This window comes from Callorhinus ursinus, unplaced genomic scaffold (assembly GCF_003265705.2).
Source record: "Callorhinus ursinus isolate GAN/ISIS: 27379988/994484 unplaced genomic scaffold, GSC_fseal_2.0 scaffold5, whole genome shotgun sequence".
Lineage (NCBI taxonomy): Eukaryota > Metazoa > Chordata > Mammalia > Carnivora > Otariidae > Callorhinus > Callorhinus ursinus.
In genome coordinates, this window is record NW_027397067.1 from 41,034,026 (window position 1) to 41,105,956 (window position 71,931).

General features: G+C 42.7%; 1 protein-coding gene and 2 long non-coding RNA genes across 6 annotated transcripts in view; 2 read left to right on the plus strand and 1 right to left on the minus strand.

The window, feature by feature from the left end:
• Positions 1 to 19,634: 19,634 nt before the first annotated feature.
• On the minus strand, positions 19,635 to 36,595 carry LOC112823230 (uncharacterized). Its single transcript, XR_003207968.2, has 4 exons — positions 36,157 to 36,595; positions 35,947 to 36,049; positions 28,447 to 28,608; positions 19,635 to 20,500 (listed from the first exon to the last, which is right to left on the minus strand). It is a non-coding gene; the product is annotated as an uncharacterized lncRNA (long non-coding RNA).
• A 168-nt stretch (positions 36,596 to 36,763) lies between these two features.
• Positions 36,764 to 45,876, plus strand: PDP1 (pyruvate dehydrogenase phosphatase catalytic subunit 1). Of its 3 annotated transcripts, none has more exons than XM_025870835.2 (3): positions 36,764 to 37,010; positions 37,846 to 37,880; positions 41,772 to 45,876. In XM_025870835.2, exons 2-3 carry the CDS (start codon positions 37,850 to 37,852, stop codon positions 43,427 to 43,429), a joined length of 1,689 nt encoding a protein of 562 aa, XP_025726620.1. In that variant the 5' UTR covers positions 36,764 to 37,010; positions 37,846 to 37,849; the 3' UTR covers positions 43,430 to 45,876. The 3 variants fall into 3 exon arrangements, with proteins under 3 accessions (XP_025726620.1, XP_025726621.1, XP_073749068.1); XM_073892967.1 differs by lacking the exon at positions 36,764 to 37,010 and adding an exon at positions 37,434 to 37,609; XM_025870836.2 differs by lacking the exon at positions 37,846 to 37,880 and having other exon boundaries at positions 36,767 to 37,010.
• Positions 45,877 to 57,592: 11,716 nt separating this feature from the next.
• LOC141372816 (uncharacterized) overlaps positions 57,593 to 71,931 on the plus strand; it is a 50,326-nt gene continuing 35,987 nt past the window's right edge. For both annotated transcript variants that reach the window (XR_012378262.1, XR_012378263.1), the window contains exons 1-2: positions 57,593 to 57,693; positions 67,316 to 67,490. This is a non-coding gene — a long non-coding RNA (uncharacterized lncRNA). The remainder of the gene's footprint in view (positions 57,694 to 67,315; positions 67,491 to 71,931) is intronic.

Genomic DNA, 71,931 nt, shown 5'->3' on the forward strand with positions numbered 1-71,931 from the left:
TTGATCTCAGGGTTGTGAGTTTGAGCCCTGCATTGGGCTCCATGCTAGGCTTGGAGGCTACTTAAAAACAAAAACAAACATGGCCTGGTCAGCACCAACAAGCTGAAGTTATAAGGTCCTATGATACAGGGTTTTCCTAACCTAGACACTCCTCTCTTCTGCAGAATAGTTTCGGAGTCTTGGAGTCCTTGTGTATTAAGGCCTAAGGGAAACAATATCTTTGTTTCGAAAAGAATATTGCAAGTCATATAATCCAAACTCCACTCATGATTAGAATTCTTGCCCCACTCTCTCCCAACAGGTGTTTAGCTTCTGGAATATTTTCCACCTGGGAAGCTCAAAACTTCCCAAGGTAGCCCATTCCATCCTTCCCTCACCCTTAACGTTCTCACTGTTGGGAAATTTGGATTAAAAATAAAAAGCAGTGGTGTCGTGGAAGCCCAGTAAATACATCAGTCTATGGAAGCATCTTTGAGAGGGTGACATTTGAGCCAAGTCCCATGAACAAAGTCAGTTTTTAGATTGGTTTTGGATTTTCTATGTGAAAAAAAAAATATCTAAAGTGTCTAACAGTTATTGGAATCAGAGAGCTGTTGGATGGAGGGTCATCTAGGAAAGCCAACTGGCCTCTCAGCCAGGCTCTCACAGATGGAATCATCACCGTTCAGTATGTTTCCCTCAGGTTTTTACGTCCAGAGACTCAGTTTGTCCTGTGCTGTCATCGTGGCCTGGGCTTGGGTATTCTGATTGGCATTAACAAAACTCAGACAGGATTAGTATATAAATCTGAATGCCAAGGTTAAGGGTAAATACAAATTAAAACAAAACAAAACAAAACAAAACACTTCCCTGGTGCAAAAAGGGAGACCCACACCCCTTCCCCCTTTCCTTCCAGCATTTACTTTAGAAAATTTGTAAATTCTTTCTCTGCCCCTCTGAGATGTATGTGAACCATTTAAAAAGCTAAACCAGCCTCTTGCCAGCTTTAAAACCCAAGAATACTTTTTTCAAGGATGTGGGAATCATCTTTGAAATGTAATCCTCAAGGAGGATAAAACAGCCCCTGTCTCCTGGTTTCTGTGGGAGGGCAGGAGTCTAACTCGGTGAGCCAGCTGGCTTCAGCTTGCAAACCTACCTCCTGTCATAAGGAAATTCTATTTTTCCTTTGGATAAAGCCAATTAACTAACACAGATGATCACCACAATTACCAGGTGAATTTACGATGAACTCTGTGGGACAAATGGTACTGCCTAGTTTTCTTACTTGGGGACTATTGTTTATCTTGAAAACATGTACGTAATGAGGTATCTGCTCGCCTACATAAAAGGGCAAGATTTCTTTCTGTTTTGCAATCTTAGCAGATTGCCTGTGATATGCATCACATTCCAGTTTAATTCCTATCCAATAATAAAAATGTTCCCTTTCTCCTCTCTACTTTTGTGGAGAGGTTTTATGGGTTGGGAAAGATTTTGTTTTTATGTCCTCAACACAAGTCATTTATTGGCACTGAGAAGTGCTCCAACTGCCCACTCTCCCTATTCTCTCTATATATACTAGAATCTTCAGGGACCAAATGATCTCTAGAAGACTCCTTGGAGAGTCTGGAGTACCCCAGTACCCAAGAATGTGAACTTATTTGAGATAGGGTCTTCCCAGAGGTGATGAGGCTAAAGGAGGCCATTAGCATGGGCCCTGATCCAATGTAACTGGTGTCCTTGTAAAAAGGGGGACATTTGTTACAATTAAAGTTTATTATAAGTTATTATAAGTTTATTAAATTATTTTATTATAATTATAACTCCAGGGCAATGACGTCACCGTCAAAGTGACACCTTGATCAACAGTTCAGATACATGCAAGAAGCTTTAAGATTTCTATCCCCAAACAAGATAACCTGGTTTGATGGTCTTCGAGTGAGTTAAAAATTCCTAAAAATAATATATAACACACCTGAGTGCATTTGGAGAATCTCAGCGTTTTATAAATGAAACGGAATCATAAGTTTTTGGAACCTGCAGCATCCGAAGGCAGGGCCAGGACCGCCACCAGGGCATAGTGTGGCCCTGTGATGGAAGCAGCCCCGCAGGTGCCCGGCTCACTCAGCTCACCTGCCATAATAAGACACCACAGCCTGGGGGCCTAAACGGAAATGGATTTCTCACCATTCTGGAGGCCGGAAGTCCTGAGATCAGGGTGCCGTCAGGATCAGGATTGGTGCCTGGCAAGAGCTGCCTCCTTGAGTGGCAAGATGCAGTCTTCTCATTGTGTCCTCACCTGAACTTTCCCAGGACAGTTTGGGTAGAGGGAGGGGGTGGGGAAGCAAGCCCTGTGGTGTCTCTTCTTAATATGAGCGCCCACCTTGACAACCTCATCTAAGCCTAATTACCTCCCATAGGCCCCATTCCATATACCATCACAGTGAGGATTAGGGCTTTAACATATGACTTTGTGGGGGTCAGGGGCACAATTCAGTCCATAGAATTGCCTTTGAGCAGAGAATGGGCCTCATCTTTCCTCGGGGCAGATGTAGCGCCACACCTAGGCATGGCCTGGTGAGCCAGATGTGGGCTGGATGCATCCACCTCTGGGAGGCATTTGTGCAGTATGTAAATCATACAACCTGTGTCTGGGCACACACACTGCAACATGCTGGGATCTGGAGAAAGAGGTTGCTCCGCGAAACAGCAAGTCCTTCTTTCAGTAATAGAATTATGGGAAAGGGAAGGCTGCCAAGGTAGGTCAGCTTTTACTATGAGGTTTTCTTACACTGGCCAGTCTCAGCTTCCACAATCCAAACCCAGATCCAGGCCAGCCAGCCCACTCCCTAAAGGCTCTCCCTTCTCTTCTCTTCCCTGCAGGGTGGGAGATGCATGCAGATTACCACTCCAGTTCCTCTGAGAGATTTAGAACTCCTAGAATCCCCGCCTCGTGGCCCGGCATACGGGAAATGTGCCCGCTCTGTGCAGGTTGCCCAACCCTAAGATTCAAGCAATATGTGAGAGGCCCTTCTATTTTTAAGGCTCTCTTTCTGTTAGCTCTAGCATGACTGCTATTGTGTTTAATTTTATCTTTGACATCAAATGGTTTGATATCTGCTCACTGCCTAAAAGTCTTATAACAGGGATGTTCTTTGAAAAGTGAAAGCCCTTTCACATTTTTTTTCTCCATTTAATCCTCATAAAATCTTTGGAAGAAAAGTATTATTCTTCCGGGCGCCTGGGTGGCTCAGTTGGTTAAGCGTCTGCCTTCGGCTCAGGTCATGATCCCAGGGTCCTGGGATCGAGTCCCGCATCGGGCTCCCTGCTCAGCGGGGAGCCTGCTTCTCCCTCTGCTTCTCTCTCTCTCTCTCTCTCTCTGTGTCTCTTATGAATGAATAAATAAAATCTTTAAAAAAAAGAAAAGAAAATATTATTCTTCCAGTTTGTAGGGGAGAAACAGATGTTGGGGGAGGGGATTTAGAACTCCTACCCAACCTGAGATCACTGACTTTTGAGTCAGTTCTACGCTGCCCTGCTGTCTTGACCCGAAACGCTGGGCTCAGGCCAGCTGGTCTAACAACAACAAGAAAATCACTAGCAATGTAGCTCCAGGCATTTCATTTTAATGGAAGATATGTTTCATATTTTACCTCCTGAATAACAAAACTGATGTTAATGGAGGACATATTTCAGCTTAGAAAGATGCAGTGCCCAAAGCAATTTCAGGTGTTCCTTCTTTTTTTTTTAAATTTTTTTAATTTTTGAGGTATAATTGACATAACATTATACCTCTTAGTTTCAGGTGTGCAATGTAATGATTCAGTATTTGTACAAATTGCAAAATGATCACCACCATAAGTCCAGTTAACATCCCTCACCATACACTGACACAGTGTTTTTCTCCTAATGAGACTTTCGAGACCCACTCTCCTGGTTGCTTTAAAGCAGCGGCAAATGTGTTTGAAACAGCTTAATTAGATTAAGATGATTTTATTTTATTCACTTATGCAATCATAACAAATACTTTTTTAAAAAAAGTTTTATTCTTGAGAGAGCGAGCAGTGGGGAGGGGCAGAGGGAGAGTCCCAAGCAGACTCAGCACTAAGTGAGGAGCCTGACACAGGGCTCAATCTCATGACCCTGAGATCATGACCTGAGCCAAAACCAAGAGTCAGTCACTTAACCGACTGAGCCATACTGGTGCCCCCAATTATAACAAGTTCTTTTAAAGCAGTTTCTAACTACAAGGCTCAATGAGATATATCCTTTGAGACATAAGGTAAAAATTGGAATGGAGAACGCACATGCGTTCCTCAGGAGCTGACTCACAGTATCCAAGCTCTTGCTTGGTTTTATCTCCTCGGGTGAGCTCTGGGAACATGCTCTTTCTCTTCTATGTCTCCAGTCTTTCCCATTTTCCCTGGCTCCTTTTCTTTGGCCTAGAAGTTATTAAGTCCCTTCCATCTAGACACACACACTTCGCTTCATTTTATGCGTCCCCATAGCTATCACTCTACTGGTTCTTTTTCTCTCTTTCCTCCAAATTAGCCATAATTCACGAAGGAGTACTCTGCAATCACTGCCCAATTTCTCACCTCCTTGTTCCTTGTCTCCACCATGCATTCATTCATTTGCATTCATTCAACAAACTTTTTTTCCCCCTAAGATGTGCTAGGTGCTATGTGCTAGGTGCTGTGGAAACAAAGATAAGGAGAGTTTCTACCCTTAAAATGCATGTGGTTTAGGGCAAAGAAACTCAAGTTGTAAAGCACAGTGGTTAAGAGCACAGATTTAGGAGTTCAACTACCTGGCTTTGAATTGTTTCCCCTACTTACTAGCTGTGGCCTTGGGCAAGTGACTCTACCTCTCCAAGCTTTAGTTTTCTTAGCATAATGGGGTTCATCATAGCACCAACTGCCCAAGGTTGGTACAAGGATTATACAAGGTAAAGCATATAAAGCATTTAGCCCAGAGCCTGGCAAATGGTGACTCTTCTGTAATAGTGAGCAGTTTCTGTTCCTAGCACGTTACAGTGGGACAAGAGACAAATAGGGGCATGCAAAAGGACGCTTTGGAACATAGGAGTGCTTTTCTGAACTGAGAACCAGGGAGGAAGGTGAAGTCAGGGGAGGCTTTCTAGAACAAAAGAATGGCCTAAAATGATCCTTGAAGATTAAGAGTTAGCCGGGGGAGGGGGAAGGAAGACGAAAGCAAGCCTAACCCTGGTTCAGGTAGAGGGCACTGTCAGTGGAGAGAGAGAGCATACAGGCCCTTCTGGAGAAATCAGGGTAGTGTGCCTGGGATATAGGGTGAGGGGGGAAATGGGCCTGTATCTTCTCCAGCAAGGAAAAGGGCTTACCTTATACCCTGAAGGCAGTGAGGTGGAGCACTTCATACAGGGCAGTGTAGACTCAGATTGGCTCTAGGGGAAGATCACTCTGGAAGCTGACAAAGTTCAAGGTTGTGAAGAGGCCACGAAACCAAACTGGGAGTATTGGTGGCTGAATGAAATGGTTAATTTTATGTGTCAACTTATCCGGGCCATGGGGTGCCCAGATTCTGATTAAATATTATTTCTGAGTGCGTCTGTGGGGATGTTTCTGGATGTGATTAGCATTTGAATTGGTAGATTGAGTAAAGCAGATTGGCCTCCCTAATGTGAGTGGGCCTCTCAACCAATCTGTTGGAGGCCTGAATAGAATAAAAAGCTTGAGTAAGAAAGAATTCTCTCTGAGTGTCTTTTGAACTGGGACATTGGTCTTCTCCTGCCTTTGGACTGGGACTTAGACAGGACCTTACACCATTGGCTCTATCAGTCCTCAAGCCTTGAGACTCAGAATGGAACTATACCATTGACTCTTCTGAGTCTAGACTTTTCAGTCTCCATAACACAGGAGCCAATTCCTTATAATGTCTCTTTACACACACACACACGCGTGCGCGCGCGTGCACACACGCACACATGCACACATGCACCCTATTGGTTCTGTTTCTCTGGAGAACTGTGACAATGCTGGGGTAGCCCCATAACCCTTAAATCTTTATCAGTCTCTGCTTTCAAGCTTCCCTCCTTTCCACTTACCCTTGATATTTCTAGCCAAGTTATCTTTCTAATATATATGTAAGGAAGCCAACCCTCCCTTGATATTCTCTCTAATTCCCAGTTATCTACAAATTCCCAGCCATAACCTGGAGTAAAAGGTCCTTCAAAATTCAGCCCTAGTGTATCGGTTCAGCCTTCCTCTGTTTCCTCATACCAGTATCACCATCCTAAACTCATAGTAGTCTTTCATGCATTTGTGCCTCTTGCACCCACTCTTCCCATTTTCTGGAGCACCGCTTTTCTTTTCTCTCCCTGGCTGACTAACCACTAGTTAGCATTTAAGGTTCATGTGTCACCTCCTTGGCAAATCCAACCCTCGCTCCTCACAGGTACACAGCCTGGACTCCCGTCCATTCTGTACATTTCTCCATTGTGGCAGGTATTACATCTTATCATAGGAATTCATGTATTGTCTATTTCTACCAATTGACAGAGGGCTTCTCAAGGGCATAGACCATGACAGTTTAAGTGTTGGATTCTAAGGTCCTAGCAGGTAATAAGAACTCAGGTCCCTAAGTGCTGAAATGTTGGGCCTGGACAGATCTACAAATATATGCATAAATGGATGAAAGAGACAAAAAAGTAAGAGTGATGGTGTAGAGCCCACTAATCACAGCTCATTCTGCTCTTTAAACATCCTCTTAAATGAGCATCACGATCCTCTTTCCCATCAACGTTACACACCACATTCTACTACCAGTCAGTAATCAAATACAGGATTGTTTTCAGAAGATTTTTTTTCTTTTATTCTTGTCAAGTTTCATCCTGTTTCTATTTGGGCTTAAAGAGCCTGGGCTGATTTCAGAGATTGCTGTTCTCCCTCTCTTATGATGCTTTTATTTTATAATGGAGAAATATCAGGAACTTATTTTGGTGCTTTTAGGACATTTGTTCACGGCATTGTTTAATGTAAAGTTAACTTTTTAGGGAAGACAGAATTTCTAAAAAATTTTTTTTTGATCTTTTGAGTTATAATTAAATACATGTTCAAAGTTTTAAAAGTCAAACTCTGTAAGTTGTGCCAGAGTGTAGAAAGACTTTATAGAGGAGTTACGCTTTTTAACAAATGTTGGAAGCATATAATGCCAACACTAAGGGGCAGGCAAACTTGTTGTGACAAGTGACAGCTGTGGGCCTGGAGAGTTTCTCATCATAATTCCTACAAAGTGAGAAGGGAAGAAGCTGGTGTGTAGGATCTTTAGAATGAAACTACAGCAGGGGCAACAAATTGGTTCAGTTATTTTAAAAGCAACACTAAGACTAAAAGATGTTTTAAACATTCCTAGCACATAAAAATAGTTGGCCTCGATGTTTTGATGTGCTGAACAATTGGGGAAATGAGTATTTCCACTGTGGCCAAAAGCCTGAACGTTTTTCTTATGACTCATCTTGTATCTGAATTCTAAAAGCTTGGTTTGTGGAAGATGTAGAGGTTCCACACTCTCATTTCCAGTTAATCCCTGTCAATATAAAGTTGGGCTGTGCTTCAGGGTAAGTTTTGTGTGACAGTTCCATTCAGAGTATATTTTCTAGGGTCCTTGATATTTGGGGTAAGAAGTGATTTTTCATCTCTAACTTTTTGAAGAATGTAGACACAATGTTGTCTGTAAAAAAAAGCAACAACCACAATGCTAGACCCCTTCTTGTTCTCTATACTATGAACTGGTATAAACATCAATACTCTAATCTTGGGCAAGTAATTAATATTTCTGAGTTTCATTTTCTTCATCTGTAAAATGGGAGAAATACGACCTCACTGGTTTGTTGCAGGAGTTAAATGAGTGGGTATATGTAAATAGCTTATCACAATATCTAACACATACTCATTGTTCAATAAACAGTAGCTGTTATTGTGGTTGTTGATATTGTTCATATTATTAATGATTTAATACAAAGAACATTGGCCTGGAAATCAGAAAAACTAAGTTTTCAAAAAGTAACTACTTAACCTATCACTAAGCCTATTTTGCTTACTGAACCAAATTTGAGCCATAACTTTCTCATCTTAAAATGAGTTTGGCCCAGATAACTTTCCCACTTTATTACTTATGACTCTACATATAAATTGGTCAGTATAGTGAAGTCCTTCCTCTCCATCCCCTGGAGTCCCTGCATCTTTCCTGACATAGTTTCAACCACAAGCAAGTCCTGTGTCCAGGATTACATGGTGCTCTTGTGTCTGACCCCACACTGGCCAACTCCCTATAGGTGCAAGACAGCTCTGAAGAATTTCAGAGGAAAAGACTTTCTTGAGTAATAATTTTTAAATCCAAGGACACAATGTCTAGAAACATGTTTTAACACTAGTAGGTACACAAATAACATTCAGACTTGTCTCCAAGGGATACTGTTCCATTGTCCAGCGAAAGCAGAAGATTGATGCCTCTGCCCCATAGTCCTTGATGGAATTTAACCATTTTTACTTGGAAACAAAGAAGTTATCCCCTGGGGAAATAAAATCCGGCAGACTGTCTCTAGTTAAGGGCTGGCTGCCATAACAGTACAATAATTACCCCTCACGTCTGTATGGCTTGTTACCTCTACAAAGCCTTTTGTCATATATTATGCCATTTCACTCCCCACAACAACCATGTAAAGCAGGTAGGGCAGCTGTGGATATTCCCATTGCCGAAATAAGGAAGCCGATATCCAGAGAGGTTGTGTGACCTGCCTGAGATCACGCAGCTCATAAGGGCATGTGTTATGCCAGAGAGAGCCATGGTGTGCTGGATCTGCCGGCGCCTGGACACAGCCTTACAATGCATCTGAGCAGCAGTCACTCTCTCTTCCCCACTAGTTTCCTTGGAAACTGGCAAAACATTCAGCATCTCTGTCAGACCAAACTAAGCAAAGAAAAGTTTTCCAAGAAGGATCTACCAGATTAGCTTCCTAAGGAGGCCTGCCGGATACATGTATGGGGTAAGGGAAGGGGAGACTCTAACCTCATTCTCTACTGAGAGATAGACCCTTATCATCCTTCTTAATGAACATTTTTCAAAGAGTGGTTGAACTAGTCACATTCCAATGTGCACAAAAATCACCCACAGTCATACTGAGTTCAAAAGCACAGTCATTTAGGACATTTTATGGAGAAATTTTTCTGCTTATGATAGAGGGAAAATAGAGCATGTCAGCATTTTATTAATTGAATCAGTCAAATACAAAAACAAATTCAGGTTCTTGAATCAGGAGATAGATCAGTCTTGGCCTATTCATGATTTTGCTTAGTCAGTTCTGCAGATAGAAGACAGACAATTTGCCTCTCTCTGATTTTCCTTGTTTTGGTTTGAAGAAGAAAGGATCCTCTTATGGCTTCTCTTTGGATCCATCCTGCTCACCCAGAACTTTGTAGAGGGGAGCCCTGGTTGGGAGGACTGCAGGGTGTAGGATGGGTTTGCCCACCACTTACTCTGACAGGGGATTACAGACAAGCATTGTTGGCTCTTGAGCCTTTGAGAGTCTGGACTGAGTGGGCCCCAGAGGGCCCTTGCAGCTGGAAGGCCAGAGATGTCCCTTTCCCCTCTCCTGGGAATCAGCCAGCTGAGAGTGCCCCGAACTGTCCTTTTGCTTCTGGCAGGCACTGAATAAGTCCCCCAAATAAAGGGGGAGGAAAATGAAGCTCTCAGCGGGCCTCACTCCATCTCGTCCTCACCTTGTTGTGGGCAGGCCCACAGCCCCGATATGTATCCTACGTTGTATTTGAAGAGTGCTCTCAAGCCTTAGAAGGCACGGCCAGCGGTGAGGTTTGGGAATGGCAGAATCACTACAGAACTTTGGCTCTCAAGGTACCTACATGTGAGGACCCTCTTAATAGTCCCAGGCTAAGAAGTGCCCTGAGATACATACAGATATGGCTCCAAAGCCTGGTGTATCCCTGAACCGATTTAACCGACTTTCCAAAGATCGGGATCCCTTATTCCAGCTTTAGAAGAAAGTCCTCAAACTGGCTTTTTTGTTGTTGTTGTTTTTCTCTATGGGTTCAATCTGTTAATCTTTGCAAAGCCTGGCATATCAGAATCCAAAGTCATCTGAATAAGAAGACTATAGGCAGATTGAGACACTACACTGTTAACCTCCAGGGAGACTTCAAGAGAACACTGGTGTCCACTTACCAAGGACCACCAGCACAGGTCCCGTTGCATTTAACCTTCTCTGCAACCCCATGAGGTAGGTGTTATTACTATTCCCACTTCACAGATGAGGAAATAAGACTCTTCAGTGGTGGAATGATTAAGTTTATGTAGGTAGTAAAAGGTGGAGCCATATGTAAACCCAGGGTCCTGCCTTTAACACTAAGCAACGTTGCCTCTAGATGGGCTAGAAATATCAGAGCTTCCAACTAAAAACAGAGCTTCCAGAACTTGGGACTAGCTCATCAGTGTGGCTGAGTGCTATTTTATTCAGCTACTTACTTGCTGCCTCCCTATCCACTCTGAACCATACCCCATATTCTATAAATGCAATAGCCCCACAACTTCTCTCAGAAGCATTAGGAAATATACAGGCAAAACCTGGAAAAGAAGAAAGTTAAAAAGATTCACAGGGTGTGATGGGGCTCAGTACCGGTGTGTGTATGGGTAAGAGAGAGCTAAGTCTCCGTGTGTGTGCACACACGCGTACATGCACACAATGTCTGTGCGACAGACTCACCTCGGCAAACGTGAAGAAGATAAGAGCAGGCCTCTCTGTACTTAACACCTGCACGGAGTGCTGCCCAGAATAGCCCTGGCCTTGCTGTTGCCTCATCCCATGACAGAGCAGCCCCACCCCTGCTGTGACTGTCCATCAGCCCTCCTAGAGCTTTCCACCTTCCTAGCTCCCCTTTCCCTCCTGACCTCCCTGCCCTCGTGGTGGATTGGCTCTCTGTTGCTGGTTTGATGCGTACTTTCCCCAGACCGAATCCCAGGTCCTCTCTCCTACTCGGCACCAGCTCCTTTGGACATTTGCTTTGGTTTCCTCCTCTGGTCTATGCAGCTCCCATAGACCAGATGTGCTGGCTCTCTTCCAAGTTATTAAGAATAGGAGTTCAATGAGGGCAGCCTAGACCAGGTCTTCTGCTTGATGCCTCCCTGGAGCCAGCTACCAGCTCGCCCCTGAAATGGGCACCAAAATGCCAAAGCTGAGCCTCTGCCACCTGCTCTGAATCCCAGCCCCACCACCTGGCTCCTACTTTTACTGCCTGAGTCTCGGTTTTGTTATCTGTATGGTGAGGACCGTAATCCCCTTCCTCAAAGAGTTGGAAATAGTTTATGAGATAATGCTATAAAGCACTCAGTATGTGACAGCTATTGAGAAAGTTCTGGCTATTATTAATATTGTCCTAATTCCTTGGCATGTTCCTCACCCAGGGGGCAGGGCTCCGGAGGCCCTGGTTTTCCCATGATCACAAAGCTAAACGTAGCCTGAGCCAGACTGTGTCCTCATGTCCTGCACTGTGGGACACCCTGGGGGAGAGAAAGAGAATTCTGACACAGAAGACAGGGAGCAATCAGGGAGACCCTACACAAAGTAGGTGGTTTTGTTAGAGACCGGTTTCAGAGGAAGGCGCTACCATGAGCAAAGACGGGGGCCCGAGGGACAGAGGAGTCAGTGGGGAGGAACACTGATGATAAGGGTGGAGCTCGATCATGGGGAGCCTAAAGCACCAAGCTAAGGAGCTTATTTTGAAATCAAAAGGGAGCTACCTAAGGTGTAGGTTAACCCTGGAGCTATTTTGGGTGGCAGCCTGTGTGTGGAGGCTGGACGGGAGAGAGGAAAGGCTCTAGGCAGGAAGATCCAGAAGGTCTATCCTTTTAAACCAGGTTTGTGTCGGTTACTATGAAAGCGATGGTAGTAGTGGCATAAAAATGTCAGGACTTCGATTGGAACTGAGAAAGGAAGAGAAGGTGGAGCGTGGTGGGTCAGAGCTCTGTCGCTTTGACTAAGCAAGCCAACATCCAGTGAAGGAATGCGGTCAATCCGTCACCTTAAACACAAAATATTTCCTAGACTCAAAACAGGAAGAGCAAGAGTGTAACTGCAGGTATTATGCTGTCAAAAGTAGGACTGAATTAATGAAAGGGGAACTGCTGTTCTGGAAACAGTTAAAAAGAAAAGAAACACAAGCACGGGGAGGCAGAAGTTGGCAGTATCCAGAGGAAGGGATTCCATGACTCCCCAGATTCAATTCCCCAGCACTGCCCTGGGTATATTCTGACCCTACTGTGGGTCTTAATGCCATTAGCCTTTCCATTTGTCACCAACTCTCCTTGCTCTGACCTGATACTCACGGGGACACTTCCTGACTGTAATGCGGCTTTGCACATAAATCCTCCTACAGAGGAACAAACCGCTGAGCAGCCAACACGAATGTCTAGTACATTTGGCAAGAGAAAATAGAGTGTAGTGACTAAAGAGCATGGTTCCCGACTTTAAAACTTTCCAGCTGTGTGACTTTGGGCAAATTAGTTCAAAGCTCTACAACTCAATTTCCTTATCTGTAAAATGGAGATGATCAATAGTACTATCTCAGGGGATTGTCCTAAGAACTGAATGACATAACGCACGTAGATATCTCGAGCGGTGTCTGTATATAGTAGGTGCTTAATACGTCATAACTATTATTATTACAGATCTCCTTGAAAACTGATAAATGATGGTACTGTGATTTATGCATCAGTGGCTCATGAGCATGGTAACTGTGAGCCAGTGTTCCAGGATGCCTTTTTCTATGCAACTGATAAGATTTTTCTAGATATATGAAGCTGAGAACCAAATCCTCCACCCTGGTGGATTTGTTTGCTTGTCTGTTTCCCACAAAATCTTTGTAACTCTTTCAGAAAAGAGTTTGTGCCTCATTGTCTCGGTATCCCTAGTGCCTAGAATGGTACCTGGCACATTGTACGTGTCCAATATTACCACTGGTCCACTTTAGTGTTGTCCAATAGAAAAGTCATTGGTAGCCACATTTTATTTATTTTTTTAAAAAATTTTAAAGATTTTATTTATTTCAGAGAGTGTGAGAGACAGAGCACGAGAGTGGGGAGGGTCCGAGGGAGAAGCAGACCCCCTGATGAGCGGGGAGCCCGATGCGGGACTCGATCCTGGGACCCTGGGATCATGACCTGAGCCGAAGGCAGACAGTTAACCAGCTGAGCCACCCAGGTGCCCTGGTAGCCACATTTTAAACAGCACCACATTTAAACCTTAAAAATGTTAAGTAAAATTATGAGGATATCTTTTTTTTTTAGATTATTTATTTATTTTAGAGAGAGAGAGAGTGGGAGGAGAGGCAGAGGGAGAGGAGAAAATCTCAAGCAGACTCCCTGCTGAGTGCAGAGCTGGATGCAGGGCTTGACCCCACAACCATGAGATCATGACCTGAGCCAAAATCAAAAGTCAGATACTTAACCGACTGAGACACCCAGGCACCCCAAGGCACCCCGAGGATCTCTTTTATATTGAACTTCTACCTCATACCATGTACAAAAATTGACTCAAAATAGATTGTAGACCTAAACATAAGAGCTGAAAGTATGAAATGCTTAGGCAGAAATGTGAGTGTAAATTTTCATGACTTTAAATTAGGTGACGGTTTCTTAGATATGTCAATGAAAGCACAAGCAACAGAAGAAAAAATAGAGGATACAAAATCAACATAAAAAATCAGTTGGATTTCTACACACTAATAATGAACTATCTGAAAAAGAAATTAGGACAACAATCCCATTTACAATAGCATCCCATGGGGCTTCAGTGGCGATACGACCGGTCCATCCAGCTTTTGAGTGTGTGTCAACATCATCTGCCTATGCACCACCTCCTCGTTCCAAACCCAGGTCCCTTCGGCCCACTCAGGCTTCCGTCTTCCCCCAGTGGGACATGTGGGATATTGGATCACCTGCATGCCATGTGCGGGCCCTCTCACTGCCTTGTCACCATTTCTGCTCTTTTGTAGCCTCCCCCGGTGAGGCGGGCTCCTCTCAGAATTTCAAACTGGAAGTGAGGCAGAAGTCCCCTCTGCCTTTGGCTTTCTTTTTACTCTAACTGGGGACTCCATTGTTTCCACTTTCCCCTCTTCCAAGATTTCCAGGCAGTGGCTCAACTGCATCAAACGCCCCAGCTCTTGCTTTCTTTTAAACTTTTTTTTCCAGTTTTATTGAGAAATAATCGACATATATCACTGTATGAGTTTAAGGCATTCAGCACAATAGTTTGATTTACACTTTTTTTTTGAGGATTTTATTTATTTATTTGAGACCGAGAGGGAGGGAGAGAGAGAGAGAGAGCACGAGTGGTGGGGAGGAGCCGAGGGAGAGGGAGAAGCAGGCTTCCCGCGGAGCAGGGAGCCCGACGCGGGGCTCCACCCCAGGACCCTGGGATCAGGACCTGAGCCGAAGGCAGCCGCTTCACGACTGAGCCACCCAGGCGCCCCTGACTGACACATATTCTGAAGTGATTACCACAGTAGGTTTAGTTAATATCCATCTTCTCATATAAATACAATAAAAAGGAAGGAAAAAATTTCTACTTGTGGTGAGAATTCTTAGGATTTGCTCTCTTAACACCTTCCCTGTATCCCATACAGCAGCATTAGCTCTAGTCACCATGCTGTACATTACATCCCTATACTTACCTTTAACTGAAAGCTTGTACCTTTCGACCACCTCCTTCCACTTCCCCCCATTTTAGTTGTTTGGCCTACCGGTCACTCTCGTTCGATTCCCCAACAACCTACTGAGCAGGGTAAGTACCAGTTAGGGTCAGAGAGGTGGAGGGGTTTTTGCAAGGCCACCATTGCAAGTTTTCAGCTTCCTGGCTGCAGACCTCTCGGTAAGTATAGTGTGATGAGCAACATAGACTGAGAATGACCCCGGGAACTCACTCTGGTGACCCGGACAGTGAGCTAGCGATGAGACTCCTTGTTACAGCAGAAGAGCTGCATCTAAGCTCAGCTTGCCATGGGACTGCTAGTGTCCTCCCTCTGGTGGAGGACTGCAACATCTTAGGGATCCCAAGTTCCTCAGGTGCTAGGCAGCTGGCTTTCCCAGCAACTTCTGTAAACACCTGGGCCCCCAAATCCAGACTGCCTGGACAGGCTGCCTGAGGGTTCCCCCAGGGACAAGACAACACTCTTATACTTGCTTTCTAGAAAAAGTGGAATCAGGGTTGCGGGGCGGGGTGGGGGGGATTGTTCCTTATTGGAGTATCAACCCTGACTACAAGTCCTGCAGGGCACCCTCACCTGTCTCTCTGAGGGCCCATGGGAGGCAGCGCATCCATGTCTTCTCATTCTATGTGATCTGCCTTATAGGTTTCCCCTTTCCTCAATAAAGAGTATTCTTTAACCTAAACTGAGGTTGTGGAATTCATTCCAAACCTGACTCACAACAGGCAGTGACCAAGAAAGGATCTAGCTTTCACGACAGTCAGACCACCTGCTTTGTAAATGTAGGTCGAAGGCTGTTAAGTGCCATTCAATTGTCTGCACAAGTGCAAAGCTATTAGTACAGTGATGCAGGAGGAAACTCATGCAAAAATTACCTCATTCTTATTTTTAACTTTATGCCTTCAAGTTATATGAATCCATTCAAGTTATCCTAACTTTCTTCTGCAACAAAATAGCGTATGAATAAATACCTATCAATAAATGTGTTATAGACCATTGTTTTATCCAAGACTTCTATATTCTTTCTGCTTCCTCTTGCCTTCACTTGAAATGCACACACACACGCGCACACACTCATTTACTCTTTGGCAGTAGTTCACCCATGCCATTACCAAAGAAACTTGATTTCTGTGGTGATTCTGAATATTGAGATTGTAGGGGCATCTGGGAACATTCTTCCTAATTCTTCTGACCCTACAATTTCTCTCATGTCTCTACCACAGTGATCAAAGACAAAGTATCTTTTGATAAAGCAGCAGGTTTCTCAGTAAAGTGTTAACCTACCCTCATGAGGATTCCTTTGATTACTCTTTGGAATATTCTCCATCTTAACCCTTCCCTGATCCTCCCATATTTGCAGGTTCATGTTCAGTTTTATCCCTTTCCTGAAGTCTCTCTCTAGCTGAGGGCTCCCAGGTCCCCTTCCCCAGCACTTGCTGATTATACATCAGTTTTTGCTTATATACATCATGGAATAATATATACAGACTTACATGCTAGCTAGAGAACAGGAACCATGACTGATACTTCAGTATATTCTGCTGCCCAGAACAATAATTGATTGGCTTTGATGTCAAATAATACTTAACGAAAGAAGAAAAAAGAAATTTCTAGAAACAATAAATTTGGTTTGTCTTTTTATGCCTTAGAGCCCAGTGGCTTATATTTCTGGGAATATAAATTTCTAATTAATTACTCTAAATTCATTCCTGGTTTGTCTTTTAGAAAAAATAGTCACCAGTAATTACATTTCTTCTCTTGTCCTCATGACAATATTATATGTAGGAAAGAAAACCTTTACATACTTTCTCATTAGCTGGAAGTTTCAATTAGCTACTCGACCTCCAATATGGTTAACTTTTACAATATCCAGAACATACCCTGAGATTAAAAAGAAAACTATAAAAACTACAAAAATCATAATGATTTATTTCATTGCCCTATCAGGTTTTTTAGCCTCACTTTACGTGTTCATTAATTTCTTTCATTACTCCCTGGCCAGAATGGCTAAAATTAAGCAAGACTGACAATATAAAATGTTGATAAGGATAGAGAGCAACCGATTGTTGGTGGGGTTGTAAAAAAATCATACAGCACTTCAGAAAAAAGCCACAGTTTTTTATAAAACTAAACATATGCCTACCTTATGGTCCAGGACTTCAGCTCCTAGGTATTTATCCAAGAAAAATGAAAACATACATCCACACAAAGCCATACGAGAATGTTCATGGCAGCTTTATTCCAGGTATTGATCTTGGGGAACGGATACACAGACTGTGGTACATTTAACAAATGGACTGTTGCTTGACAACAAAAAGGAACAAATTCGTGACACAAGCAACACCATGGGTGAATCTCTAAAACATGCTGCACGAGAGAAGCCTTGCATAATGCAGTATGCACCGTATAGTTCCAACTCTATGCCGTTGTAGAACAGGCAAAACTAATCCATGGTGGAAAAAATCAGAGTAGTAGTTGTCTCTGTGGTTGGGTAAAAGGGCAGATTGACTGAGAAGGAGCATGAGACATTTTGGGATAATAGTAATGTCATTTTGATCAGAGTCTCCGTTAAACAATTGTGCACGTTTGTCAAAACTCAGAATGTTCGCCTAAAATGTGCATATATCGTTGTGTATACCTAAAAAAATAGCTGTAAATAAAATGAAACTTTAGTTAATGAAATGCATGTTGAAATATTTAGGGGAAAGTGATGCTTGCAACTTACTTTAAAATGGATCAAAAAAATTGACAGATTCATGGATGGGGATGGACAGGGTAGAGATGTGATAAAGCAAGTATATTAACATATTACGATAGAATCTGGGTGGTGAGTACGTGGGTGTTGAGTACAAATTCCTCCCAATTTTCTCATGTTTGAAAATTTGCATAGTAAAACGTTGACTGAAAGCTCATTAGCTTCGCTCATCTTCCGAAATCAGCACATTGTCCTTTTCACGTTTCCTTTGGTCCTCACAGTTCCTGGAGGCATAGACACAGCCTTGCGCCCACAGCTACCCATGTGATGTGATTTGAGAGACTCCAGGAAGCCTTCTCTGCCCAGCATCTCCCTTGCCACAATGGAATTTTCTATTAAAGACTTTTTTCCTTTAGATCTTGATAAATTTACTTATTAGAGCAAATGTCTTTTTGTAGCTACCTTTGGAATATGTGAAAATCTCTGAGACTAAAGCAAGATTTTCTTCTTAAAGAAGAAAAAAAAAAAGATTTATTCCTTTAGCTCCAGAGGGAGTTTGGGCCATCAGAAATCTCCTATGACAATGCAAAGATCTCTAGGTCAGGGAGTAATTTAAGCCTGGGGGGGAATTACTTGTCAAATAACAGAGAGCAGAGCCTTTTTGTTACGGTAAATAAAATACAGAGGAGAGGGGGACAAGGGAGGAGAAAGAGAATCTGTGTGGGAGGTTAAGACATGTCGAGGACAGACAACAATCTCCAGTTCTGCCGGGGCCACGCTGGGCTCACCGGTAGGGGACAAGCTCTCATTCCTGCTCCTCAGGCCACAACGGCCAGAAGCCAGAAATAGGGTTAAGATAAGGGTCACCAAAAAAAGTTTCTCTGACTCTGACTTTGCTTGCTATATAGGAAACTCTGTTCCTCGATGTTTTCCAGCTTGTCTAGGGGTCCTGAGAGGGTGAATCTTGTGTGCTTGAGAACCATCAAAGCCTGTGTCAAAGGCCTGGATGCCTGGCCCAAGCGATTTCCTCCCCTATTATCAATTCTGGTCCAGAAGCAGGCTGGGTTCAGCAACCCCCTCCCTCCCACTCCCCGCCCCAGATGCCCTTCACCCTCTAGACCCGCACGTCATCCCTAGAAGCTTCACTGAAACTCTGTTTTATTCTTTTTATTGCAGCCTCTTCTCAGGCCTTGGGTACAGACCATGGGCGCAGGGCTGGGGCCATCTGAGGGAGAGAGAGGCTCTGTGCTGAGGTGTCCCCACCTCGATCACTGACTCAGTGTCCTCGGACAATTGTGTCACTCTCTTCTCTCTCTTATAATGAATTCTCACTTCCCTTAGGAGGCTTTTTGGTTTTGGCACACAGGCCCATAACTCTCTCTCCTTTTGTTTCTTTTCAGGCAAAACAGAATACTAGGGAGATCCCAGCTGAATCTGACAGATGGGACCTTAGCTTCCAAAGAAAAACCAATGGATGCATACTTCCATCTATGCTGCTGTTCCTTCTACCAAAAGATAGAGTCTTAGCTTTTTACCTCCTTGCATGTGAGTTTGGCCATGTGATTTGCTTTGGCCAATGACACATTAGCAAATGTAACACAAACAGAGGCTTGAAAGGAGTTTGTGTAGCCCCATGGGTAAGCCCAGGTGGGACCAGCAGTAGAACCACCTACCTGAGCTCAGTTCAAACTGCCAACGTCCAGAATTGTGAGTTACTCAGTGATTGTTTTTTAAGTCACTAAGTTTTGTAGTTGTTTGTTACACAGCAATAGATGACTGAAACGTTGCTGGAAAAGAGGAAGAAGGAATGTGGAGTTGATGGGATAAGTATCCATAATTGATGGATAAGATAAAATCTAAGCTCTTCTTCAGATCCTGAAATTCTATGATTTGATAAGAAATCCCCAATGTCTGTAGCAAGTATAACACCTATAATTTTAAATTTATAATTCAAGACCACATCTTCTTTTCTCCTCTGTTTGATATTGGAAATCCCAGAGATACACAATGTGTGACCAGAAAGAACTATGACTGATGACCACCACATCGATCTCATTACTTCTTGACCATACCTTGTTCCGTCGCTGCCACAGGGCAGGACCTTTCTTGAATCGTGCCCTGTTTGTAAATGTTTACTCCATATGATTCACACCCCAATCTTGAATAAGAGCTATATGCAAAAAGAAAGAGTTGATATTTATGTATGAATTAATTTTTTAATAAAAAGAAATTGAAATCACTTGCAAAGTCACACACAACCATAAAAGAATGTAGCTGCTATCACACTGAAGGAAATTGTCTCCAGGCTTCCATCCAATACCATGCAATTTTCAGCAACTGAGACAGAAGCCTAGAAAATAAGAGGTACTAATGGAAATCTGACAAACCCATAACTCCCACTGCTGAAGGAATGGCAGAGAAAGACCAGAATTATAACAACACAATGTGAATCCTGTATTTTTACCTCGCATTGGCAGCCAGTGACATAACAGGTTTTCATAACGACAACATTATAATTAAATCGCCAATTGTTTACCTAAATAATTTCTGAAAGTCAGGAAAAAGAAACGCTATTTAATTTTGGATCAGATCTTATTTTCCTGAGGTGTTTGCTTCCTGCCACAAGTTGGAGATTTCTCAGATGGGACATCACCCTGTCCTGGTTTACAGACACCTGGTGCATCCACCTTAGTCACTTGGAGGGAGATTGGGGGGGAGTTGGTGCAGGGGTACAGATGCATCTTTGTATACAATGTGTCACACTGAGAACTGTGGGCCTAGAGTTCTGGGAACATGTCCTCTTTCAACTTGGTACTCAGTGCTTTCCCCTCCCCGGCTGTGACACAGTTTTCTCTTTGAAGCACAGAGACATCAGGAAGAAGCATGGACAGTTCTCATCTCCATTTATGCTGCTCCCTGCCTCCTCTGCTTGCAGAGGGAGGGCCAAGGGCCTCAAAGGGTCTCCTCCTCCAGACTCCCAGAGCGGGCCCAGCAGGAGGGGCTGAGCCAGTTTGAAGGTGCAGCAGCCCTTACTCATTACAGAACGTCCTCTCTTCTTATCTTGTCTTTTTTTAGCCTGAAGGGCAAAGACAGAGAGAGAAGTCTTGATTTTCCTCATTAATCTGCTCCAGCTGGGGGCCTGTCCAACATCTGAAATCACTTGCGACGTGACAGTTATTTATTTTTTTTAACACTAGCATCTCATTTTATGTAATTTTATGGGTAACAGGATGAGAGTTCAACTTAGAAAACTTTGGGCCAACAACCACTGAGACAAAGGAAACTGAAGACGAAGAGGTTGACTGTGACAGCGAGCTAAAGCGGCCTGCTATACCAAGAATGCACAAGGATCGTATTCCTGAAAGGCCGCGTTTCTTCTCTTCGCAGTAATGACCTGGAACCTCCTCCTCATCAACTCTCCCTTGGGCTTCCTAGTTACCCAAGGCTGACCAATGTCACAGCTCGGAACAGTGGACCCATAGAGTCTCGTGCTCTGGGTGCGGAAGGGACCCTGGACTTCATTTTAGTTCATGGGGCCCCCCACATCGCCCAGGCCTATTTGGGGGTTGGAGAAACAAGAATGAAGAGTCTTGTAGGTTGAACTGTGCCCCCCTCCCCAAAGATATGTCAAAGCCCTAACCCCTGGTACCTGTGAATGCGACCTTATTTGGAAATAGGGTTTTTGCAGATGTAATCAAGCTTAGGATGAGGTCATTAGGGTCATTAGAGCCCAGTTCAATGTATGTGCCATCCTTGAGTACCAGGACAGACACACGAGAGGAGAATACCATGCACCACACAGGAAGAGATGAATGTGCTGTGACTGCAAAGTGGGGGCACCAAGGATGGCTGCCGAACCCCCAGCAGCGAGGAAGAGGCAAGGGAGGATTCTCCCCTCCAGGCTGCAGAGGCTGCCTGGCCCTGCTGACACCTTGAGGCCAGATTTCTGGCCTCCGGAACCGTGAGAAAATACAGTTCTGTTGTTTGAAGCCACAGAGTCGGTGGTATTTTGTGACGGCAGCCCTAGAAAACGAATAGAGAGAGTTTAGGCAAACTGCCCACAGTCACATGGCTGGTGGTGACACAGGACACAGAGGAAACAATCCCGGTGATTCCCCCTGCAGAGATCTGCCCATTGTCCTGGGCTTCATGCCTGAGTTGTAGACGTGTGCTTCCTTACGTCTTTTGGTTTTGTTCCAGATTTCTGTAATCATTTCTCTCAGACAGACTTCCCTTGTCTCCTCACTCTCCCCGCTGTTTAAAAAATGCGGAACCTACAGGTCATATTCCCTTCGCCCGGATTCACCGACTACCATTTTGCCACATTTGTTTCTCTTATTTTTGTCTTAAACCATTTGAAAGTTGCAGACTTTATGACATTTCCCACCTGAAGCTTTCAGCGTGTATTTCCAAAGAACAAAGACAGTCTCCTTGCTAACGATCTGTTCCAGAGAACTTAACACCAAGACAAAAGGATTACATAATCAAAAGACGATATTCAACTTTCTCCAACTTTGTCCCAAATAACCTTTACAGATGGTTTCCTCCTTCCCCCCTCCCTTGCCCTCTCCTCTTTCCTCCATTTTTGGGTCCAGCACTCCATCACTCAGCCGTCTTGTCTCCTTCGTGTCTTTTAATTTGGAGCCTTCCTTCCCTTTTTTGTTGTTGTCCCATCAGGGCATTGATGTGTTCGAAGAGTCCAAGCCAGTTGCCTTGCAGAAGGTCCCGCAGTCTAGATTTGTCTGTTTGTTTCCTTATGGTCAAGTTACACATTCTTTGGTGAGAATACTTATTTCTGAGGTGATGCTGTATACTTCCCATTACCTCTCATCAGGGACAACATGTCAGTCAGTAATCACAATCGTTGATGATGTTAGATTCATTGAAGCTGGTGGTATCTGCCATTATAAAGGTACCATTCTCCCCATTGTAATTAACAAATAATCTGTGGGGGATATTTGAGAGAAGACTTGTTCTTAACTACCTAATACAGTACATCCGGAGTTAAAAACAAACGCAAACTGAGGGTTCTAGAGGGGAGGGGGGGAGGGGGATGGGTTATCCTGGTGATGGGTATTGAGGAGGGCACGTTCTGCATGGAGCACTGGGTGTTATGAACAAACAATGAATCATGGAACACTGCACCAAAAACTAATGATGTAATATATGGTGATTAACATAACAATAAAAAAATTAAAAAAAAAAACAAACGCAGAGTGGTATCAGATAATCACTCGGTAGCTGAAATACAACACCTAACGTGTCTGGCTTGACCTACCACAGGTTTTTTCCTCAGGTTGTAGGGGGCTTAAGATTAGAACAAACTCCCCTTCTTTACAAACCACAGCCTACAGAAACCTGAAGGTCATTCTCGTGGATTTACCAGCACACATAATATGATCCAGGCTTTGGCCTCAATCGACATTTCTTATTACTACATTGAAACTTAAGAAAGCATACCCAAAAAAGTTAAATATATCAAAGCCTAAAACCCTAGGTAGGTAACCCCAGTGCTTCAAGTACAAAATTGCATTTGATAAGATCAAAGGTTTGTTTCTCAGCATGTCCGTTATCATGGGTAACACAGAGCGCATTCTCTTACACTTGTGGCTGGGTGGCATTTTCCTGGTTGGCTACCACAAAGAGCACAAACTTGAGAAAGCTGAACAAAAATAGATCTATCTGCAAAGCCATGTCAATCATTTTTGAGAGGTCAAAAATACTCACTGCTTTAGTTGGAAATCAGTATTTTGGTAATTAGTACAACAACAAGAAAGCACACACCTAAGTTTCTGAGTGAATATTAAACATGGTGATTGTGGTACTTAAGCCACCAGGCCCACCCTCAGGGTGTTCCTACCCCACAGGAGGGTCCTTTCTGTGGAATTCCTGAATTCTTTCTGTATTGTTTTCCCCACTAGACTGCAAATTCCATGAGAACAGGGACTTGGTCCTGTTAGATCGCCAGTGTCCAGAACAGTGTCTGGTACACATTGGGTGACCATTAACTATTGGTTGAGTGAATTAATGACTCAAAATCATGCTCTTTAAGTTTAGGTCAATTCAACATTTTTTTTATTTTTGTTTTATTTTATTTTTTTTAAAGATTTTATTTATTTGACAGAGAGAGATAGAGCGGGAGAGGGAACACAAGCAGGGGGAGTGGGAGAGGGAGAAGCAGGCTTCCCGCGGAGCAGGGAGCCCAATGCGGGGCTCGATCCCAGGACCCTGGGATCATGACCTGAGCCGAAGGCAGACGCTTAACGACTGAGCCACCCAGGCGCCCCTCAACAGTTTTTTTAAAGATTTATTTATTTATTTGAGGGAGGGAGGGGCAGAGGGAGAAAGAGTCCTAAGCAGACCCCGTGCTGAGCCTGGAGTCTGATGTGGGGCTCTATCCCACAACCCTGAGATCTCGACCTGAGCTGGAACCAAGAGTCAGGTGCCTAACTGACTGTGCTATCCGGGTGCCCCTATTCAACGTTTCTAACCAAGAGATATGACCTCATGACTCCTCCGCCCCCTTTTAATGTATTACATTTGTTTCTTGGGAGTATGTGAGTAAAGACAGGCTTCTCAGATTCTCTATCGCAACCTCCAGCAGCTTAGCTAGTCATTTCAGGGCAGACAGGCTTCCAGATACTCCTCTGTGAGTCAGATCAGGTCATGAGTCCACCCCCTTGGGACCACGTATCTCTATCTTTGTCTCTCTCCCTCCCTCTTTCTGTCTCTCTCCCTCCCTCCCTCCCTCTCTCTCTCACAAAGAAGTGAATCAGGAAGGACATGTAATATTCCATTATTCCATCATTACCAATAATGTTTACCTCCTTCCAATATTTCCATTGCGGAGTTGCTAAAGGTCATGGAGAGAGACAAGTCTGAGGATTGTTAACAGAAAAAATAATTTGCTTAACTATTTAACATTTTTTTCTCTACATGATTCTGTCTAGAAATACTGTGATATAAATTTTTTATTAATTTGCTTAAATATATGACAGCCAAAATAAATGACCTGTCCTATAAACATTATTTTTTTTTGTTCATATGCAGATGCTCTAGACTGAAGGAAGCCAAAAGAATCAATTAGTATTCATATTCACTCGAATCAGGACCCTCCAGATTCAAAGATGGAAGAGCGTGCACAGGAGAGGAGAGAGGGCAGGAGAGAGGGTCTCCTCTCAGAAGGAGATAGCAATAATAAAAATAGGAAGAGTGGGAGTTTATGCTTATTGCATGCTATCACTTCTGTTTACAACAACCCTATGGAGTAAAACAGATTATTCCCATTGTAGAGAGGAGGAAACTGAGGTTTAGCAATGTTAGGACCTGACAGTCAGAGGGGGATGGAGCAAGGAGCTTGTATGACCTCAGAGCGCTCTTACTTTACACAGGGATTGCTTCCAAGTGCATAGTACAATGAAAGCCTGTTATGTACAAGTGTTGTCTGGCAAGTTTTCAAGGAAATCTTTGATCGTTTCTTAAAGTGCTTTTGCTGGGAGGCACTCGGGGCAGGTAAGCTCTTGTAAGATCTGCCCCAGAGTTCAGACAGGGGGAATCCCTATACTTTTCTTAAACATCATTTGATATTATTCAGTCCTTTTATCATTTTTGTCATTCTCCTTGACTCTCTCTTCAAAGAGGACACATTCCTTAAAATTATGGCTACAGCTCAATTTTTCAGAGGCATCTATTTGCAAAGAGATGAAAAGCTTCGCTACCAAAGGTGAGCTGAACGAGAGGCAGTGGGCACAGCCGGTCTTCAGCGGGGCGGCAGTAAAGGTCCTGTTACTGCTGACCTGCTCAGACACAGCCAATGGCTCGCTCTTGCTCGCATCTCCTTGCAAACAGCTAGGGGGAGAAAAGGCCCATATATGCAAAAGTTCTGATTTTTTTAACCGAACACCCAGAGAGAAGTAGAAGGTTTATAATCCTCAAGACTAATCTTATCTAAACTTCAGAAGAATTTATGGGGGTAAAAAATCCTTCTAACACCAGTGTATTGTTGCTGGCGGCAGCTTTGCAAAGCTGTAGTTCAAATTCTGTCCCACTCTGGACACAGGTTTTCTATCTTCCTCCCACACGCCTTCAGACACAGGTAAGAAAAACATTCAAAATCAGTCTTAAAAAAGCAAGCATGCATATTTTTTTCTTTCTCATAGATTAATTGACCCCTAATGCAGATGTGGTTACACCGCTTTTAGGCAAATAGCAGGAACTCCTTTACACAGGAATGGATCTCTCTTCCGACTCGAGCTCAAGTATAACCAACCATCCATACTAAGGGCTCCTAACCTTTTGGATATCCAGGACCAATAAATGAATGAATGAGTGAAAATGCAGATTGATGTGAGGTTGCCAAGTTTCATTTTGCAATTAAAGAAAACATAATAATGCATACTATCATCATGCCTTCATAAAGGACAATATAACAGAAAATAAACATGTAAATCCGAATTTTAGGCTGAAGAATTTATAAAAATCATAGTTATCTTATGTAATTTCGTTTATTTCACTAAAATAACATGGCTTCATTTTTTTTTTTCTCACTCTGCCACAAATCGTAAAAATTCTATTAGAGACTAGCACTGGTCCTGGGACCAGCACCTGGGGACCACTGATCTTGGAAGAGTCTTTCCTGATTCCTCCTTCCTCCACCAGGCAGAACTCCTTCTCCCTTTTCTTCAAGCATTTTGTGAATACTTCTGCTATATCACATGGTTTCATAATTATTCCTGTTAATGTTTATCTAGCAGCTAGACCACAAGTTCTTAAAGGCACAAAGATTGTGTCTTACCCTTTTATCCATTTACAGAACGTAGCACAAAGCTTGGAACACTGTCAGCATTCTAAGAGAATTTATCAAAATAACTTGTACATAAGTCAAATGTAAAGAGAAAGTTCTCTCCCTAGGCAGAAGTAATTATCTTATTTGTAAACTAGCATACCACACCAGGCCTTGAAGGTAGATCCCAGAGGTAAAGAAAGTTTTAAGAACACTCAAATGCCACTAGCACATAGTAATGGCTTACAAATTTAAATTGCAGTTGAAATAATTAGTCAATACCATTGTTCTGAAACATAATCTTAGTGAAGAAATTTGGGGTTGTGCTTAAACATTCATAGTGACATCACTTTATGCATACTTCAAATGAAAATGGAATTTCCAGACGCAGAATAGAGTTAGAATGATCAAAAGGCAGGGTAATAGCCAGCAGCAAATGAAATCCTTTGTGTTCATTTATTCAGGTGGTTTACTAGTAAGTCATGGATCTGTGGTCTGAATACTGAACCCTGAGCCAGCAGTTCCCTGAATCCAGGAAAACAACATGTCCTAATGTCTTTCCCTGACAAAAATTTGGCTACAGTTCAACACTGCAGTAAAAATATGTTCTATAAAAATATCTTTATGGATTTTCTCATTACATTGACAAGAAGGGTGGACTCATCTTATGAGTGGTGGAATAACCAGAAATTTGTATCCTCTATACACATATACTTCCCATGAAGCAAAGAATATAGAAAAGCGAAAGGAATTAAAGTTATAATCAATTGTGTCTTGCATAACCAAATTCAGAGAAGATACGCATATATAGTGTTATGTTAGCTATTATTTTTAACTTCTTAGTGGTATCCAAAAGTTAAGTCATTTAGTGTTATCTTAAGAATCAGATTTGGATTTACCTTTAGCAATGATTAAATAGAGTTACGAGGTTACACAAAGCTTTATGGATGAAACTGTGGCAGCACTGGCAATGGTAAACAGGCTCAGAGGAAGAAAACTGGAAACCCAGAATAGCACTGCTCGCTGGTGCTCATTCACCTAGCGTTCCAGATGCAAGGAATGGAAACAGCTCTGGGGGCTGCACTTGCACATGAATCCAGTGCTTTTGTGAAAGCGGCATCATGTGGATCCGCTACATTATTTACTCAGTGTGATTGGCAGCCTCCAAGACAGCCCCAGTGATCCCCACCCCTGGAATTCATACCCTTGTGGAGTTCTCTCCCAAATGTTACCAGGGTTTGCTTGTGTGACCAACAGAATATAAGGAAGTGACCAGATATCATTTCTGACCATATATCATTGCAGCCTCATCTCAATGTCTCCCTCAGATCACTAGCGTTCAGGAAAGCCAGGCCCTCTGTTGTGAACAGCCCTATAGAGAGGCTCATGAAGCAAGAAATGGAAAAGTTCTGCCAACAGCCATGGGCATGAGCTGTAAGCACATCCTCCAGCCCCAGTCAAGCCTTCAGATGACTGCAACATGCTCAACAGCCTGGCTGCACCCTCTTCAGACTCTGAGCTAGAACCACTCAGCTACACTGCTCCCAGATTCCTGCTTCTCAGAAACCAAGAAAATAAATGTTCATGTGTTCAGTTGCTCATTTCAAGGGTGATTTGTTACCTAGCAATAGATAACTAATATACCCACTGTAATCTTGGCTGAGTTAGGTAAATTAATTGAGCCTCTCCTTCCTCATATATAAAATGGGGACTAATATACATAAAAATATATTTGTATTTATTCTCCTTTGTTCCAGAATGAACAGGGATGCATAAAATACAAGACAGCATAAATTAAAAAGAGGAGGGAGGATAGAAAAACAAGGGTGGGGGTATAAAAAGAAATGGAAAAGAGGCTAAAAAAGTAATACAGAACACATATGCTATAACTGGACCACCATTGTGGCTCCAAAACGTTGGGTACCTCCTCTAACCTCCTCCCTCACTCTGTCACGTACACACAGACACAGTCAGGTGTTTAATTCAGAGTCCCAAAATGTCAAAAAGAAAATCCAATTACCTAAGAAACATATAATTATCCTTAGTACTAATAGAGTTTTCGTTGGGCGCTACCCTAAAACAGACACTGTGTGGAGGACCAGCTGAGAGGCCTTCACCTTCACAGGTCATTTAATGACACAGGGTGCTCCGTATCGAGTGTCTGCTCCCGTGCAGGCCAGGGTTGGGCTCCCCCACAGCGGTGCCTGCTATCCCTACCGCCTTTCGGGGCAAAGTCTTACCTGTACCACAGCTCGCCTCTGAAACTTTTGCCCCTCACAGACTAATACTCTTGACTTTCCATCTTCACAAATATTAAAAACAGCCCACTTTTGGCCATGAACTTAACAGAAACAGTTTGGGGAAACTTGAATCTTCTGAATATTTTCCCAAATTCCTTCCATCTGAATAAGAAAGAAACAGTGAGCATAAATGTCCATCCTCATGGTCACCCATGCACAAAGCTTTGGGCCTCTTAGACACCCTTCCTTTCCTCCCTCTCTCATTTACCTTACCACCAAGTCCTGGTGTTTTCAGTAATGTCTCTTTCCACCTGTCCCCTCCTTCATATTCTTCCTCCAGTGTCTAGCTCGGAGTTTTAACTTTTTACTCCCATATTGAGGCAATAACCTGTCTTAGGCTGATTCTTTTCCCTGGTGAGGGTGCTCTTCCTCGTTGGCAGATGGCACTGTTCTCTTTGTGTCCTTGCTTGGGAGGGTGGGTGGGGAAGCAAGCTTCCTGGTGTCTCTTCTTATAAGAGTACTAATCCCATCATGAGGGCCCCATCCTCATCCAGCATATGAATTGGGAAGGGACATAATTCAGTCCACACTAAGCCCCTGGCCATCCCCCATCCAGCCATGACACATATGAATGTCAGAGTACTTTTCTTTCAGAACAGTTTAGTCAAGTGTCGACCTGGGTCAAGACTGCAGAAAATCATGACCCAGCTTTCTGCCTCCACTCTAACTCCTGTTCTTCACCCAACAGAGCACCCCCACTCTGATTTGCTCCAACCCCTCTCTAGGCCTTTCCATACTGTGAAGCCTAGAATGCACCACCAGCACCTCCTTTCTGGATTCCAGTTCTACTCTTTAAACCTAGTTCAAATCCCAGCTCAGAGAACTGAGAGTCTCAGAGTTGGAGAGATCACTCTGTCCAACCTCAGCCTCATCCACGCAGCATTCACTTGCCTATCCAATATTCAATGGGTACCTTCTAAACCATATAAAAATGAATAGGATAGGCTTAGCCTAGAAAGAGGTACGGAGTCATACAGGAAGACTGGAATGTAAATGATAACAATGTAAGTACAATGTTTGAGACCTGAACAAAGTGCTTTGGAAGCTCATTCTTTCATACTATTGTCTGGGTTTTATTCAGATACCTTCAGTAACAGGAAATTCATTACCTCAAGGGGCAGTCATTCCATTTTCAGAAAACTATAACCACATAAAGTTGTAAGACTGAGTTTAAATCTAACTGATACACATTTATTCTAGCATTTTCAAACTCTGGAATTTTCAAAGATAAATCTAGCTTCTTTTTCATGTGACTGTCATTTAAGTATTTGAAGATCATACCAGGCATATCCCTAAACTTCTCATATGTTCCGACTCTAGGCTCTTCACCCTATTGGCTGCCCTCCTCTGGCTCCACTGAAGATTTTTTACACCCTTCAAAGTTTGGTGGGGAGTCACCAAGGCAGAATGTAGAGGTTATCACCTCCATTGTTCTTATCTTAAAGCAAACTAAAGCCACATGTGTCTTTAGGGGAAGGAATATTAATTCTTATAGACAATCAAAATTTCCAGTGATTCTTTTTTGCCTCTCATACGCCTAAGTGATCATTCCTCCAAAGGTCTGTAGCACAAACTTGAATGGTTCACATTAGGGCCTGCTGCAAATTGTGTTAATTTTCTGATGAGATTTTTTTTTTAAGATTTTATTTATTTATTTTACAAAGAGACAGTGAGAGAGGGAACACAAGCAGGGGGAGGGGAAGAGGGAGAGGGAGAAGCAGGCTCCCCGTTGAGCAGGGAGCACAATGTGGGGCTTGATCCCAGGACCCCGGGATCATGACCTGAGCCGAAGACAGACACTTAACCACTGAGCCACCCAGGAGCCCCTAATGAGATTTTTAATAAAATTGTCAGTTATATATAATTATCTGTGCATTTTTAATTAATTTATTTTTTAAAAAAAGATTTTATTTGGGAGAGAATGAGTGGGGGGAGGGGCAGAGGGCGAGGGACAAGCAGACTCCCCACTCAGCTCAAAGCCTGACACAGGGCTCAACCCGAGGACCCTGAGATTATGACCTGAGCCGAAGGCAGACATTTAACCGACTGAGCCACCCAGGCACCCCATTTTTAATTTTTTAAAATCTAAGCTCTCGGGGCGCCTGGGTGGCTCAGATAGTTAAGCGTCTGCCTTCGGCTCAGGTCATGATCCCAGGGTCCTGGCATCGAGTCCTGCATCGGGCTCCCTGCTAGGCAGGGAGCCTGCTTCTCCCTCTGCCTCTGCCTCTCTCTCTCTCTCTCTCTCATGAATAAATAAATAAAACGTTAAAAAAAAATCTAAGCTCTCTACCTAAACAGATTTCTGGAGGGTAAAAGATACTTTGACCAATCATAGTTACCCTTCATAAGTGTATGAATGAATGAACAAATGTTAAGGGAGAAAAGTGTTGCGGCAAGCAGAACAATGCCCCTCCCTAAAAGATGTCCGCATCATAATCCCCAGAACCTGTGAATATGCTGTTGTTACATTACAAGGGGAAGCTCGGGTTATAGATGGAATTATGGTTGCTCATCAGCTGATTTTAAAATCAAGAAATCATCCTGGATTATCACGTGGCCCCACGGAATCTCAAGGGTCCTTTAGAAAGGAAAACAGTGGAGGAGATCAGAGTTAGTGATCTGGAGATGCCACTCTGCTCGCCTTGAAGATGGAAAAATGAGCCATCAGCCTGGGAAGGCAGGCAAGTTCTTCATGCTGGGTCTGGAGGGAAAACAGCTTCTTCCCTAAAGACTCCAGAAGGGAATGCAGCTCTGCCGATGCTTTGATATTAGCCCACTGAAACCCATTTCAGATGTCTGACCTCCAGAACTGTAAGATATGTGTGTTGCTAACCATGACATCTGTGGTCATTTCTTACAGCAGCGATAGAGAACTCATTTAAGTGCTGCGACTTGGTACCATTTGCCAGCCATCATTTGGTATTTTCTTTGACATTTTCATTAATCTTTATAACATGCCTTAGACTTTTTAAAACTTGAAGCTACTGGGTAAATTCTGAAAAATTACCCAGCTAGTAAGAAGCAGAGCTAGGATGGGAACTCAGGTCTCTCTGGCTTCAACCTATACCCATTTGACAAAACCATGATGCCTTAAGGGATAGAATCTCAACCCAGATATTGTACCTGAGTAATTATCAAAATATTCTGATTAGCGTTCCAGAGCCCATTGTTCCTGGCAGAAACTGAATACATAATTCAAAAGCTATTACTAACATTCCACTTGAATTTGTCTGTCTTTTCTCTCCTTGAACTTTTCTCCCTCCAGTTGATACTGCTTAAAAATAAAAGTAACGTTTTAAACTGAACATAATTTATAGCTTTTGACAGATTAAACTGTTCGCTTTGTATCATATAATTATCTATAGTTTTATTACTAGGATATAAATCGAATACATTAGGTATTCATCTACAAATATTAATATCTGGCTTCCAAGGAAAATATGCTTTGATAGCCACAGTTGGTTCTCCTGAAAAACCATGAACAAACCCTGCAGCACTCTGACAACAGGGGTCACTCAGAGGTGATACACGGAGCCGTACAGAATGTATTGCTGGTCACAGATGCCATAAGCATGGGTGAAAGTTCTGCAAATACATAGTTTGACCTCAAATCCATAATGAAGATGTGAAACTTTCTTCAGTTCTTTATCACAATGTATTCATCTGTTGCAACATGCCACCTTTTCCTTCATTTGAAATGAGTTCATTCATTCATTATTGAGCACCTATTATGGGTGGTGGTCCTTATAATGTAGTGCCTTAGACAGCAAGCTCTGGGATAGATGGTTCTACTACTTCGTACTTCTGTAACCCTGAGCAAATTGCCCTCGTTGAGATCATTTTCTTCTCTTGCGAAATGGAATGAATGATAACACCTATCTCATATGAGTGTTATAAGGATATAACGAGACAGTGCAGTTATAACGGGGTAAAACAAAGCACTCACTACCTGTTAGTTCTCACTATATGCCAAGCCGTGGGTTTATATTAGTGCTTAAAAGAGACATGGTCCCTGCCCTTGAGAGGCTTACATTCTAGTAGTTAAGGTGTACAGATAAGCAAAAAATTACAGCTTTTAAGAAGTGTGCAAATCAGCAGCTACTATTTTTGAGTGTAGAGAGTGGGGGCTTCTCCCGAAGTCTGCAGACTGGCCTGACCTGCTTCAGAGGCACCAAGAATCAGCACCTATTGTATAAAGCGCTCTAGACCCACGCCCATGTCTCAGTTCCCCCGAAGCCCTTCCTTCACCTTTTATCCTCTGTATTCTGGGGAGTCCATCTGTAGACTCACACTGAATGAAAAATCAATTTGGCAGATTGTCTGATGGCTAGACAATACCAATCCCCCACACCCATGTCATCCTTAGTATTCTAAGACACCCTCACCACTAACAGGGGTTGTTGAAAGATGTGCCACTCAGGTCCCCAGACCTGTAGCCTTCTTGCTAAAGCACCTGAACCTCTAATTAAGCAAGCCCAGATACAAACTTTTCATATTCTTTGTCATGTTAAATTAATGCACAGAAACTTCCTGCCTACTGGTCAGGAGACTTTTATCCCTAGTTTTGCAAGAGAATGGAAGCTTTATTTTTTTTTCCCCTCAAACATACTATTGCCTCATGAATTCTGATGACAACAGATTATTTTTAAAATATTAAATGAGATAAATGTGAAAGCACCTTTAACAGCCCCTAGTCCACATGACATGAGCTACAATACATCTTCTGTGTCTTTCTTATAGGTGATTTGTTGATCTCACTACATAACTCCAAATAATTTCAAAGAAACAACCCTGGGATGGTAATAAAAGAGATACCTATTGCTTAAGTACTCAGTAAATACTTGCTGATTTCCTATTCAAGATCTGGAGGGGGGAAAAAAAAAGATCTGGAGGGAAGTAGGACTTAAAGAGGAGTGTGGTAGACCCCGCCTCTCTTCCCTCTGATTGTTGATTTTGGCAAAGACAAAGGTAAATCACTAGCCAGGGGGCCCACAGTATCTCAGACCTACATGCAGGTCTATTTTAAGCTCCCTGGCTGGTATCACCAAGACTCTGCTGGACCATCACCATGTTGTCACAGCTAACCTTCATTAGCCCCAAGGATTTGATCATCCATCCACGAGAACAGGTCAATCTGGTGCAGCACACGCTCATTTCCAGGGTTATTTTAGGGCAACAAAATGACTGGCAAGGGTCTCATCCAAGAACTGTCTTTACATTACTGGTGTCACAGAAAGCATGTGTGTTGACAAAATAGGTCTTTTTGCACAGCCCTTTTTTTTTGGTACCAGACTGTTTTGAAACCCCTTCCTCTCCCTTTGTCAGTCCTTCTTTACAACAGTCCTGGGTTGTCACAGAGCTTCATTTCTATGCCTTCCAATGTCCAAGTGTCAACAGATGTTCTGGTGGCTAAAACAGTCTGTGGGGTCAGAGCTGCCCTTGCCTGGCCAGACAACCGTGTGATAACAAACAGCACCTCTGAAGCAAGTCTACTGAGTGGCTAAACGGAGATCTAGAGACAGGAAGAAAGCCAAGGCAGAGAGGAGACAAGATTGAGATACTAAAGAATCTCCCTCAGTGGTACAGGTAGTTGGTTCCTCTGCAAGACTATGACTTTATTTATAATATACATGTCACCGAGTCCTACAACTTTGCAGCAAGCAAACCAAACTTGCACATCTAAATGAATTTCACGGCCATTACTTTGGGGAGCCTTTATTCTGATTCCAGAAATACCCTGACATTGCCTTCAAGACTCATGACAAATTCTTTTGACTATACTTAGTGGTGGCAAATACTAGTTTTTTGAGAATGTGTGTTATTTTCAGATATAGCCAGGTCATTTAGAACTAAGAATAGTAAGATGGGGGAAATCAATGCTATTTTGGTATAAAAACCAAGGTGCTGGTTATAGTAAAACACGCTGGAATTTCCTGTGCAGACAAAAATAATTTAAAAAGGTAATTTTAAAAGTGCTCTGAATAATGGCAATGTTGGTGTGGAATAAAAGTTTATGTAACCAAGGTAACAACTTGAAGAGGTCATTGACATGGATGTATACATTCTGGAGTGTCATTACTCTACTTTTGCAGTCACTGGGAAAAAGTTTATAGACAACAGACAAGCCTAGTAGAAACTTCACTTCTGAGACCTCAGGCAGAAACTTGTAAAGATCTACTCTTACCTTCAGTTAACTGGTCACCATGTCTGCAAAGGAGGCTAAGAGGTAGTGACACTCCTCACGGATATTAAACTGAAATCCTAAGGTTCTAAGACTTTCCAGTCTATTAGTAACTTCTTAGTATCTAACTAAGAACTAAGAACATATTGCGCTTAAAAATCTAGATCTCCTACTCTTTAGGAGTCCTAAATCTAAAAGAGGCACACTTATCTGGGCACATGTCAAAAATATGTCATAAAACATGTCAAAAAGCTAATACTTTCTAAGACTTTATTTTTAAGTAATCTCTACACTCAACTTGGGGCTCGAACTCACAACCCCAAGATCAATAGTCACATGCTCTACAGACTGAGCCAGCCACTTGCCCCAGTAATAGCTAATATTTATATAGCCCTTACTACCTGCTATGTACTTTCTTTAGCACAATATATATTTATACTGACCTACGTAATCCAGCCCTGTGTTACTACTATTTTTATTCCTATCTTACACATTGAGAGAGCTGAGCCAGAACAAGGTTGCCCAAGACCACACAGTAAGCGGCAGAGCTGAGACTGGAACCCAGGCAGCCTTTCTCCAGTTCTGCTCTTACTCACTATGCTAAACCACAGTCTACTGTTTCTATGAACCAAGAAAAAACCAAATAAATCATATACTAATAGGGAAAAGGACAATGAAGAATACTTACAAAATTATGGGAATCTCATTTGAGAAGTAAAAAGAAAGGGAGAAGATAAGGCAGATGGACCATCTAAATGGGGATGAAGGCCACTTAGAGCAGCTATAAGAATTTTGTGGGCAGCTTGGAGCTGAACAAAAAAAGCTCTCCTCTAATTTATTTAGAGAATAGAGAAGGCAGCTGAAAACACCCAGGACTTATGAAGAACTTGTTCTTGGCAGTGTTTTGTGTATATAAAGTTTTTTCTTTATTACATACAAATCAAATAATGCAAGATTAATAAAAATAAAACTCCACAATGCTATTAACATGATAGTTTTTATATCCAGCCCACATCACTTTATGAACTTTGTTGGCTAGTAAGCAGATATGCCTAATAAATCAAAGTAAATTTTAACACTAGGCAGGCTTAGTGCAATGATCAACTTGCTGTCATCTCCAAGGAAGCTTCTAGAAGCCACTATCAATGACTCAGTTCCCATAAAGAGCGCCTATGTGGGGATGGAGACAAATTAAGAAGCCCTCAGGATGTCTTCTGCCTAATCACAGAAAGCCAATGCCACCCAAAGCCTAAACTTACTTCACAGAAACAGAGTCCTATGGAGCAGAAATAACTTGAGATGATGGTCCTCTGACTTCAAGTCCAGTGCTCTTCCCACTTCTATAGGCTGCATTCTCTTTTCCTCGAAACCAGGGAAAACGAACAATAGTGATTTCAAAGCCCTTCAGAGCACACACCCACTCTACAGGGAAAAGAATTCCCTTCTCACAACTTCCTCTTGCTGTTTACCGGCTTTCTCTCCCTGGGACCTGCGAGGTGTCCAGAAAATGATAGAAAACATTATCTGAGTTAACGTTTCTAAAATCTGCAAATGAATGGGGCAACAGATACTTTGGGACTGTCGTGCTTTATATTCTAGGCTGGGGCGAAACGCTGGTAATTCCTTTCCCTGCTGGGCTGAGAGCCGTCCCCGCAGCCTATCCTATAAAGCCTCAGCCCACTAGGAAGGCGCAGGGAGGCGCTAGCCGCCTGGCCACCTGGCACATGGCCGGTCCCCCCGCCGAGGTGCCAAGGATTCACGGAAGCCCGTCCGGCTGGGAGCAGCCGGTCCACGGGGACCCCAGCTTGTGGGGATGCTGGGGCGGGCCCAAAAACTTCTTCTCTACCCCGCCCGTCGCCAGCCGCTTCAACACCGCCCTTCCTAGCCGGTCGCAGGTCCCCAGCGCCACGAAGCCCCACCTCCCACCCTGCAACCGGGCGCGGTCACGTGAGGCGGGCCCGTGGAGCCAATGAGCGGCTCGCTCGGAATGGAAGGGATTGTCTGACCCCCATGACGTCACAAAGCTGGCTCGGAGCGCGCTGCTCTTCCGCCCCCCCCTCCCCGCCTCGGGCCGGGCCAGCTCGCCTCCTCTCCGCCCACTCGCCCTTGCGCAGCCAATCCGGAGGCGGGAAGTGCTCGGGCCCGGACGTTCGGGCGGGGCAGGGTGGCGGCCCGGCCGGGCAGGGAGTGGGCCCGCTGGGGGCCAGGGGCCGCACTCCGGGGAGTTAAGCCGGGCGGTCTGAAAGGAGTGCTGTGTGGCGCTGCAGCCGCTGAAGTGGCCGCCTCCTCGTCGGGAAGAAGCGGCTCCTCCCCTGCGTGCCCGGTTCGTATTCCCTGCTCCCGGCCCCCAGCCGCCGGGTCCGGAATCCTCCGCTACCCGCCCAAAGTTGTGAGGGGGTTGCCCGGTGCGCGTGGGGAGCGGCGGCCGCTGGCGTGCGAAGGGCGGGCCGGCGGCGGCCGGGGCGGGGGAGGGACGAGCCCCGGAGCGCTAGGTGCGCGCGGGGGCGTCGGGGTTGCGGCGGGCGTGGCGGCGCGGAGGGGAAGCCGCGGGCTCGGGGTGGGGGGCGGGCCGGCCGCAGGCGCGGCTGCTGTCAGCGGCGGGGGCGCCGTGGGGACCTGCGGCAGGGCTAGCTCTGGGGAGGTGTGGCGCCGGCGGCGTGGCGTCTCTGCCTGAGGGTGCCCCGTACGCACCGCGGGGTCCGCGGTGACCCTATGGCAGCCTGCCGCGCGGCGGACCCCTGCCTTAGGCTTCTGGACCGAAGCCGGCGCAGCGTGGGCTGGGCGGGGTGCGCAGCGGGTGGAGGATGCCGCGGGCCAGTGGGCTCCGCGCCCGGGCTGGATGGAGGGGCCGGTCCCGGGGCGCACCTCTGCTCGCTTTTGGGTCCCCGCCGCCTCGGGTGGCGTCCCTGACTCTCCTGCGGGGTGGGTTTGTTTGTTTGGTTTCCTTCTTCTCCCCACCCCTTTCTCCCTGCTCCATCCTTTCCCCCCCTCCCAGCCCCATTCCCGGGGCAGGAGCGAGAGCTCGCCCCTCCTCCGTGCCCGCCTCCCCCGCCTCCTCTAATGAGCATCTCTGCCTTGCTTTCAATGGGCCGGTGCTGCTGTCGCTGCTGCTGTCCGCGCGGGTTGTGGATGTTGTCGGCTCCGTGTTGTGATGACAGGAGAATGTGTGTGTGTCCCGGGCCCAGACGAATTGGTAGGTATTCACTTAACTACCGGCGTTGGGTACCCAGGAAGGATGGTGACTGATCTTGTGTGTGGATGGTTTTAGGTGGGTCGCCGTGGAATTAAGGGGTGAGGTAGGTAGAAAAAGGGGACAAAGGGGTCTTGGACCCGGATAGCTTTGATACCTTAGTGAGTGCAATTTTCAGGTAGGGACAAAGGAAACGAATCAAACAAGTGCTGGCTTGGGGCTTCGGGTCTTCTGAGGGAGATCGCTTTCTTCATTCTTGTAGAGATGACGGGAGCTGTGAAATGGCTAGGCATTTCCAGAAAACGCTGAGAAACTGAAAAGTCTTTATACAGGATGTTTAATGCAATTGGATTACATAAACTGAGGTTCTGACACATTTAATGACTAGTATAGTTTTTTTTTTTCCCCGTTTACACCAAAAGCTTTGAAAGCTGAAGAGCTCCGGAGTCGGTGCAGTATTAACAGCATTTTCTAATTAATATGGTCCGTGAGTTTATTGAATGAAGTGGAACCCTTTCTTGGCACAGGCTCTGCCCAGCACATCAGTAAGAATGGGTCTCTTTCCTGTTTCGATTGCAGTGCATCTTTTCTTATTAGTCATTGGTAAAATGGGCCAAATTGGCCCAGGACTAAGATGCTGCATATAAGGTGACTGAGTCTGGATCATGGGAGGGGAACTTCTCAGTGAAATTGTGGTCAGAAATCACTTGAAAATATGACACTGCTCCAGTTTACCAACACCGTACCTTGTTGTTCTTAATCGTCTAATCAAGAGCTTTCTACTTCATTAATTTAGTGAGTTTGTCGGCAAAAGTTTTGATTTCGTGGGGTTTTGTTGTTGAATCACAGGATATTCAGAAAGATACTCTGAGTTTTTGAATCCTCATGGTTTAAAAAAGCATTTGGAAGTACTCTGACTTCTAAGGCTGTCTGATCTTATGGAGAGAATATATCATGTACTGGTGGTGATAGAACACTTATTAATCACAGAGCAGGGTTTTCATTTCTTTTAGAGAATTCCATATTCTCTAAGAATTTGTCTTTTGAAGGCATTTTGGGAGTTGGGGAATTGGGATACAGTCTCAGTTCATATGCTAAGCTCCTGAATAACTGAAAGATACAGTTGATAAATTCCACTCTGCTTTTTTTTTTTTTAATCTCGAGAACTTTTGCCTTGCAGGAAAAATGTATTACCTGAGTATTTGAGTGCTTGCTGTTTGAATTTATGTATTATTCAGAGCATCTGCTGCATGAATCATTACTTTTGCCACAATATTTCATTCATTTTGCAATCACCTACAAAACCAGAAAAATTGTCAAAACAAAGTATTTAAGGAAAGTGCAGGTTTCTTGGACTTGTTATTCCTTGATTAGACATCACATAACCAAACGCTATTACGCCATCTATCAAACCCCCCTTGCAAACACATACACACATATGCACACACACAAAGTAGTACTTTGATTCAGTCTACATTCCATGCAGAAACATTTCTTCTTCCTGTAAAAGTCTTAAACTTTAAAATAGCACAAATGCAAACTTACCTAAAGTTATAGAGAAAATTTTTCTTAAGATGGGCATCTGTTTATATTTTTAATAATAGAAAATCTTTATACAAAGCATGAAATGAATTAATGTGCTTTCTGCATGCAAATCTAACGAGATATGGTTTATGTCTGGAAGCCAGTGTCATGTGGCCCAACATTTGAGCACATCCCCTGGCTCAGTCATGTACCCTTAACCTTTGGATGACTTTCAGGTATTTAGTTTGAAGTGCAGTTATTTAAGTGGTTAGTCTTGATAGATTCCTTTTCTTCTGGAATTTCTGTTTTTCATTATTGCATTTCAGAATGCTTATTTAGTTATTGATCTTATTTCCAAAATTCTAATCATTACCTTCTGTTGCCTGTGCTTATCTTGTTTCTTAAACAAATCCCTCCTTAAGTAGCTCATTTAAAATAATGGTACTTTCTATCACTTGCAAAAGGGGTTCTGTATACCTGGTTTATGCAGTCCTTATTACTGAAGCAAACGAGAATCAGTTATTATTCAGTGTTATTTTCTCTGCTCTCCCACATCCCACTTTTACTTCTCCAATTTCTTGTCGAAGGAGAGTACCTGAAAGTAGTTGTGGAAGGAGGGTACCTGAAAGTAATGTAACTTATAGCTAACAATCTCTGTGGTATTTGTACCTTTTTTTTTTTTTTTTTTTTTACCTGTAATGGGTTCAAACTTAAGAAGGAATTGTTGATATTAAGACTCAGATGGTTTTCGGCATTATTTTTTGTTTACTGCATGTGTTTCCTTATTTAAAGTGTTTCTGGGTTGCCTGGGTGGCTCGTTCGGTTAGGTGTCCGACTCTTGATCTCAGCTCAGGTCTTGGTCTCAGGGTTCTGAGTTCAAGCCCCATGTTGGGCTCCATGCTGGGCATGGAGCCAACTTAAAAAAGAAATAATAAAAGTATTTCGAAGTCTTTTTCAAGTTATAGACCAAATGAATTTTTTGAAGCAATGCTTCAAGAATTCAGGGGAAATATATGTTAGAAGGAAGAGAGGTTTTTTTTCCTTGCATGAATTATCTGGATTAATGATACACATTCATAAAATTTTCTAGATAAATGTTTGGCAAAATATTTTCAGTGTCATAGTATTACAGTTTTTAGTCTTGATTAATATGTGTACCTTTTTTTATACAAACCTTAGACTATTATTTCACTATTCTTTATTGCTTTCTGAAGGCAAATGGGTACTTTTTTTTTTTAATGTAAGAGGAAATATTTTTCTAGGGATTGAATTTTACTTGGCATCCAGAATGGATGAAAATAGTATTTCTATAGCTTTCCCTTATGGCTGATTAGCAGGAGAAAATGCTAGCAAGTAAATTAAATTCCAGAACTGAGAGCATTTACATTACTAACAAAGTCTTAGAGCTATTAGTATACTTAAACCTTTTTTTATCACAAAAGGTACAGTAAAGTAAACAATGAAAAACTGAAACCAGCATTTGATTTCAAAGCCTCACTTCAGCTAACACTTATAAAAACATAGAATCCCAGAAGAGGCCTTCAATAGCATCTGCTTCTGTGTGTTCACTTACAACCTAGGGAAGTGAGGCCCAAAGAGTTAAGCTGACATTTCTAGGGTTATTAGGCAGGTTGGCGGCAGACCTATGTTCCTAAGCTCACCAAATTGGTGCAGTGGTCTAGAGAAACGTAGTTTGCAAGACCATCCACTGGGGTGCAGGAAGGGAATACTGGAATTCCTATTTTTATTCATTATGTAAAATTTTTTCTCTATGTTACAATGAACATTATATTAACACAGTGGTATATGTATATAACTTACAAAATCATGAATACACACACACACACACACATATATCTGTAAGGGATGCATTCTGACACCTTTTTGGTGATAGCCATGTGTAATCAAATGTTAACAATTGACTACAAGTCTAGAAACGGGATTTTCATTACTGGGAGGAGTCCCTGTGCAGTATGGGAGATCCAGGGCCTTCTTGAGGCTAGAGAGGGAGGAGGGTGATTGGCCAGGTAGACTGCCACTGCATAATGTTATATAATCTTCATCTCCTCGGCTTTTCCCAGCCATATCTCTTGTATGTTCTGTACAGTCTGTGCGGCACAAAGAAATACGAGGAAAAGAGAAGAGGGAAAGCTAGGCTACAGTCCTGGCTCCATGAGTGATGGAGAACTGTGCTTAGCAGAATACACCCTGTAGAAATAGTACATGGTAGGCGTAGAAAATACAGTGCTTCCGAGCACAGGGCTTAGCATGTAGATTCACCTGCTGAATATTTGTTATAAAAGCGAGGCTAGATGAGGTGATGTGAAATGTAACTGCTCCCTTTGTGTGTGTCTGTTAATTGCTGTCTAGGAATCCCCATCAGGAGCTCCAGCTTGCCGCTGTTCTCTGATGCCATGCCAGCCCCGACTCAACTGTTTTTCCCTCTGATCCGGAACTGCGAACTGAGCAGAATCTATGGCACTGCGTGTTACTGCCACCACAGACATCTGTGCTGCTCGTCCCCGTACCTGGCGCAGAGCCGCCTGAGATACGCGCCGCACCCGGCGTACGCTACCTTCTGCCGGCCCAAGGAGAGCTGGTGGCAGTACACGCAAGGAAGGAGATACGCTTCCACGCCGCAGAAATTTTACCTCACCCCTCCACAGGTCAACAGCATCCTGAAAGCTAACGAATACAGTTTCAAAGTGCCAGAATTCGATGGCAAAAACGTCAGCTCTGTCCTTGGGTTTGACAGCAATCAGCTGCCTGCAAATGCCCCCATCGAGGACCGGAGAAGTGCAGCCACCTGCTTGCAGACCAGAGGGATGCTTTTGGGGGTTTTCGACGGCCATGCAGGCTGTGCTTGTTCCCAGGCGGTCAGTGAGAGACTCTTTTACTATATTGCCGTCTCTCTGTTACCCCATGAGACTTTGCTAGAGATTGAAAATGCAGTAGAGAGCGGTCGGGCGCTGCTGCCCATTCTCCAGTGGCACAAGCACCCCAATGATTACTTCAGCAAGGAGGCATCCAAATTGTATTTCAACAGCTTGAGGACTTACTGGCAAGAACTTATAGACCTCAACACTGGGGAGTCTACTGATATCGATGTCAAGGAGGCTTTAATTAACGCTTTTAAGAGGCTTGACAATGACATCTCTTTGGAGGCTCAAGTTGGTGATCCCAATTCTTTCCTCAACTACCTGGTGCTTCGAGTGGCATTTTCTGGGGCCACTGCTTGTGTGGCCCACGTAGATGGTGTTGACCTTCATGTGGCCAACACCGGAGATAGCAGAGCCATGCTGGGTGTGCAGGAAGAGGATGGCTCTTGGTCAGCAGTCACTCTCTCTAATGACCACAATGCTCAGAATGAGAGAGAACTGGAACGGCTGAAATTGGAACACCCAAAGAATGAGGCCAAGAGTGTGGTGAAACAGGATCGGCTGCTTGGCTTGCTGATGCCTTTTAGGGCTTTTGGAGACGTAAAGTTCAAATGGAGCATTGACCTTCAAAAGAGGGTGATAGAATCAGGCCCAGACCAGTTGAATGACAATGAATATACCAAGTTTATCCCTCCTAATTATTACACGCCTCCTTATCTCACTGCTGAGCCAGAGGTAACTTACCACCGATTAAGGCCACAGGATAAGTTTCTAGTGTTGGCTACTGATGGGCTGTGGGAGACGATGCATAGGCAGGATGTGGTTAGGATTGTGGGTGAGTACCTGACGGGCATGCATCACCAACAGCCAATAGCTGTTGGCGGCTACAAGGTGACTCTAGGACAGATGCATGGCCTTTTAACAGAAAGGAGAGCCAAGATGTCCTCAGTATTCGAGGACCAGAACGCAGCAACCCATCTCATTCGTCATGCAGTGGGCAACAACGAGTTTGGGACTGTTGATCACGAGCGCCTCTCCAAAATGCTTAGTCTTCCTGAGGAGCTTGCTCGGATGTACAGAGACGACATTACAATCATTGTGGTTCAGTTCAATTCTCATGTTGTAGGGGCATATCAAAACCAAGAATAGTGGGTGGATCTTACCCTGGCCATTCCCAAATGAAATAGATTTCAAGAGCAGATAGATTTGTAAAAGATACTAAGATAATAAACATTTCCAGTGGGTCATTCTAAGCATTTACCCATTTGATAACTCTAGCTGGTCAAGTACTCCAAACTGACTTTGCAGCAGGGTGGCAGGATCAGGGGAGTCTCCTTCTGCCTAGCTCGGACCTCACGGCGCCTGCACTCGCGGCAAGTCAGTTCCTCGTTGCAAATGTCTTGTGACATTGGCTTCTTTTATCCATCTGAGAAAATCAAGATGACCTGGCAAGTAGGATCTTGAATAGGCCCAATGCCAGGATCTTGCTGGGCGTATTCTCTTGGTAAAAGGGAAGAAACATTACTGTTCAACCTGCAGACCCTTTTTGTCACTAAAATTCCAATGTACATGAGAATGTTTATTTACTGCATGATTTCCTAGATAGGCAATCTGTGCATTATTCATAAAAATTTATTTTAGCCTGAAGTGGTTTTCAAACCCCGTACTTTAAGCCATAAATGACTGAGAACCAAGCAATCTGAATTTGTGTTTGTGATTATTTGACTGGAATGCTTCTTAAATGGAAAAACAAACTCTGCTCCCTTCCCCACCCCTGGTTACCTAACATAATCGAGATATTTTCTGCTTTGCCACACACTTGAAGATGACAGTGTTTTTGGTTTCGTCCACTCTTATATTGATGTTAAAGATTTTTTTTCGTTTGTAGTAATGAAATGATTTCATTTCATTTAGTATGAAATAAAAAGATCCAGAATAAAAAGAAGAGCCTGTTCAGTTCTTGTCATTTGTAGCCACCAACACAGTCAGGCTTATCTTGTAATCCCCAAAGGTTTGGCATGCTGTGTGTGGTGGGTAGACTGCTGCCAGGAAATCATATTCCCCATTCAGTAGTGATAAGAATGTTCCCCACTTTTGGAATTTCAAGGCTGACATATATAAAATAAGTTTAAATATCAAATTGGGGAGTAAGGTTTAATATTACTTTTGGGTGTTGAGGCCGGGGAGGGAGTTTTTGTTTTTCCCCATGTAGACATAGGGGTCTACGTTTAAGTAGTTAAAATATTTGGTTTAAAAATGACTAAATGCTTTAAACATATTGTAGCTTATAAATAGAAATCTTAAGATACATACACAAGAAGTTTTAAAAGGTAACTGTTGTGCATGCCTGATGCTTAATAGATCCCTTAGTAGCATCAAGTGTTGTTTGCAGCAGTCTCTGTAATTATATGCAGTCCCTTCTAATGCTGTATCAAAGTAAATGAAAATAAATATATTCAAATTGGCTTTTTGGGAGCTTATTTGATATGCATCAAATGGCATTTGTCCTGTGTTTAATGGTGATCTGTGTACAGCTGTGCATATATTTTCATCACTTACTCTAGCATCACTGTTAAGAGAATGACTATGACTATGTTTGATATTCACATAGATTTTAAGACAACACATGATCAGCTTTCCCTTGTACAAGTAGTTGAGGGGTTTTAGGAGACTTTCCAATTTCTGTAGAATATGAACTAGCTGTTCAAGGACTTCTTCTGGACTGTGGACACTAAAGGAATGTAGAACTGACGGTAAAACTTGTTACCGCTGAAAAACAGACTCAGGCAGCTTGTCGCTCAGAGCAGTATATAATATTTGTTTTCTGAGTTGTCCCCCCCCCCCCACTTTTCCCCTTAATTCAGCTTGGAACTTTTCTTCCAGGCAGCATTTTGGAAGGGGGAAGGCTGTACTATATATTTATTTCTAAATGTTTTGACAGATGTCATCTTTTAATTGAAGTATATGTAGACTGCTGTAGCAATTAAAACTCATTTTCAGGCTACTATTTTAATTTCTCTTGAACACTGCCACTGAAGAGTTCCATATTATTATGTACTTAATAGTCTCATCTCTTTTTAGTACAGTATATATAAATTCAGTTTCCAGTGGTCACAATCAAAATAGTAATTATTATTGCACAAGAAACTTGGTTTGCAGTCCAAAAGCTGGTCTACTCTCTAGAAATAAAAACACAGTGTGGAGTTGACATTGTGGAAATAAAAATAATTGGATGTTAGAAATTTGTACTATCATCTAAAAGCAGTTGTGATTTTATTGTAATTGGTTGTCACTGTAATGTGATATTTAGAATTAAAGTGGAGCACACATGTAAACTTTCATAGTATTTAGCCTTAAACTTTTTTTTATTATGGAACCTCTCTAACGTGCATCAACCTCTGTATTTATATTTAATCAGTGGCTCATGATATTTATAATATGCCCTTAACTAAGTGGAATGGTGGTATGTTTCACAGTACTTGGTAAAAAACCTGTGTCTTATAAAAGATGTATCTGTACAAAGACATGTGAAAAGTTTATATTATTGGTCACAGAAATGCCCACAGTGAATTAAAGCTTCATATCTGCTTTCTGAATGGCCTGTGTTGGTTTTTAATAATAGTAAGATTTATTAGATGTTTTACGACAGTAGTTATACTTAACTTTAGAATCCAGTAGATAATTAGTACTTTAAAAAAACATAATTGACATTCAATAAAATGCACAGATTTTAAATATATAGTTTGGGATTTGGTGACCACAACCCCAATAAAGATACACAACTTTTCCGTAACGGAAAATTCCCTCTGCCCCTTTCCAGTTCATCCTTCAACATGTAACTATTGTTCTGACTTCTACCACCGTAGGTTAGTAGTGTTGCTTATTCTAGAAATTCACATAAATGAAATCATATAATATGTACTCGTTCAGTTTTTTGAGATTATGTTGAGCGTATTCATAGTCTCTATTACCAAGGAACATTCTATCATATGAATATATCACAATTTATCCATTGTTGATGGACATTATCAGCTCCTCCCTGTCCTCTTCTAAAGCCAACTTTTAGATTAGCAATTGTCAGGAGTACCCTTGTTGAAGTGTGGCTTTAACTTCGCAAATAAAATTACAGGTGAGTATTATGTTCTATACCTCAAAGGCAGGACTTTTTAAAGAAATGCCCTTTAAAGTGATGACAATCTTTCATGGTGAAACTTTGAAGGGATTGAGGAGCGGTCATTTGCTGTTGACCTCTCTGTACCTCTCCCACTGAGAATTTTGTTGAGTTAATTAAGTTCATTAAGTGATTGAGCTAATGACTCTAAGAAAAAGGCAAATTATGCATTGGTTTTTGATGGTTTTGGTTTATCAGTCAAAGCACATGCCCGACTGTGAGTTGTTAGCTTTGTCCTTGGGTATAGCAAGAGTGTGGAGGTAACTTTATTATGCTTGGTCAATAGTTCACATACTTTTTTCATAAATAATAACTTCAGAAGCTGAGTCCTGGACAAGCTGGGTAAATGAAGACATCTTAATGGCATCTGAATTGACTTGTTACAGTAGGAAGATCTTTTCCTTCGTTATTTTCAGACTTGACTTTGAAAGCCAAGCTTAATCCTACTAAATCCTCTCTGCCCAGTTCTTATGACAAAATGTATACCTTAGATTGAATCCTAACAGTGTACAGCATCGTTTTCTAAAGAGCTCTTAAGTTACAAGTCATCTAAGCAAATATATTAAGAATGATAAAATTCATGTATTTCATGTGCCATTAATAGTGATTATCCAATGCACATATTTTAAGGACCCACACAATTTAGACTTTATTATTTAGCAATATTTAGGTTCATAAAATGTGCACATACCCGGTTTTAAATTGTTCTAGTAATTTTTGAACTTTATCTTTCTCGTCCATCAGGATTTTCAGTTTTTTAAGGGGAGGGCCCATGGGTTTTGTTTCTCTTTTTAAGCCAACACAATATAAAGTGGATGTTCAACATTCACTTTATTTTACATTAGTGATAATCAAAACAACAGCAACCTGAGTGAACTTTTAAGTTGAAGTTCTGTCCTTCATTCATCAGAAGTTAGGTTCTTAGTCCAGATGCAGAGAAATAATTTATTCTTGTAGCTACAGTTTCATTTGATAGTTAAGATTCAATGATTTCTAAAACTTGATCTAGTTTCCTGTTGCAAAGAATTCATATTTAGAAGAATTAAAATGCCAAGTTGTAAATTAGCACCTGTACAAGTTTAGCCCCCCAGGGGAGATGGCTTCCTGTATGGAAGGGGAGAGAGATCAAAGACTCAATTGTCAAACGAGTCATTTGGACCCAAAAAGCTAATTTAGATCCCCCAGTAAAACTTGGTTAAATGCTCCCCATCCAACCCTGGATCCCTGATGCACCATATGCCATATGCACAGAATGGGAGAAGTGTTCCTCTGAGGGCCCACCAAGAACTGTAGCTGCTTTTTGAAAGTATTGGGCCCCAGCCCCAGAAGGACTGAGTATGTCCTTTTGGTTCACCTTACCACCCCATGGGGTGGAGGGGAGAGAGTTTCCCATCTAAGACCTTGCCCTAAGGCCCACACTTCTCTGCTTTTCTAAGCCATGCCTAATTCACTGACTGGTGGGCTGCACATGCTCGACCAAACTGTACAACCGAATTTTACTACAGTGCAAGGAGTTGAGTGATCACATTCAGGCTTTCAGAAACCTCAAGCCTTGGGCACTGAGCAAAAAGAAGCAGCCAGGAAGAATCAACTGAAGATTTTATCTCTCCTGTGATGATTACTGAGTTTGTCTCTTTGAAGGACAAAAACTGTGATTGGCTGGCAGTGTTGTCTAGGAGGCCAGCCTTCTGGCAGGAATGCTCGAGAAGAGTGGGAAATCTGACAAGAGACCTGAGAGGATGGGGGGAAAAAAGCAAGAGAAGGAAGAGAATGGTGTCGGCAATCTCAATAGTGATTAGAGGCCGCAATGGGGACAGGGAGCATCAGATCCTCTGACACCTTGGACCAGTGACAGGGATGAAAGCAAAGCTGAGGAAAGGCAGCGGCGACCTGAATAGTAGTGAGCTCAAGATTTTAAACATTTTTGAGCCTTTATGAAATCGTGTATTTTATGCTAGAACAGCAGCAGTTGGAATGCAAAACAGTTTCCATTAGCGTGGCCATTTTGTCTTGGCTCATTAGATAAGATGGAAAAAGTCTTTGAAACTGACCCTATGCAAAGGGATCTGTGGTTTCTAGATGGACAATTTTCTCAAAAGGACTTTGCTTAGAGATATTTTTTCTTGTTCCGGTTCTGGGCATAGGTTAAACAGCCTAATTTAGCCTGATGAAAACAGACTGGATCATTGAGTCCTGGTGTCAGGAGAAATAGAGCTGACCAGAAAGCGCACATTACTAGAGCACACCGGTGAGCCTGTCGGATCCCTGTGGCTCTTGCTCAGAGAGGCTAAGATGGCATCAGGTATAACCAGAAAGTGCACTGACCTTGCAGCCAGAGTAGCACTAACAGTAACCACAAGTAGTTTCTTGAGCACTTACTATGTGCCAGGTCCTGTGGAAAGTACACTACGTACATTTTCTCATTTAATTGTTGTGTTGGCTAGTCTGTTTGGCCCCTTAACCTCTTCTCTGAGCCACCAGTGCTGCCAGGCCTCTCCATAGAACCAGAATGATCTCTTCAGGATTGAGAAGACCTGAGGACTAGAGAGTGGCCATAAGCAAGTGACCCTTGGAGAAGCAGAGGCAAAGATCCTCAGAAAAGCAAAGATTGATGTAGCCCAGCAGTTAGTCTAGCACATAAAGAGTGGAGCCACCCATAGATGAATGGAGTATGCCAAGTGAGGGCCTTGACGAAGACTGTAGTTTTATAGGTTAGAACCAGAGGTGTCTCTCACTTAGCAGGGCATTGCAGTATCCAGGCATGAGGTTTCTCAGTTCCTCAGTTTATTTGTTGAAATATTTATTAAAATCTATTACAGTCTAGGTGCTATGGATAGGTGTTGAGGGTAAAAAGTAGAGCCTGCCTTCAAGGAGCTCACCTTTTGCTTGGAAAGATGCATGCGTAAATAAATAATTACCCTTAAGTAAGGATGGTTCAGAAATGGAAACAAGTAAAAGTTCCAACAATAATCCAGAAAAGAGAGTAATTAACTCTGTCCTGGTGTGCCAAAGGTATAAGGTAGGCCCTGGGGGTCAGGGAAATTTCATTAGAAGGGACAATGCTTGGGCAGAGGTTTGAAAGGTGAAAAGAAGTTTCCTAGGCAGAAAAGGACCTGGAATGACATTCCTGGAAGAAGGAGAGCATGTGTCAAGGCACAGAAGCATGAAACCATACTGTGTGTTTGAAGATCTCTGAGGACATTTAGTATGACTAGAACATTCATTGTGACAGAGGACCATGGTCAGAGATGAGATAGAAAGATAGGAACTGCAGAAAAAAGCTGTAAGTAAATACACAGTGACTGCAAGGGTATATGTTTAAAGACAGAACTACTTGAGAAGGTAAATACTGGCGGAGACAATCATGGGATGCAAGAGTTGCTGGGAGCAGGAGTAAGAGAGAGAAGTACAAAACAAGGTCAGCCAGAGCCATGCCAGGCTGAAATCTGGCTTCTGGTCACTTGTAGGTGGGAGACTTGACTAATTCTAAATCAGGTGAGATCAGTGGTTAAGCAAGGGAACATCTGCGTAATTTACGTATTGCCATTAGTCATTCAGTGTCTACAGTGATATTTAGTAACCTGGTCTGTAAACTTAGTATGTTTAGTTCAAACAATCATATTTTCATTCCTTTCAAGCCCTTGGGTAACATAACGCAGGATCACTGAACTCTACTCAGGTTTGGGGCAACTTGACAACTGAGCTTGGGTGACCTAAATAGCCACTATTCAAAGTCTTGGACCATTATATGTGGATGACATTGCCAGCCACCAATTTGTTCAGTCCAATCTAGCAAGTGTTTCTTGGCCATCTTCATTGTTTAGAATACTTGGGATATTTGGTAACCAGCCTCTAAGATGGCTCCCAATAATCTCTGCCTCCTTGTATTTACACCCTGTATAATCTGCTCCCAGGTTTGGTTGGTGTGACCAATAGAACACAGCAGATGTGATGGGATGTCCCTCCTAAAATTGGGTTATAAAAGGCACCACAGCGTCTGTGTTAGTCATTCTCACTCTCTTTCTTTTGGATTACTCACTCTGTGAGGAGCCATGATAAGTGCAGCCTTATAGAGAGGCCCATGTGGAAAGGTACCGAAGCCTCTTGCCAACAGTCATATGCATGAACTTGGGAGCAGATCTTTTTTTCTTTTTTAAAAAAATTTATTTATTTTTATTTAAATTCAATTAACATGTAATGTATTATTGGTTTCAGAGGTGGAGGTCAGTGATTCATCAGTCTTCTATGATGCCCAGGGCTCATTACATCACGTGCTCTCCTTCATGTCCTCACCCAGGTACCCCATCCCCTACTCCCCTCTCCTCCAGCAGCCCTCAGTTTGTTTCCTTTGATTAAGAGTCTCTTATGGTTTGTCTCCCTCAGATTTTGTCTTATATTATTTTTTCCTTCCCTTCCCCTATGATCCTCTGTTTTGTTTCTTAAATTCCACATATCAGTGAGTTCATATGATAATTGTTTTTCTCTAATTGACTTATTTCACTTAGCATAACACCCTCTAGCTCCTTCCATGTCATTGCAAATGGCAAGATGTCACTTTTTTGATGGCTGAGTAGTATTCCATTGTGTGTGTGTGTGTGTGTGTGTGTGTGTGTGTGTGTGTGTATACATACACATCTTCTTTATCCATTCATCTGTCAATGGACACCTGGGCTCTATCCATGGTTTGGCTAACGTGGACATTGCTGCTATAAACATTGGCAGATCTTGCAGCCTCAGTCAAGTTTCCAAAGGCCACAATCCTGGCCAACAGCATGACTACAAGCTCATGAGAGACCCTGGGCTAGTAGAATGGCTGTTCTCAAACTCTTAACCCTTAGAAACTGTGAGAAATAACTGTTCATTGTTTTAGACACTAAGATTTGAAGTAATTTGTTATAATCTTTAGAATCGTACATTTGGTTACACAGACATTGCTCATTCAAGTGTTCCCTGAAAAGGTGATGTCTCCAACTCGAACATTACCTGGTAAACAAGGTGTGCAATGACCAAAGAAGTCATATGTTTAAAAGTCAGTTGGGGTAAAAAAAAAAAACAAAACCCAAAAATGAAGAAAAGAAATATATCTATAGGCAGTCTCGTGAAAAGATTTCTGAGATATAATGAGTGAAAAAATTGAGTTGTATAATGTTCGTTTATGTTTGCTTTTTCTAAGCCTAATTTAAAAATAAATTTAAGGCTTTATTTCTATCATATAGACAATAAGAAGTGCTCATTGTGGAAAATTAGAAAATACACATGAGCAGACATAATTAATAGATAATCAAGTTCAACCATTATATTGCTATCAGTGATAACAATGATTAACTCTATATCAAGAAACAATGTAATATAGTGGAACTAACACTTAGAAACAGGTCTCCCTAGTTATGTGTCTCCAATTGACCACTTCCTAGAAATTATTTTACCTCTTGGTGCCTCAGAATCCTCATCTATAAAATGGAGATAACAATGATATACTTTCTTCATAGGCTTTTTGTAAGAATTATGTAGAATAATGTATATAAGTGCTCTGGGAGCTGTTTCTGCTATTACCCTTCCAGATCTTTTGATACACATATATACATTTAAAATAAAATCAGATTGTACACGTTGATTTGTAGCTGTCCGCTTGAAAATATATGATGTATCTTTTTAGATATCCCATGTTCATGAATTACAAGGATTGATATCATAAAATGTCCATACTACCCAAAGCAATCTACAGATTAATGTACCCCCTATCAAAATTCCATTGACATTTTCTCTAGAAATAGAAAAAAAAATTCTAAAATTCATATGGAACCACAAAAGACCCCCAAAGCCAAAACAATCTTGAACAACAAGAACAAAGCTGGGCATCACACTTCCTGATTTCAGTATATATTACAAAGCTAGTAATCAGAACAATACTGTACTGGCATAAAAACATACATATAAACTAATGAAACAGAATAGAGAGGCCAGAAATAAATCCATGCATAGATAGTCAATTGATCTTCAATGAGGGTGCCAGGAACACAATAGAAAGGAGATTCTCTTCAATAAATGGTGATGGGAAAATTGGATATCTACATATGGAAAATGAAATTGGACCCTTGCCTCACAACATACAAAACCCAACTAAAAATGGATTAAAAACTTAAGCAGAAGACCTGGAACTATGAAACTGCTAGAAGAAAACAAGAGGAAAATCATTTCTTGATGTTGGTCTGAGCAATGATTTTTTGCATATATGTTCCCCAAAGTACAAGCAACAAAAGCAAAAACAGGCAAATGAAATTGCGTCAAACTGAAAAGCTTCTGCACAGCAAAAGAAACATTATCCGAGTGAAGAGACAATCTACCGAATTGCAGACAATATTTGCAAACCATGTATCTGGTAGGGGTTAATATCCAAAATATATAAGGAACTCAATAGCAAAAAACAAATAACTTGATTTAAAAATGGGCAAAGGAGGGGTGCCTGGATATCTCAGTTGGCTAAGCATCTGACTCTTGGTTTTGGCTCAGGTCATGACCTCCAGGCCAGTGGGGAGTCTGTTTCCCCTCTCCCACTCCCTCTGCCCCTCCCCCTACTCACACACACACTCTCTCTAAAAATAAATAAATCATAAAAAAAATAAAGTACATACTATTTTTTTAAAAAATGGGCAAAGGACCCAAATAGACATTTCTCAAAAGAAAATATACAAAAGGCCAACAGTATATGAAAAAGTGCTCAACATTACTAATCATCAGTGAAATGCAAATCAAAACTGCAACGAGATATCACACACTTGTTAGAATGGCTATTATCAAAAAGACAAAAGTTTACAACTGTTGGCAAGGATGCAGAGAAAGGGGAACTCTATACACTATTGGTGGGAATGTAAATTGGTGCAGCCATCATGGAAAATAGTATGGAGGCTCCTCAAAGAAATAAAAGTGGAGGGGCGCCTGGGTGGCTCAGGCATTAAGCGGCTGCCTTCAGCTCAGGTCATGATCTCAGGGTCCTGGGATTGAGCTCAGCATCGGGCTCCCTGCTCCGCAGGAAGCTTGCTTCTCTCTCTCCCACTCCCCCTGCTTGTGTCCCCTCTCTAGCTGTGTCTCTCTCTGTCAAATAAATAAATAAAATCTTAAAAAAAAAAAAAAAGAATTAAAAGTGGAACTCCCAGGCACCTGGGTGGCTCAGTCAGTTAAGTGTCTGCCTTCAGCTCAGGTCATGATCCCAGGGTCCTGGGATCGAGTCCTGCATTGGGCTCCCTCTGCCCATCCTCCCACTCATTCTCTCAATCTTTCTCTCTCTGTCTCTCAAATTAATAAGTAAAATCTTAAAAAAATAATGAAAGTGGAACTACCATATGATCCAGCAATCCCACTTGTAGGTATATATCTAAAGGGAGTAAAATCAGTATCCCAAAGAGATATCTCCACTCCCATATCTGTCATACCATTATTCACAATAGCCAAGATATGGAAACCTAAGTATCATTGACAGATGAATGGATAAAGAAAATGTCACACACACACACACACACACACACACACACACACAAGAAAATTATTCAGCCTGGAAAAAGAAAGGAAACTGCCATTTGCAACAACACAGAAGAACCTGGAGGACATTATGCTAAGTGAAATAAGCCAGACACAGAAAGACAAATATTGCATGATTTCATATGTGGAATCTAAAAAATTCAAACTCGTAAGAGCAAAGAATAGAAATGGTGGTTACCAAGGGCTAAGGGGTGGAGAAAATAGGGAGCTGTTGGTCATCTATGCTGAATAAATAAATTCTGAGAATCTGATACACAGCATGGTGACTATAGTTAATAATACTATATTGTATACTTGAAATGCGCTGAGGTGAGAGATGTGTTAATTAGCTAATTTTGATCATTTTGCAATGTATGCATATACCAAATCATCACTTTGTATACCTTAAATATATAGTAAAATAAAATTAACCTATGACAAATATCTTTTATTTTTGTTTATTTTTTTGAAGGTTTTCTATTTCATCTAACTTAATTTTTTAAAAATTTTTCTTAGTGAACATACAGTGCAATATTGGTTTCTGGAGTAGAATTCAGTGATTCATCACTTACATACAATACCCAGTGCTCATCACAACAAGTACCCCCCTTAAAACCCATCACCCATCTAGGTCATTCCCCACCCACCTCCCTCCATCAACCCTCAGCTTGTTCTCTATCATTAAGAGTCTCTTACGGTTTATTTCCTTCTCTCCTTCTTCCCCCACCACCTTCCCGTATGTTCATCTGTTTTGTTTCTTAAATTCCACCTCTGAGATCATATGGTATTTGTCTTTCTCTGAATGACTTATTTCACTTGGCATAATCCCCTCTAGTTCCATCCATGTCATTGCAATTGGCAAGATTTCGTTCTTTTTGATGGCTGAGTAATATTCCATTGTGTATATATCCCACATCTTCTTTACCCATTCATCAGTTGGTGGACATTTGGGCTCTCTCCATAGTTTGGCTATTGTTGATAATGCTGCTATAAATATCGGGGTGCATGTACCCCTTCTAAAATGTATTTTTGTTTCCTCTGGGTAAATACCTAGTAGTGCAATTGCTGGATCATAGGGTAGTTCTATTTTTAACTTTTTGAGGAACCTCCACACTGTTCTCCAGAGAGGCTGCACCAGTTTGCACTCCCACCAACAGTGTAAGAGGTTCCCCTTTTTCTGCATCCTCGCCAACACCTGTTGTTTCTTCTGTTAATTTTAGTCATTCTGACAGTTGTGAGAGGGTATCTCACGGTGGTTTTGATTAGTATTTACCTGATGATGAATGACGTTGAGCCTCTTTTCATGTATCTGTTAACCATCTGGATGTCTTCTTTGAAAAAATGTCTATCCATGTCTCCTGCCCATTTCTTAGCTGGATTATTTGGTTTTTTTTTTTTGGTTGTTGAATTTTGTAAGTTCTTTATAGATTTTGGATACTCACCCTTTATCTGATATGTTGTTTACAAATATCCTCTCCCATTCTGTAGACTGCCTTTTAATTTTGTTGATTGTTCCCTTTGCTGTGCAGAAGCTTTTTTATCTTGATGAGGTCCCAATAAGTCATTTTTGCTTTTTTGCCTTTGGAAATGTGCCTAGCAAGAAGTTGCTATGGCTGAGGTCAAAGAGGTTTCTGCCTGAGTTCTCCTCTAGGATTTTGATGGTTTCCTGTATCAAATTTAGGTCTTCCACCCATTTTGAATTTGTTTTTGTGTATGGTGTAAGAAAGTGGTCCAGTTTCATTCTTCTGCATGTTGCTGTCCAATTTTCCCAAATCATTTGTTGAAGAGACTGTCTTTTTTCCATTGGATGTTTTTTCCTATTTTGTCAAAGATCAGTTGACCATACAGTTGTGGGTCCATATCTGAGTTCTCTATTCTGTTCCATTGATTCATGTGTCTATTTTTGTGCCAGTACCATACTGTCTTGATGACTACAGCTTTGTAATAGAGCTTGAAATATGGAATTATGATGCCTCCAGTTTTGTTTTTCTTTTTCAGGATTGCTTTGGCTATTTGGGGTCTTTTCTGGTTCCATATGAATTTTAGGATTGTTTGTTCCAGCTCTGTGCAAAATGCTGGTGTTATTTTGATAGGGATTGCATTAAATGTGTAGATTGCTTTGGGTAGAAGAGACATTTTAATGATGTTTATTCTTCCAGTTCATGAACGTGGAATGCTTTTTCATTTCTTTGTGTCTTCTTCAATTTCTTTCATAAGTGTTCTATAGTTTTCAGAGTACAGATCTTTTACGTCTTTAGTTGGGTTTATTCCTAGGTATCTTATTGTTTTTGGTTCAGTTGTAAATGGGATCGATTCCTTGATTTCTTTTTCTGCTGCTTCATTGTTGGTATTTAGAAATGCAACAGATTTCTGCACATTGATTTTATATCCTACAACTTTGCTGAATTCGTGTATTAGTTTTAGCAATTTTTTGGTGGAGTCTTTTGGCTTTTCTACATAGAGTATCAAGTCGTCTGCAAACGGTGAAAGTTTGACTTCTTCCCTGATGATTTGGATGCCTTTTATTTCTTTTTGTTCTCTGATTGCTGAGACTAAGACTTCCAGGACTATGTTAAATAGTAATGGTGAGAGTGGACATCCCTATCTTATTCCTGACTGTAATGTAAAGGCTCTCATTTTTCCCCATTGAGGATAATATTAGCTGTGGGTCTTTCGTATATGGCCTTTATCATGTTGAGTTCTGTTCCATCTATTCCTACTTTGTTGAGAGTTTTTATCCAGAAAGGATGCTATATTTTGTCAAATGCTTTTTCTGCATCTATTGACAGGATCATATGGTTCTTATCCTTTCTTGTATTAATATGGTGTATCACATTGATTATTTTGTGAATATTGAACCACCCCTACAGCCCAGGAATCAATCCCACTTGATCGTGGTGAATAATTCATTTAATAATGTACTGTTGAATTTGATTTGCTAGTATTTTATTGAGAATTTTTGCATCCATGTTCATCAGGGATATTGGCCTGTTATTCTCCTTGTTAGTGGGATCTTTGTCTGGTTTTGGAATCAAGGTAATGCTGGCTTCGTAGAATGAGTTTGGAAGTTTTCCTTCCATTTCTATTTTTTGGAACGGTTTGAGCAGAATAGGTATTAAGTCTTCTTTAAGTGACAAATATCTTTTAAAACATAATCACATAGTAATCTATTTTTTGGACATGCCAAAATATACATAACCAATATCTTAATTTTTTTCTATTATAAAGAACTGAGCTAATATTTAGTTGTCTGATTTCTTTTTTACTGGACTAATTTCCATCTTAAAAAATAATAATTTAATTGGTTAGATTTGGACTGTTTTCCATTCTCTTTACTCCACCTTTGACTTAGTAGCAGAGAGAATTTCCATTCTTTAGTGGAAGTTTGCAGAATATGACTGTGATACTGCTTTACAGAATCTTTAAATATGTGAATATTTTACAAACAAAAACTACCAGCTTGAGACTGTCCCTATTCTTGCCTAGTTCACTTCCTACTTCTCTGCTTCCTGGCCTGCTGAGGCTCTAGCCCCACCCCACTTTGGCCTTATCTCTCTCTCCCACATCCTTTCTGGTCTCTGGTCAGAAGAGCAAGCTGGCTGTAATGTCACATGCCTCATTAATGGTGCTAGGCTATCATACATCACTGCCCACAGCTCTGCCAATGCTGGTTCAGCCAAGAAGAGGTCTAACTCTGGAGTGAGCTGCACCACAAAATCCCCAGGAGGTAAGTAACCATGACCAACTGATTCTTTCTGGCTTCCAAGTTCTTGTTTCTTTTCTCTGGGTCCCAACCTAACTTGAGCTATATTCTCCCTCTGTACTAAAATATCAAATGCAGGGCACCTGGGTGGCTTTGTCGTTAAGCGTCTGCCTTCGGCTCAGGTCATGATCCCAGGTCCTGGGATTGAGCCCCGCATCAGGCTCCCTGCTCAGCGGGAAGCCTGCTTCTCCCTGTCCCACTCCTCCTGCTTGTGTTCCTGTTCTCGCTGTCTCTCTCTCTGGCAAATAAATAAATAAAAATCTTTAAAAATAAAATAAAATATCAAATGCAAGGGCCAGAGCTGCAATTCCTGAATTGTGGCAGGAGGAGCTTCTCAGACCTGCTCCCAAGTAGAGCAACCATAACTGGTAAAAATTATTTTTTTTAAGTCTCTGGAGATTGTCCTGATGGCAAATGAAGAAACACTTTAAGAAAATCTAATAAATCTCAGGAAGAATAGTGAGAGTCTATAGCACTTGAGCTATGACGTGCTCCCTGCCTCTCCCTACCCCTAGCTCAGTGTGACAGGAGCTCCACTACAGTTTGGAGTGACCAGGAATATGGGGTTCCTTCCTATTACCCTAGCTATCAGCCAAGGACTGTGTGGTATCTTTCCTGGAGTGCAGGCTGCCAGCATTTCTCATCCCCATCAGCTCTATGTTGCAGGGGTTAAATCCCAGGTGAGTGCAGCTAAGAGATTGAGGGCTACCTTCCTTCACTCCTAAGACATAGACCCTAAGCTAGATGTGGCAGGTCAAGAATATTGGGCCCCAATTACCCTTGCTCCAGCTTCATTATACAGCGGTCTCCAGAAGACCAGAGTCTACTGCTCTTGCCCATCACCGATTTTCGGCAAGGGTGCCAAGACAATTCAATGTCTTTTCAACAAATAGTGCTGGTACAACTGTAGAGCCACATGTAATACAATGCAATTGGACACCTTCCTTACACTATACACCAAAATAGACTCAATATGGAACATAGATCTAAATGTAAGAAATATTTGCAAATCATACATCTGATTAAGGGACTTGTATCCAGAACATATAAAGAACTCCTACAACTCAATAGTAAAAGACAACTAACCCAACTTAAAAATGGGCAGAGGATTTGAATAGATATTTCTCCAAGGCAGTTCCTCAAAAGATTACAGCATACAGTTGCCAAATTACCCAGCAATTCCACACCTAAGTATATACCCAAGATAAATGAAAATATATGTCATGCAAAAACTTGTACATAAATGTTCACAGCAGCATTATTTATAATAACCAAAAAGTGGAAATGACACAAATGTCTATCAACTGATGAATGGATAAAGCAAATGTGGTATATCTGTACAAAAGAACATCATTTGACAATAAAAAAGAATGAAGTGTTGATACATATGTTTATATATAATATGGATGAAACATGAAAATATTATGCTAAGTGAAAGAAGCCAGTTACGAAAGGCCATGTATTGTATAGTTCTATTTTTGTGAAGTGTCCAGAAGAGGGAAATCTCTAGAGATAGTAGATTAATGATTGTCTTGGTTTGGGGAGAGGGTTAGGGGAACTGAGGTGTGACTGCTAATGGGTACGGGTATTTTGGGAGGTAGCGTGGGTGAAGAAAATGTTCTAAGACTGATGGTTGCACAACTCCGAATATACAAAAAACACTGAATTGTACATGTTAAGTGGGTGAATTGTAGGGTATATGAATCATATCTTAATAAATCTGTTATATTAAAAAAAGTACTAGTCTTCTAGAAAGAGGCTAGCTAATAGACTCTCTGGATTTGAAAAAGCACAGACCTGAAAATGTATCCCTCTCCCCCATCTCTGCCTTCCAAACACCTGCTTCTGTTTCCTTTGAGTCTAAAGCACACACTGAAATACTCAGAAAATGGAATTTCAGTTTCTCTTACATGGCAGATTTCTTTCCTCTGGTTACCTACCCGGGGAATGATATCTTTCCCTCACTGCGGCTGATATGACAGGATCAACAGGTCGATTCGTTTCTTTGTGTTCCCCTCTGCGAACACTTGAAAACTCATCTATTCCATTGAAGCATTTCAGCAAACTCAGGCCACATTAGAACAGCTTCGGGCAGATAGGTGACACGATCCTGTTTTGTTGTGGGAACTTTTTACATATTGAATTTGAGGCTATTTATGTGTGCATATCAACAGCAACGTGTTTAAGAGATGGTGTGCATATGCACATCTGGTTTATTTGCTATGCAGTTCCTATCTCTTTTGACTGTTCACTTCTTAAACTCTGGAAATTCAGCTCTTACAAGTAGAGCTTTATACTCACTATTACATTCTTGGAAAACTGCGTCATACAAAAATCCTTAATTTCAATTGAATTCTTTTGTCATAATTTGTAGACTTGTATGAAGAAGTTGGCGTGTGATTGGTCTGGAGAGGCAAAGAAAGTACTTGAAACAGTCAAAGAGAATGACTCCATTTTCCTCAATTTAACCTGCTCACAAAAGGGCAATAAGACAGCCTCATTATCTTGCTTGGAGGATACTTGGAGCCACAACCCATTTGGTACAGAAATGGATTCATATCTGAAGAAGCACTGCTCAAACAGACATTTCCATTTCAGTCACATCTCTAAATCTAAGTCGTAATTCATGGTTAATCTTTAGACCCTCAGCCCTCAACTCTTCTCTAACACCCAGAAAATCTTAGGGGCCTCCGTCTCTCCTCCCCAGCCCACCCGCGGTCCCTCCCTTGTGCCTCTCCTTCAGCCAGCACCCCCAACCCTCTCTCCCCTCCCTTGCCCGGGCCATGCAGCTGTCAGGGGACACAAAGGAAGAGACCAATAGCATGTCACCCAAAGGATTTTGTCCAGTTGCCTTTCAGTCACATTGAGCTTCTGAGGTTTTGGATTTGATCTTACTGGTGTGTGTGTGTGTGTGTGTGTATGTTTTAATTAGGGCTTGTAAAAGAAGTCCTTAAAAAGTGTGCTGTTGTCTGTTAGCAAATTATCTTCTTTCTCTAGACAGTGGCTATGTTTTCCTCCCCAGTGCCCCCGCTCCCCCTGCTCCTCACCCGCATGTGGGTTTGAGTGTCACTGCCTTACCCTTTCGTCATATTCATCTGTATGTATCAGGGCCCTTTTGGAAGAAGAGGCCTGCCCCCACCTTCCACTTCCAACTCCCCCACCTGGGGCCACAGGCTGAGCGGACAGACTGGCGGCAAAGCCCACATGGGGGGCGAGGGGGCAGCTGCTTCCAGACTTGGTCCCAGCTGCTCCAGGGTTTGAGCCTGTTTGGGGGTTATCAACTCAAAGGTGGAGCTTCCCTTTGGGTGCTGGCCTCTAGGTCCGGCCCCAGCACATAATAGGAGCTCTGCGGAGGTGATCTGGCTCTACATCTGCAGCTCAGAGGCCCCCCCGCTGATCTCTGCTGCATCAACAGCTCTTACAACAGCGGGGAGAGTGGCACAGGGAAAGTTGGCTTCCATCACAAAAAGTTGAGTACAAAGTTCCTATTTGGTCACTTTACCAGACAGTTCATACTAAGTTCACTGGGTCTGACATCCCTGTCCTAAATCCAGTCTGCTCTCCACTTAGGGTCACCTTTGCCCATGTCCTGAAGAGGAAGTCTTCCCTGTGTTGGCTCACTTAAATTCCTTTAGTTACTAGAGAAGCTTACTTGCTGCAGAAAGAAATGATTTCCCTCTTCCCCTGGCAAACTTAGCCTACCCTCCCTTAGCGACGGAGAAATTGAGCTCTCTGTTCCTGAGAGGAGGCGGCCAAGGCTGGGAGGCTGCGGGCCCCAATCTGCCTCCTGCCTTCGTTTTCATTTGATCACTGTCTAAAATCCAGAGGGAGACAAAGGGTGCTTCCCACTGTCTCTCCACAAAAGATGCCGCATTGCCTCATTAGTATTTGTGAATTCCAAACACAGGAACGCGGCCAACCACTCGGATGCGATCAGAAAGTCCCAGGGCAGCCTAGACAGTGAAGAGCAATGCAGCACAGCGTGCACGTTGGAAATGCGGTGCTCTCAAAAATAAATATAGACACTGAAGGAAAATGGTATTAGGTTTCAAATGTGGTATAAAAATATATGTTATGTAAGATGCTAACGTTCGTGCTCAATCCTCTTCTGTCAGGACACCATTCCCTGGTTCTTTTTGACTTAAAAGGAGGTATTGTTAAAGAAAGAGGAAGGTATGCCCTCCGAGGAGCCAAAACAGTAGCCAGGGACCTGCAGGTGTGGGGGGCTCCCACAGGTGCCCTACACGTGAATTTTTTTGCCATTCAAGGGACTCTCTTCTTGACGGGTTTGTCTTCTAAACAATGGCTTCCTCAGAATTCAGAAAGTTACAAAACAAGTCCTTGTATTTGGCCAATCATTCAACACATATTAAGTGTATACAATGCCCCAGGAACAGAAGTGAATCTAAAATAAGTTAAAAACGAGTGACTAAAACTTCAGCTCTTAAGCAAATGTAATCAGATTGCACAACTTGCTAAATGTTATCTAATTTATGGATTGGACTGTATTTACTCTGAGTAGAGGCCTAATACATAACTGCTTGATCTTTCTCCTCCCTATGCCCCGGGGCCCCTGGCTGGGACTGGAAACAGAGGGAGAGGAAAAGGATCCCCGTCCCCCCCCCCCCCGCAAAAGACGTCCAGAAGCAGGTGGTGCAGGGCTGTGTGGGTGACTCCACAGTCATCAGGCCTCCGGGCTCCTTTTCCCTTCTGCCCTGCCATCATAGATCATGACTTCCTCCACATGGCTGCTGCAGCTCTAGCCACGGCACCCACATTCCAGAGAGCAGGCAGAAAGAAGGTGGTACTCAGGAAAATTGTCCAAAACTAGGAAATCAAGCAAAAGGATGACTGTGTGTCCTGTCATACTAGAGCATCATCATGTCCCTCCCAGAGTCATCTCACTTGGAGAATGACTTACTCTTTCATTACTGTTGATTAGGTTTCAGACTCTAAAATTAGATGTTAATTTGTTAAAAATGGGGAAGATGCAAATGGGTTTTTCTCAGGAGAGATGGTTTATTTGGTTTTATTCCCTTGAAGAACATTTGCCTCTTTCTATCCAACTTAGCATTCTAATTTCAGGATTTCTTTTTCCCTCCTGGACCAGCTTTGTCATCTTGCTGGCTCCCCTCATTAATGAATCAATTACACTTTGGCATGTGCTCAAACAATGTGCGGGAATTATGTTTTTAACATTTATATGTTTCATCCGTAAGAAGGACAGAGGGCTTTCTCTGAGCTGAATCAGCAATGTCCCTAAGTGTCCCGCCTAAAATTTCTACTTCTAGCTCATTGGCCAGACCTTCGTTATAAGGCCACACCTGGCTACATGCAAGGCTGGAGAATACAGCCTTTTAGCTAAGTGTATCAGCCTCTTGATCAAAATCAAGGTGATCTTACTAAGATAGGCAGAGATCGAATAGCAGAGAGAGCAACTAACAGTGTTTGCCACAAGAACATAGATGGGTCCATTGATTCTACCCCTTTGAACTTGTATTTTTGCCTCTCCCTTCTGTCTTGGCTTTGTCCTGAATCCTTTCCCTCTTATCATGACAACATTCTCCTTTTCCCTCTTCAAAGTCCTAGAAAGAACAAGCTCACTTGGCCCTACTTTCTCATTTCCTTTTCCTCTTCACCCACTTTCCTTGGGCTTTTGTTCCCCTCTCCCCATGAAACTGGCTAGTGCCCAGTTCCTAAACAACAAATTCAGATCAACTGCATCTTGCACAAAGCAAATATTTAATAAATGATTGCTGAATTATTCAGTTTGTTCGCTGTTTTCTTAGTTATTCTTTCTGAGGACAGTGTTATTTTCTATTCATCTTAATTGCAAAATTAATATTTTAATTTCATTATGGGCCAAATAGGTTCTTTTGACTTGTTTATGAAAACTTAGTCCACAGATATCACTTTGTTTCTGTGCAAAAATGCATTCTAACCTTCAAAACATTCACCCAGCGGCACACTTTTGGAAACGATCTTTTTGTAGGCTCGAGTCTGTTTATTTAGTTCTCCCCTCTATTGAATAGAAAAAAGAAATTGGATGTTTGTTGCTAATAAAAGCAGATTTCACTTAGATTGTCTCTAAAGCACAGCAGGGTCAGTGACAAGAAGTTTACCTGTCTAACTCATAAAGGAAAACTATCCATCTTGAAATCCCCAAGGGAAAAACACCAGTAAGATCCTTGCTAATATATTTTCCTCTGTTGTTGGACTTCCCTCTTGATCTTTGCTCAAAACATGGACCTAGCTATTTTTCAGTTCAATTTTTGTCCTAAACCAGAGATCATAGCATCCCAAATGTATTTTCTGCTCCCCTCTGACCTCTGCCTGCGTTGCATAAGGCTCCTCTTCGGGGGTCTGGGGCTGGGACTTCGGAAGCCCAGGTGGTTAGGGATTGTGGGCAGGATGTAGTTATACTGCCCCATTGTGGCAGATTCCATTCTGTTTCAAATGCTGCCTCATTTTCTTCTGTCACGCTCCCTTGAGAAACGAACCCACTAATGAGGAGCAATTTCTGAGTGAGGCCATTATAGAACATGAAGGGATGGTGGTGGGCTTTAGGGGGACCCAAAACTTTTCTTTCACCCCTTTCACCCAGGTTTTTTTTTGGGGGGGTGGCATATGTGAGGTAACAATGAAAGCTTGGAACTTTAGTAAATGACCCTTACCTGCCATATCTGAAGAGCATCTCCATCAGGGAGAACGCAAAACCCCCAGAGAAGTTGGTCAGCTTTTAGTCAGCTGGAGCTTTTAATCACCCCTGCCAAATCTAAACAGAGGTTGCGAGTTCGGGATTCATAAGCTAAGTCTGGCCCTCAGACCTGATATGTTTGGCTGATACAGTGTTCTTTGTTTGTGTTTGGTTTTAATTTGTAAAAAGCAATATTTAAAAGGAAGATTTCACGTAAAAATCCAGACTTCTGGCTTCTTGATATTGTATTCCTGACTTGTAGCAATTGGTTGAAACTGAGTAGTTGCTTTTACCTTTGGGTGGAGTTAGCCCCCTGCCCTCTGTCACAGCCCTCATCACTTCTCCCTGTGATCCAGGCAGGTTCTAACAAACTGAACCTATCCATGTAACAGCACCCAGATCAAGAAACAGAAGACACCAGCACGCCAGGGGCCCCCCCTTCACGTTCCTGTTCAGTCATCACTACCACTTCTAACAGCACAGATTAGATGCACCTGCATTTGTACTTTATATAAATGGGACCATATAGGTATGATGTTTGCCCAGCTGCTTCCATTCAACATTATATTTATGAGATCCACCTAGACTGTTGCATGCAGTCATAGGCCATTCATTTTCATGACCATATAATATTCCACTGTGTGAATTCCCTACCATTTATTTATCCATTCTTGATTAATGGATGTTTAGGAAATTTTCTGGGTTTAGATCGTAAGAACAGTATGGTTTATCAAAATTCTAGTACACATAAAAAAAGAGATCAATACATGTCAAAATGGCATTTGATAATGTTCAAAACCTAATGCTGGCTTAAAAAATGTCTTAGTAAAATAGAAAAAGACTATTTACCAAATATGGTATAGGAGGGCATATAGAAGGTATATATATTACAGAAGATATAGATAGCATACCAAGTTATATAATAGAGGTATTGCCTCTGAAATGAAGAATAAAATGGAGCTATTCATGGTCACTCCCCTTAACATTCCCTTGGCGGTGAGTGTCATAAGAAAGGCAAGTCCGGTGCACTAAGAAAAGAAAGGAAAGGAGGCGTTATTGGAAAAGAGCTAAATGTATCACTATTTTCAGATGACATGATTTTCTATCCGCAAAACTCAAGAGAATTGATTCAAGCTATTATAATTAATCACAGAATTCAGTAAAGAGTCAAGAGAAAGAGAAAGCTGAGGGGAGATGGACAGGGAAGAGAGAGAGGAGAGGACATGGCAAAGGAAGGAAAAAACAAAGTGAGAAACCAGTGGCTCTGCCTTGTTGTAAACACCAAGCTCCGAGTGCTCTTCACACTGGTGCAGGTCTGACTCCGTAACCGAAGCTGCTCTTGACGATCATTTACTGAGTGCATTTTATGAGCCAAGAATTGTTTTATGTACTTTTGGTGAGCGTGGGGGGCATTTTTGACTTGCTGAGCGGGGACTCAAACACTGCGAACAAAGCAAACGTCTCCATCCCCATGGTCCAGAGTCTCTTTGTGCGCTCACTCCCACACCTGCAGTGTATTTGTGCAACGGTGGTTGAAAGAGGGATTGGGTTGAAGGTGAAGGATAGGCACGGGTTATTTGGTTTTGGTTTTGGTTTGTTTGCTTTTGTTTTGTTTTGTTTTGTTTTTGTCTCCTTACATAGGTTTTAAGGCCAGAAACTTAACTATATTTATGGGGACAGTTGGTGGGCTCACGGAAAAGCGTTATGCCCAGAGGTGAAGAAATTGAGAGAAACTTTTGAGGCTCTGGGTACAGTCTGAGCTATTTCAGGCAAGAGTTAGGGAGGAGGCTATTGTCTTCTCTTCCGTGGAACCCAGCACTGCTCTGGTATCCACCAAGACATGGAAACTTCTGGTACACCGGTAGGTTTCACCTTGCTATGAACGTTGGCATTCTTGTGAGCAGGAGAGGATTTCACCCCAGTGACTTCTGGGGGCTGCAGACTTCATAAGTGGGAGCCAGAGAAGAAAAGTGGGAAGACACTGAACGGTTGCCCCCAGAGATTATCTGATTTGGAAAAATCATATGAGCCCTGCCCTTTTGGACTCCCAGCTATCAGTGTGGGATTGCTCACAAGTCTGCTCCCTTCAAAGGACATGACTGTTGCAGCATGACTTTGGGACACAAGCGCCAGCAGCGCAGGACGGATAGAGGAAGACCCAAGCTGGCCAAAGTGCTTTGTGAAGCAAGGAGCAACTCTGACGAAGGCAACAGTAGGCTTAAAGAAACTAGGGTTCTTCTCTGCTCAGGAATAAAAGCCTGCCAGTGTCCAGCTTTGAACTGCCTACAACAAAGTCCTTGGATGATTGAAGGGGACCCATGGGGGGCAAGGAGAAGGCCATGACTTTCCACCAGCCTGGAGGATGGGCACTCAAACTGGTGCTGGTTAATTTGAGAAATGAATAAAATGTGGTCCTACTTGCATTCCTCCTGGGTGGAGCCATTTATACATATGATACCGTTCGTTTTTATGATGCAGAGGCCAAAGCATATGCCCTGCGTCGCTTCATTTTGGAACTTCTTCCTTGTGTTCTTTGGAAACACTCTTTGTAATGTTTTCATAAACTCTAAACGTTTTTCATTGATTTGTGCCTAATTACAAAAGTGATCCGTGTTAATTATAGAAAAAAATTAAAAGATAAAAGCATCAAGAGGAAAATGAATCTTTTACAATATGATTTTTAATACCTATAGATATTATTTGTGTACATATATTTGATTGATCCCCCAATGTGGGGTATGTAGGTTGTTTTCCTCTTATAATTAATATTGAGATCGACTGCACATTTTAAAATATTTGGGATAAACCCTAGAAGCGGAATTTTTAAGCTTTTATTGCATTGTCCTAAATTGCTTTCCCTAAAGTTGCACCAATTGACTATCTCAACAGCATCGTGTGAAAATGCCTATTTGCTGCACCCTTACCAAGATCTGGTATTGCCATTTCTTAAATGCCGTTACCTAGGCAGGTCACCCTCGGCTCTCATCTGGATGACTTTCACAGCCCTCGTTCTCCCTGCTCCAGTCAATTCTCCATACCCTTCCCAGCGTGGTTCTCCTAACCGGTGAGTCTGATCATGCCGCTTCCCTTCTTAGAACCCTTGAATACCATCCACAGCCCACAGAACGGACTTGAATGTCCTTATGGCCCATGAGCTTCTTCCTGTCCCATTCTACCTATCCCTTTGGGGTCTTCTCTATCATCTCCTCACGCGCACCTATACCCCAGGTGGGGAACTCATTTGCATTTTTAGGAGTCATTCATGTCCGTCCTCCGCCCCCCGCCGCCCGTCCCTTCCCCTCTCTTCGCCTTCCAGTCTCTGCACATGTAACTTAATCAGGTAGGCGCACTCCTTCCCTCTCAGGCAAGCTAACTGCCTCCTCTCCCAACAGAGTTGAACCATTGGGCTTTTTCCTATCTGAACCGCTCAGACCGGTATTTGACATTAGACAACACTGCCCCCTAGAGGACCTCCTTGCACTCTGGGCCAAGCAAGCCCCCAACTCCAGAGCGTTTTGGGAATTTAACTGATGGAATATTCAGGGATCCGGATGCCAGCCATACCCCAATTATTTCTTCAGATATTGCCTCTGCCCCATGCTTTCCCCTCTCCTCTTGTGGAATTTCAAAAAAACCTGTGAGACCTTCCCACTGGATCCTCAGATCTCTTACTCTTTTTCATATTTTCCATCTTTGTTTCTCTGTGCTCCATTCCGATGGTTTCTTCCTCCCATCTTCCGGTTTGGCAATTCTCTCTTCAGCCACGTATAATTTACTATTAAATCTTTCTACTGAGCTACTCATGTTGCTTATTGCAGTTTTTAATTATAGAAATTTTATTTGGTTCTTTTCAGTTCTGCCCTATTACCTTTAATTTTTTTTTTTAAGATTTATTTATTTGAGAGAGAGAGAGAGAGAGGTGCTAGCAAGGGGGGGCAAAGGGAGAGAGACAATCTCAAGCAGACCCCCCACAGAGTGCAGAGTCTGATGTGGGGCTTGATCTCATGAGCCGAAATCAAGAGTTGGACGCTTAACCCCAACTGAGCCACCCAGGCGCCCCTGCCCTATTACTTTTTGAATGCAATTTCCAGGTCCCTGCTAAAACATTTACGCCTGTGTTTTATTTCTATAAATATAATAAGTATAGCTGTTTTATAGTTTGCATATGAAAATTGTTAGGTCTTTGTGTGTCTATTTCTGTTGTCTGGTCTTTCTGCTCTTTTTTAACTTACAGTTTCTGGTTTCTGAGTGTGTCTGGTTATCTTTCACTATGTGCCGATCATTGTATTTGGAACACTGTAATAATAATGAAGACCCCCTAGGATGAGGACATACCCATCCTGGTAGCATTTTCATTTATTTTTGCTGGGTGCCTGGGGTATTACTAGTCCAGGGCTCCCTTTAACTAAGTTCAAGTCTTGAGTTTTCCTCAGCCACCTGGGCATGGTAACATTCGGCTGTGGGTCCCTGCAAGGTTTTCTTCCAGCTCACCTCATTCTGAGGCTCTGGCCCTTTGGGGTCTCAGCTTAAAGAAAAGATGTTTTAACATAGTACATATTTTTGGTGGGTTCTAGATTTTGACATTTGTCTTCTTGAGCCTGGAAATCAACTGGCTTGGTTTTCAACTGCTTTTTTTGGATCAGGAAGTCCCCTAAGGACAAAGGCAGCTTTGAGTGCTGGGCTTACCTCTCTGGATTCCTATCCTCACCTAGATTTGAACCCAGCAATTACTCACTACCTTGTTTGTTCTTTGATGCTTTTTTAAAAAAAATTCATCCAGTACTTTGACTTATTCTCAGTGGGTAGATTGGTCCTACTTACATTAGCTTTCATACCAGAAGTGGTCATCTTTATTCCTTGTTTTGCTTGGACCTAACAATGCCAAAGGATAGAACTTGAATTTAGCTCTCAGTTGTGGCTCAGATATGGAAAGATCTCTCCGGATGGTATATGTGAACTCCCAGCCCAAGGAAGGAGAGACCAAAGCCCCTTTTCAGCTCCTTAGATGGATGGCAGGGGATTGTGCACAGGTCTCGGTCTAGCTGTCATTCATCTCAAGCAGTTCTCCTGGCCGTCAATAGGTGGCGTCCCCATCTCCACTACTTGGCTCTCAGGTAATCTGACAGAGCTGGGACACGCCAGTCCACAGCTCCCAGAATGCACTTCTGCTAGGGCTCTCTGGTCAGCTGCCCAGTCCACGGCACTTCACCTGTAGGAAACACGTGCCCTGGCATGGGGTGTGCCTCTCCCAGCCCCCCAGTCCTAGTCTCGCTTCTTTCCTAATTAGGTTCTGACAGTCTTTGTGCAAATGTAGACAAGGTGGGGCCAGGGGAGAGGAAAGGATGAAAAGCGCTCTGCCTGCCCATTTTTGGGGGTCAGTCCAGACCTTGAATTTCTCATCCAGGGTCAAGCTGATCAAGGGAAGTTATCCTGCAACAGTCATGCTCTGGTTTTGGCACCATGCCTTGGGTGGTGTGGTAGACTAAATAACATCCCCTTCCCCCCACCAACATCCTTGTCCTAATCTCTGGAACCTGTGAATACGTTGCCATGATGGCAAAAGGGACTTGCTGTTGTAATTAAGTTAATGATGTTGAGATAGGGAGACTATTCTAGGTTATTTAGGTGGTCCCAAAGTAATGCCAAAGTCCTTTATAAGAGGAAGGCAGGAGGGTCAGAGGGAGAGAAAGAGACATGATTACAGAAAGAGGTTAGAGTAATTCAAAAAAGGGGACATGAGACAAAGAATGCAGGAGGCCTCAAGAAGCAGGAAAAAGGCACAAAATGAATTTTCCCCTAGAGTCTCCAGACAACCCTGCCAACACCTTGATTTTAGGACTTCTGACTTCCAGACTGAAAGATAATAAATTTGTGTTGTTTTAAGCCATTAAGTTTTTGGTAATTTGTTACAGCGGCAATAGAAAGCGAATACAGGTGAGCCATCAATTTAATTTATTGTCTAGTTCCACCACAAACTGTTATAGTTGGTGGAAACATTTTCAGATGCTGGAGACAGGTCCATGTTACGCTCTCAACAAAAGTTGTCATCTGGGGAAGGTTGAGGTTTTGTTTTTTTTCCACACCATCTGTGCTGCTGCCTTTTTTTCGTGTGTGTTCTTTATTTAATTTAACATTAGCATCTCGCTGTGATGTGAAAACTGCCCCGCCTTTTTCAGGGTTTGTCGTATGTTCTCTGAGCAGGAAAGAGTAACTCCCTCTTCCTGGCGATGGAGCAGGCCATTTATCCCCAGCCAGCTCGTGTTAGTTGTGCACTTTCTGTGCAAAGTTCCATGTTCCTCACCAGCCCACAGAGTCCCTTTGTGGAAATCAACTGAGGTAGAATGAAAACACAAAAATACCTTAAAGGGCTGTACTATTCCATCTCAGAAAATGTCTTCTGCGGTTCAGATGATGGTCTAGGTATTTAGCATGGGTGTGAAAGCATGCTGGAGAATACAGCACCACGTGATGCACACTGTCACCCGCCCTGCTGCGACTCGGCCAGCCCTGTGCCAACCATGCCGTCTCCCTGTGCTCCAGCTCAGAAATTCATTTTACAGTTTATCTATCTACATAAATTTGGAGCTATAAAAATCAGAAAGACACGGTCCTTTCTCTCGAGTTCATCAGGGAGACAAGCAGCTCCACAAATAATTACAGTGCAGCCTGGTCATTGTTATGGAACAACGACAAGCAATAACTGAACCAAGAGGAAATGGTAGCGGTATTCATTAACTAATTAATGAATTCAAGCTACTACACGCAAGCACTGTGTCAGATGCCGGATGATCCTTTCCCTTGAGAAGAAGAAGCAGCAGCTGTGGAAAGAAATCTGTTAGAGGCCCTAGGCCCATACGCTCGGGACTCATCCACCTCTGCCCCCACAATGTCAGTGCCTTCTCACAAGCAGTCACCACCACGAAAACTAAACACATGGATGGTGTTAGGGAGGATGCAATGGTCCTCCGCAGGCTCTTCTCCCTGGGCACCCAAAATGATGTCACTTGTCTCTTCTCTTGGTGAGGCCAGTCTTGGGGACTGCTCTGGCAACTGGGTGGGCTTTCTCTGCCGACCAAGTATCCACTTGGCTTCAAGCAAGGGCGATTTCCCTCTGTGCTGTCTACTGCCTGGCCCTGCTATGGGGTCTGCTCAACCTTGTTCCTCACCGTCCTCAAGGCCCACCCAGGACTCTCCAGAGCCACCTTCCACACCTTCCTGGGGTATGTGGGAAGCTCAGATTTCCTCTTTGCCCTGTGGGAGCCAAAGAAGACCTGGAGATGTAAGAGGGTTGGCTCAAACCTTCTCTGCTAAAGCAACCACACTGCTTTTCTCCTTCCTTGTGGCCCTCTTACGTTGATGTGGGGTATTTGGGGGGATTGTTTCCTCCTACAGTTAAGTGGAATGTTCTGGCCACAAAACCCTCTGTTCCCAAATCTCCAAGACTATCCAGGATTTATTACTAAGTCCCTCTTCCACCCAGATTCAACACGGAGGTAAGGGCAAAA

Coding starts and splice junctions, on each gene's coding strand:
- PDP1 (XM_073892967.1), top strand. CDS start 37,527: ATGGAGGGGCCGGTCCCGGGGCGCACCTCTGCTCGCTTTTGGGTCCCC. Junction 37,610..37,845: donor GTCCCTGACTCTCCTGCGGG/GTGGGTTTGTTT, acceptor TTGTGATGACAG/GAGAATGTGTGTGTGTCCCG. Junction 37,881..41,771: donor TCCCGGGCCCAGACGAATTG/GTAGGTATTCAC, acceptor ATTGCTGTCTAG/GAATCCCCATCAGGAGCTCC.